At 43.3% G+C, this 61,671-nt stretch overlaps 1 protein-coding gene across 4 annotated transcripts; it reads right to left on the bottom strand.

The window, feature by feature from the left end:
- Positions 1 to 2,950: 2,950 nt before the first annotated feature.
- Positions 2,951 to 54,927, bottom strand: LOC110504927 (uncharacterized). Of its 4 annotated transcripts, none has more exons than XM_090219583.1 (6): positions 54,530 to 54,927; positions 26,053 to 26,136; positions 25,829 to 25,937; positions 25,694 to 25,741; positions 25,489 to 25,576; positions 2,951 to 9,972 (listed from the first exon to the last, which is right to left on the bottom strand). In XM_090219583.1, exons 2-6 carry the CDS (start codon positions 26,126 to 26,128, stop codon positions 3,331 to 3,333), a joined length of 6,963 nt encoding a protein of 2,320 aa, XP_090075709.1. In that variant the 5' UTR covers positions 26,129 to 26,136; positions 54,530 to 54,927; the 3' UTR covers positions 2,951 to 3,330. The 4 variants fall into 4 exon arrangements, with proteins under 4 accessions (XP_090075709.1, XP_036826082.2, XP_090075711.1 ...); XM_036970187.2 differs by lacking the exon at positions 54,530 to 54,927 and adding an exon at positions 37,257 to 37,399; XM_090219585.1 differs by lacking the exon at positions 2,951 to 9,972 and adding an exon at positions 23,262 to 25,213.
- Between the last annotated feature and the right edge of the window lie 6,744 nt (positions 54,928 to 61,671).

Below are 61,671 nucleotides of genomic sequence, written 5' to 3'. Positions count from 1 at the left end.
ATCACCAGCTGTAACGATCGTCTGTGGTGGAAGAAGGTGAGGACCAAAGCGCAGCGTGGTAAGTGTTCATATTTTTAGTAAAATAACTGAACACTGGACAAAACAATAAACGACAAACGACCAGTCCCGTAAGGTGAATGGAAAAAACACTAAACAGGAAATAATCACCCACAAAACACAGGTGGGAAAAGGCTACTTAAGTATGATTTTCAATCAGAGACAATGAACGACACCTGCCTCTGATTGAGAACCATACCAGGCCAAACACAAAACCACAACATAGAAAAAAGAACATAGACTACCCATCCCAACTCACCAAACTAAAACAAAGACATAACAAAGGAACTAAGGTCAGAACGTGACACCAGCAGCAAGAGTGACATCATTGATATATACAGTGCTGGTTGTAGCGTGTGGAAGTAGGGAGAACTCACATTTTATGGCTTAAAAAGGTGTTGAACAAAGTGTTTACAGTGCTGAATAACAACTTAAACATGAACTTACACATAAAACAGCAGCTCTTTGCTGTATCCGTGGAGTCTTCCTCGTCATGGTTTTAAAAGTTTTGAAATCTCACAGTATCAACTTTGCTGTGCGTTCAAGGTAGGCCTATAGGTGCAATTGATTTGTTCTCTGGGCCTGCTGGGTAGGTGGAGTTATTCCTTCAGACACATGAAATGGTTAAAAATGGGAACACTTTGTCTTTCCGGCACTAGGGCTGCACCTACCACCAACAGTGCAAAATTAATTAAAAAAAATAGGAACGCAAGGCTTTATCGTTGTTTTTTTTACAGAAATGTTTGGTGATCGACTAGGAATGCCTTGGAGATTAGAGGTCGACCGAATATGATTTTTTCAACGCCGATACTGATTATTGGAGGACCAAAAAAACTCGATACCGATTAATCGGCCAATTTTTAAAATGTATTTGTAATAATGACAATTACAACAATACTGAATGAACACTTATTTTAACTTAATATAATACATCAATAAAATCAATTTAGCCTCATAAATAATGAAACATGTTCAATTTGGTTTAAATAATGCAAAAACAAAGTGTTGGAGAAGAAAGTAAAAGTGCAATATGTGCCATGTAATAAATCTGACGTTTAAGTTCCTTGCTCAGAACATGAGAACATATGAAAGCTGGTGGTTCCTTTAACACGAGTCTTCAATATTCCCAGGTAAGAAGTTTTAGGTTATAGTTATTATAGGAATTACAGGACTATTTCTCTCTATACCATTTGTATTTCATATACCTTTGACGATTGGATGTTCTTATAGGCACTTTAGTATTGCCAGTGTAACAGTATAGCTTCTGTCCCTCTCCTCGCTCCTACCTGGGCTCGAACCAGGAACACATCGAAAACAGCCACCCTCAAAGCAGCGTTAACCTTGCAGAGCAAGGGGAACAACTACTCCAAGTCTCAGAGCGAGTGACGTTTGAAACGCTATTAGCGCGCACCCCGCTAACTAGCTGGCCATTTCACATCGGTTACACCAGCCTAATCTCGGGAGTTGATAGGCTTGAAGTCATAAACAGCACAATAGCTGCTGGCAAACGTAGGAAAGTACTGTTTGAATGAATGCTTACGAGCCTGCTGCTGCCTACCATCGCTCAGTCAGACTGCTCTATCAAATCATAGACTTAATTATAACATAATAACACACAGAAATACGAGTCTTTGGTCATTAAAATGGTTGAATCCGCAAACTATCATTCAGAAAACAAAACGTTTATTCTTTCAGTGTTCCGAATTTTATCTAACAGATGGCATCCCTAAGTTTAAATATTGCTGTTACATTGTACAACCTACAATGTTATGTCATAATTATGGACAATTATGGAACATGAATTACTGCCATTGTTAGGAATAAATTGACTTTACACAGTTTGCAATGAGCCAGGCGGCCCAAACTGCTGCATATACCCTGACTGCTTGCACAGAACGCAAGAGAAGTGACACAATTTCCCTATATTATAGCTAGGCAAGTCAGTTAAGAACACATTCTTATTTTCAATGACGGCCTAGGAAAGGTGGGTTAACTGCCATGTTCAGGGGCAGAATGACAGATTTTTACCTTGTCAGCTCTGGGATTCGTTTTTTGCAAACATCCGGTTACTAGTCCAATGCTCTAACCACCTGCCTTACATTGCACTCCACGAGAGACTACCTGTTACGTGAGGGCAGCAAGAAGCCAAGGTAAGTTGCTAGCTAGTATTAAACTTATCTTATAAAAAACAATAAATCTTAACATGATCACTAGTTAACTACACATGGTTGATGATATTACTAGTTTATCTAGCGTGTCCTGCGTTGCATATAATCGACAAACGATGATGATGATGATTTAACAAGCGCATTTGCAAAAAAAGCACTGTCTTGCACCAATGTACCTAACCATAAACATCAATGCCTTTCTTTAAAATCAATACAGAAGTATATATTTTTAAACCTGCATACTTAGTTAATAGTGCCTGCTAACATTAATTTCTTATAAAAAGGTGTAAAAAAACAAAAATCGGCAAATCGGTGTCCAAAAATACAATTACCCATTGTTATGAAAACTTGATACCGGCCATAATTAATCGGCCATTCCCGATTAATCGGGTGACCTCTATTGGAGATAAAACATAAAATATTGTCATATAATTAAAAATGCATTTTATACAAGTTTTATATACATTTTCCTAAATAATTAATAACATGTTGTAGTGTGGTGGACTGACTTGAAAAGTTACCTTGGCGACAACTGGATGCCTCGAATGATTAGGTTCTATTAACTAAAGGCTCTGTGTGAGATATCTTTTTACAAACCACTAGTGCTAGGCTTTCCAATACTGTCATCTGCTGTTCAGTTCAACACATGCCACATCCAAGCTGAAAGGAAACTGGTCAATTCAAGCATTGATGTATAATAGGGTAGAAATAAGTTTAAAAAAAGATTGAGCTTTGCATTTTATTAACATTTCATTGATTTAAACATGATATTTGTACATTTTTAAACTTCCAGACAGAGTAGCTATTTTTGTATAATATAAGGATATAATAACAAGAAGTGATTATTTATGAACAGTGATTCGTTCTGATACTGTAGTTAGGTATTCATAGCTGTGTTTAGTAAGAGATTAACATAAAACCAGTGGTCAGGTTACATTTGCTTTATATTAAGTGGAGGGAGTTGGTTAGTACTTTATGCCATGTGGTTATATCTTTTGCTCCCCTTGTTTTCGTCCTCCAAACTTATTATGAGGGTGTAGTTCACTCACTTGTCTCCTCTACATCCTCTGAGGTCCTGTCCTGAGTTACTGAATGTCTATCGTTCTCATTCAGTTTCCTTCTCTTCCTCTTCTTCCGCTACTTTAGGTTGAGAAGTTAAGCCCTGGAGAGGTGCGTCCTCTTCTCGCACTTCTATTGTGTCTTTCCCCATTTCAGTAGCTCTATCACTGCTGTCTTTCCCTCCTTGTCCCCTCTTCCTCTTTCTATGGATTACAGGTATTACCAAAATAATGCCATGTAAAACGGCAAGTAGAAGGATTAATGTAACAGTTGCCACGACTCTTTGCATGTTATATCTCAACTCACACTCCTGCATGAGTTCATCTACAGATATTTCACCCTCATTGAGGACCAGCATAAGATGGCCACACTCATGACTGAAGTTGACCCAGTTTCGCAGCTCTATGTCAACAGTAGTGTCGCCGAGTCCATAAAATGTCAGAAACACTCCGTCAAGTAGATATGAACAGTCAACAGACTTCTCAGACAGAGAGCGCAGGTACACAATGTCCGTGGCATTATCTGTGGCACAGTTGTCTATGATCACTGAGCCATGGTGGGAAACCATCATGTAAATGTCACTTCCTTCTCCTCCAATCAAGTAATCTCCTCCCACAAGGGACACTAGAATGTCGTTGCCGTCAGAGCCTTTTAGTAGGGCAGGTTCGTAGCCAGACACCAAGATATCTGAGTAGATAGTGCCAATCACATTCTCAACATCCTTCAACACATCTCCCTCGGCATCTGCCTGACGGCATTCTCCGCTCAGCAGGTTGACGTAAACGCCCTCACCCCTCTCATGATCCCCCTGGTACAGCACAGTGTCTCTCCCTGGGCCCCCGTCCACTAGATCAGCCCCTGGTCCGGGAACAAAGGTGTCAGAGCCTGAGCCGCCCATCATGGTGTCACTCCCTTCCTCTCCATAAAGAGTGTCATCTCCTATGTTCCCAATCAGGATGTCATTGCCCTGACCCCCCAGCAAGGTGTCATGGCCGGCCCCTCCATCCAGTGCATCATCCTTGATGCCACCGAAGAGTACGTTCTCCTGCTCATTACCTGTAATGTAATTGGAGTCATGGGGACAGCCCTGCACAGTGTGAACCAATGATAAATTTGATTGAGAACTCAGATCTATTTGGCAGTCTCCCAGTTTTCCTTTCATTGTCACTTTGTAAGCTTCAATCCAAGGCTTTTGAAAGCTACGCGTTTTGTTTCCAACTGGAGATCTAACCCAAAAATGCACTCCATCAGAGCTCTGGAAGCTAAGGTGTTGGTGTTGTTGCCCTGAATTATAGTTGAGCACTCGGACCTGAATTTTATGCCCCTGTGTACCTGTGCTCACAAGTACATCATGCTTGTCAGACTGAACAGTGAGTTGACCACCACCAAGGAAATCCATCTCAAACAACACAGTATCCATTCTTTCATCCTCTGCAAAGTTTTCAATCATGATGTTGGTTCCATATCCAGTGTTCACTACGTAGGTATCCTCCCCATCTCCTCCCACCATGCTACCACCTCCAGTAAAAGGATCCAGCATGTTATTTTTGTCATTTCCTTCCATGCTGTCGAAACCAGATGAGCCATACATTTCCACCACTGAGGCAAAGTCGCTGTTATTCATCTTCATGATTTCTCCAGTCACCCTATTTCGGAAATCCACAGACTGAGGCAGCTTTAAGGAGCCATCGCAACTGCTGGCATTGGACTCCAGTTGAAATGTTATTCCATCAGCTGATTGGATGTGGAGGTGTTGAGAGTTCCTTGAGTGAAACCAGCCCTTCAATAGGACTTCCTGTGAGCCATTTATGGAGAGATAAATGTCTGGTCCATTACATTTACAATTGATTAAATCATATTTTTCTCTCAGGAAAAGTACATCAGTAGCCAGATCGGGTGAGTGGTTCTCAATGGTTTTCAAGCCTTGACCTGGAGTTACAACATACCAGTCCTCCCCTCCTCGCCCCTGAAGAAAGTCTGTTCCTCGCCCTGGCACAATTGTGTTGCGTTGTACGTTCCCTTTGATGATGTCATTGAAGGCTGAGCCTCGCACCTCTGTTACACTTTGGAAAGCCTCATCCTCCTGCAGATCCACATGTAGAGCAGCTGTGGACTTTCTGTAATCTAGATTCTGACTTATGAGGCATTTGCTCTTAAATGAGTCAATCTGCTCACAGGCTGCCTTGTTCTCAGAGATGCTGAAGGTGACCAGATCCTTTGTGATAACAAGCAAGTGCCTGTCCGCATCTGAACGGAACCAGTTCATTAAGGTCACATCAGAACTTTGATCAGCAAAAGGCATCATTTTGAGATGGTTTCCATCCACTTTAACTTTGAATTCATGAAGGTTTGCCTCTATCACCAGTAGGTCTGTTTCATTGTCATAGGAGTGATTTTCAATTAATATCTTTGACAGTTTTTTCTCATAAACCATATATATGTCCTCTCCTTCTCCTCCCCTCAGGTGGTCCTGACCCCCTCCACCATCAATCAGATTCTTCTGTCTATTTCCTATTAGTATGTCATTGTAAGGAGACCCCATGATATTAGTAACGCTAAGGAGAAGTGGTTCGGAAGCGTTCACTGTCTGGCCGTGAGTTTTAGACATTCTATTGATACCTCTGGCAATCAGTTGGACAGAGGAAATCACTGTGGTGGAGATGTCGAACAGGACTCCGTCCTCTGACATCATGTTCATGTGCCGATATTCGTCCCCCAAAAACCAGTTCATAATCCTAATGTTATGGTTACCAAGATATCTTAAAACCATATCATTTCCTGACTTACTGACAGAAATCTGACTGTAGTTAACGCCGAGGAGTAGGACATCTGTTGATTTGAAAGGATCATAGTTATTAATAATTGTGTTTCCTCCATAGACAGGAATGATGAAAGTGTCTTTGCCGCCACACCCCTCCACATAGCTTTTTTGAGGTCCCAAATAGAACACGTCATCACCATTTTTTCCATAAAGCTTGTAGTAATAGCTCAACATGACTTCAATGCCATGGTCGTCATCTGCCTTCTGAACGGCAAAAAAATTATTTGCTTCATTGTTTCCCCAATATGTTCCAAATCTTGTGTCTGACAAAGCCTCATAACCAGAAACGACAGACCTAGAGCCAACTTTTATGAATAGGAGTATTTTTATATCTATGTTTTTGTAAGTTAATCTATGTGATTCTCCAATGCCTAGAACAATATCTTTAGTTCTTTGTGTGTCAATAGTCCAACACCTTTTCCCCAAGTTTTCGTCACTGGATACAAAATAATCCATGCAGAAGTCAGATGGTCCCTGGTCTGAGAGACAAAAAGTGATACTCCCTCCATTCCAAGAATCCTCACCAGCTGTGAAATCAATGGCCTTTCTCCCATCCTGTACCTCTGCAAAATAATAGTACTTTTGGTGGTCTGAAATTTGTTGAACAAGCCTTCGTCCCTCCTCAATCTCACGATAAGGAATGGTATAAAAAAAGCTTGCCACATCAAGGATAACGTGTAAAAGTCCTTTCCCAAAGCCAACAAAGAATGCTCTTATTTTTGCCAAAACTCCAGCATTTGGTGGTAAATGAATGAGTTCAGTCTGAATATCAAGATATACATCATCAAAGATCATTCGTATGGTATTTAGTGCCAGGTTGATTGGCACAATAAATGGCGCCAGTTCTGGTTGAACGATTTCAAGAAAATCCAAGGCAACTATTGCAGCATCGAAGGTGGCATCAATATACCCCAGTGCATCTTTCCTCTTAAAGTCTTCCACAATATTGTAAATTCCAAAACCAATCCCTATGATTGGCATAACCACCAGGGCACGTTTCACCACAGGGCTTTTGATTAATGTTACCATGGCTCTCATTGCCTTGCGCTCTAAAACCTGAGGAACTTGTTTTCCAACTGCAGCCAAGGTCATTCCTGTGACTCCATGTACAGTCTGTAACGTGGCTATTGTACCATGTTCAATGTCCCCCTCTTCAAAAGCATGAACAGCTCCTTGCATCCCCAACATGAGTCCCACTGCTCCAATTGCCATCCCTGTGTGCTCTAGGTGCTTCAAGACCTGGTGAGAATGGGTCCCATCTGGAATCTCCAGGCCATGAACTGTCTCCATGTTTTTCCACATTTTCTCTGTGTATAGTTGTCCCTCTGGATGCAACTCCACCTTAAATTCAATTGTTTCCCGGAGATTCTTCTTCGATGTGAGCTGGCATCGAAATTGTCCATCCTCCAGCCTAATACTGCCTTCTTTGACATGTAGTTCCTCCGAGTCCAGCCTGTCACCAAATTCTCTCCTCAACTGATTGTGAATCTGTTCAGCAAACATAGCAGAGGACCTGGCGTAATATGAAGAGAGCTTGAGTGAATGCTCTACTTCTGAAGCGGAATGTAGATCTTTCAATGTCACGGAGCCATCATGGGACCCACCCAAAAGTCCAGTGACCTCATTTTGGGTTGATTGTTTGCCAATTTCCTTTAAGAAATAATTATAATCCTCTATGAATGAACTTTTTGAAATCTCATTCACTAGCGCATACTCATTTGCAAGTTTGTAGATCTCATCTGCTACCTTGTTGTTATCCATTTTTTTCAATTTACACCATTCTTTAAACACATTATTCTCTTTTTTTGTAAGGGCCAAAAGATTCTTTATTAATTCCTTTGGGGTCTTACGTGTTTTTTCTGATTTGTTTTCTAATTTGCTAGAATCTCTGTCTGAGGACGAACCAAAAAATCCTCGCCTACTTGGATCCACCCAAGTACCACCTGCTGTCATTGGATGATTCTCCATGAGGAAACTCAAACCTTTCTCTTTCACATTATTGTCTGTGCTGTGGGCCATATCTAAGGCCATCAGGACAAGAGGAAATGTACGGAAGTTTCTGGAGGACTCTGATATTATTGATGCCAAGAAATATGTTCTGTACCATGCCTCCTTCATCATACCTTGTGAGCCTTTATTAATGTATTCCCCTTGAAGAGTTTCTTTCACAAAATTAGGATAACTTTCTTTGCCATCTTTGCCTATATTTTTACGGATGGCTGGATAATGTTCTTTGCCAATCTGTTCCTCAACACAACGTTTTATCTCATCTATTCTGTTTTGATTTCCCTTTTCATTGTTGTCGAGCTTTTTCCCCACTGGAAACACATATAAAGTTTGGGGGTTTATCTCATAAATCCAGTCATGTAACATCAGGTAGGTGGTCTTATCTTCTCCAAGCTTTGCATTGTGATGGATCACACTTAGAATATCCTCACCTGACTTCATTTCATAGCAGTTATCAAGAATACCTTTAATGACATTGTTATCTTCAATCCATGTTTTCTCTATTGTATTTATTCCGTTTATCATTTGCCTCTCAATATTGCATATCAGAAACTCTTCATTGTCCAAATTTGTCTGTAACTTTTTTGAATTTTCATCACTTTTCATTGGTTGAAAAATTGCCCAGGTTAAGGCTTCAAGTTCATCAGTATATTTTCTACGTGCATAAGATTCAACAAATCTCTTTGGATTGTCTGGCCATGTGTCTCTGTATTTTTTAAAACGTTCTTGAACAGAAGTTTCCCCTAGAAAGTTTCTCTCATTTGAAAAAATCCCTTCCCCCCTGTTGCTGAACTGTTCTCTAGTGACGACATTTCCATCTCTGTCTAACATTGCCACCACTTTCTTGCTGTCATCCTTATGTCTTGTTTCCAATCCAGTGGGGGTTATTTCTACAGTTATCTTCTCCCCAGAGTGGCTGACTTGGAGCAAAGAACTCCTTAGGTGTAGTTCTGTCTCAATAGACCTGGTGTGGAGCTCTTTTAACAGGGTGTTCTTGAAGGCTTCATCAGACCCAACTTCACAGGCCACCACACTTGTGGTTTTAATATGGTCACTAGTCCTGGCAGTACGTCCAATGATGTCAGCCACGTCTTCGGCTTTGTACCCTCCAAACCTCATCTCTCCTTCGCTGTCTCTGCTCCCATGGCCTACAAGGACCAGTCTGCTCTCTTCTGACAGTGGCACCGGGTCGCCTTTGATCAGTTTAGGCTGTTGGTTTTCCAGGATGTACACAGAGGTCACAGTGGGATGTTTCTCATATAGAAATTTAGCAGCTTCCCGAACAACGGGGTTATCTTCCAGTATTAGGATGTGCTGTTTATCATACTGTGTGGTGTGATCAATGGGTCTCTTTGGAGCATGGTACTCAGCTGCAGTGTCAGTGTGATCCATGATTTGAAAGATGAGAAGATCTCCCGGGCTGGTAGTTTCCAAGACAGCATTATTGTCATGATACTTAAAAACCCTCATGAAGTCATTATGAAATGAAGAAGTGGTATTGATGTCAAGGGAGAAAACGGATGCTGCCCTCAATGATCGTTTCAACATTAGATTTGCTAGTGAAGAACCAGAGTAACCGGACAGAGTATGTCCATCCTCTGAGGCAGTACCAAATATCTTCACCACTGTGCCACTGTTAATGGTTGGGAGACATGAATCATTGTATACACAAGCATCACTGACCATTACTGAATAATGAGGATCTATGCTGTACTCCTCTTCTACTCGCTGACGAGTCCACTCTTCCTTGTCCATTATAAGGAGAAGTTTGTTGCTGTAGGTGTAAGACATTTCAGAAGCAGACAGCAGCAAATCTTGGATCTTTTGTCCATCAATTTCTTCCAGAAACCTTTCAAGATCCTGAAAGAAAAACATAAAATAACAGATCAAGATTGAATGGGCAATCCACAATTCTAAACATTTTACCACTCTAAACTGCATAGATAGAGCAAGGATTGACCATCCATGGATGCGAGGACTGACCCTCCATGAGATAAAAATGTGTGTTTTAACCATGTTTTGAAACTACAGTGGGGTCCGAAATGATTGACACCATTGATAGGTAGCCTAGCGGTTAAGAGTGTTGGGCCAGTAAACAAAAGGTCGCTGGTTTGAATCCCTGAACCAAGTAGGTGAAAAATCTGTGCCTTGAACACGGCACTTAACCCTAATTGCTCCTGTAAGTTGCTCTGGATAATTGTGTCTGCTAAATTACTAAAATGTCAAATGTATAAAGATGAGCAATAATGACTATAATCAAATACTGAGCTATATTGTACGCTCAAAAGTAATAATTGTTTTTCTCAAAAAGGTAGGCATCAAAATTATTGCCACCCCGAAAGATTCTTATAAAAGAAGTAGTCAAAAGTTTACTATTTGGTCCCATATTCCAAGCACGCAATGACTACATCAAGCTTGTGAAACTTGTTGGATGCATTTGATATTCGTTTTGTTTTTTTCAGATTATTTTGTGCCCAATAGAAATTAATGTAAGTCATGTATTGTGTCATTTTGGAGTCACTTTTTTTGTAAATAAGAATTGAATATGTTTCTAAACACTCCTACATTAATGTGGATGCTACCATGATTACGGATCATCCTGAATTAATCATGACATGCTAACCTCCCTGTTATTGGTAATGGTGAGAGGTTAACATGTCATGGGGGTATGATCTTCGACCCTCTGTAACGTTCTCATTCATCATTGTTCATGATTCAACAAGGATCATCAGTTTTTTCTCATCTTTATCAAGGTTGTCAACCATTTTGGACCCTATGGTTTACAATTGCATTGTTTACAAACAATGGAGTACAGCCAGGCTGAGCAAGATTATATTTTGGGTTCTGATGGGGTACGACAGTTGAAATAAATTCATGATTTATAAGTTCTATTCTTCAATAATCAATTGATGTCATCTATATTATAATACCGTAAGCCTGTCAGATGTGGGAAGTTCTCCTCCTACAATTTAGCACCGATTTTCTTAGTACCTCTTTCATGTTATTGTCAATACCTATTTTTGGGAATGACATTGTTGCCAGGGGGGAAATAGTGCTGTCATAATGCATTTGATGTTAGCATTTCTAGGCCAATTTTGAATGTGTAGAATGACTACATTAGCCACAATGCTCATTGAATGGACATTCAAAACTACAATGGCATTAATGCATCACATTTGCTAGCTATTTTTGACCAATTTTGCTAACTAATGACATCTTTTCCAACTGTCTAAAGTACATTTGATGACATGATAATGCAGGCAAAGTTGTGTTCTACTAAATATTTGATTACTTTATCGATGTCATCGTATTTCCAGGCACTAAAGTGTAATTAGACTAAACAGTATTTAGCCTCAGTCCAGAATGACTGGGCTTACCACCGCTTTGGGCACCACTATGGCGCCGCCGATAGAGGGCTGAGAACGTTCGGCATGACTAACCGCATGACGCGACCGATCAAGCAATAGAACCCATTTTGGTTCTATATGAAACCTTTTTGTGGATGGCACGGTGGAGATCGCATGGCATATTTCAAATTCTTTAAAATAATGCTGTCAAATTAAGTACATATTGAGTCAAACGGCCCTACAACATGAACAGGTAGATTAGTCCGCCCACACCGGAGAGTTGAAAATTACACTGCCTCTCCCAGCTTGGATGTTGTCGCATCAGTGTGACCTGCACAAAGTTCTATTTTTGGGGAGACTAAAACCATAATTTGGTCAAACAATAGCCTAAAGAACATTAATATCCTGTTTCCTCCATGAAAGTGTTTAACTTGCCCATGTTTCTCAAAGTAGCCTAGATGGAGAGGAACAGAAAAATTGCCTTCTGATTGCGCAACATTTGAAAATAAAATGGTGCAAAAAAACAGTACTGTTGTGACTGTTGGAGAGAGGATGGTCTCAGCTTTCTGTAGTTACGACATTTATTCCCAACTCCAAAAAACTCAATTATACTGATACAAATAAAAATAAACGACTTTATGGATTTTTTTATAAAAAATTAATTATATTTATTAATGAGATTATTAATATTAACAGTGGAGTTATGTCACATATGCAGCTACCGAAAATATATGGGAGGGAATGTCTGTTCAATCCAAACTTACTAATCAAATCAAATCAAATCGCATAAGTCACATGCGCCGAATACAACAGGTATTTCACCTTACAGTGAAATGCTTACTTATGAACCCATAACCAACAATGCAGTTTTAAAACATATGGATAACAATAAGAAATAAAAGTAACAAGTAATTAAAGAGCAGCAGTAAAATAACAGTTGCGAGACTATATACAGGGGGGTACCGGTACAGAGTCAATGTCCGGTTAGTTGAGGTAATATGTACATGTAGGTATAGCTATTAAAGTCACTATGCATGCAGTTGAAGTCGGACGTTTACATACACTTAGGTTCGAGTCATTAAAACTTGTTTTTCAACCACTCCACAAATTTCTTGTTAACAAACTATAGTTTTGGCAAGTCGGTTAGGACATCTACTTTGTGTATGACACAAGTAATTTTTCCAACAATTGTTTACAGACAGATTATTTAATTTATAATTCACTGTATCACAATTCCAATTGGTCAGAAGTTTACATACGCTAAGTTGACTGTGCCTTGGCCTCGGGTGGCGCAGTGGTTAAGGGCGCTGTACTGCAGCGCCAGCTGTGCCATCAGAGACTCTGGGTTCGTGCCCAGGCTCTGTCACAACCGGCTGCGACCGGGAGGTCTATGGGGCGACGCACAATTGGCCTAGCGTCGTCCGGGTTAGGGAGGGCTTGGTCGGTAGGGATGTCCTTGTCTCATCGCGCACCAGCGACTCCTGTGGCGGGCCGGGCGCAGTGCGCGCTAACCAAGGTTGCACGGTGTTTCCTCTGACATATTGGTGCGGCTGGCTTCCGGGTTGGATGCTTTCTGTGTTAAGAAGCAGTGCGGCTTGGTTGGGTTGTGTATCGGAGGACGCATGACTTTCAACCTCTCCCGAGCCCGTACGGGAGTTGTAGCGATGAGACAAGATAGTAGCTACTAAAAACAATTGGATACCACGAAATTGGGGAGAAAAAGGGGTAAAATGTAAATAAAAAATAAAAAGTTGACTGTGCCATTAAACAGAAAATTATGTTATGGCTTTAGAAGCTAATTGACATTGTTTGAGTCAATTGCTTCTTAACACAGCACGCATCCAACCCGGAAGCCAGCCGCACCAATACGTCAGAGGAAACACCGTGCAACCTGTGGATGTATTTCAAGGCCTACCTTCAAACTCAGTGCCTCTTTTCTTGACATCATGGGAAAGTCAAAAGAAATCAGCCAAGACTTCAGATAAAAATTGTAGACCTCCACAAGTCTGGTTCATTCTTGGGAGCAATTTCCAAACGCCTGAAGGTACCACGTTCATCTGTACAATCAATAGTACGCAAGTATAAACACCATGAGACCACGCAGCCATTATACCGCTCAGGAAGGAGACGCGTTCTGTTTCATAGAGATGAACGTACTTTGGTGCAAAAAGTGCAAATCAATCCCAGAACAACATCAAAGGACCTTGTGAAGATGCTGGAGGAAACAGGTACAAAAGTATCTATATCCACAGTAAAACGAGTCCAACATCGACATAACCTGAAAGGCCGCTCAGCAAGGAAGAATCCACTGCTCAAAACCGGCATAAAAGAGCCAGACTATGGTTTGCAACTGCACATGGAGAAAAAGATCGTACTTTTTGGAGAAATGTCCTCTCGTCTGATGAAACAAAGATAGAATTTTAAATAATTGGCAAGATTAGTGTGATAGTGTTATATGATGTACTGTTTTATATTTTGTTTTATGTGTGATGTAAGTGTCTTAATGTGCTTGGACCCCCCTGCCTTGGCAGCAGCTAATGGGGATCCCTAATAAAATACAAATACAAATATTGCAAAAGCCCAGTCTGATAATTCCATGCAAGTGATTCAAGCTATTTACAGCCATCAACAACATTGAACCTTGCACATCTAATGTGCTGTCTCCTGTCTATCAAAATAAACTACCGATCAACTGGGACTGCTGGCTGGCATTCCTTTCTTTATAAACACAACGCAAGAGAGTGACGAAGTACGATCACATCTGTTACATGTGCATGGCTCTGGTCTGGTCTGCACTAACTAGCTCTGGACCATGGTGTAGCTAATAGCTAGCTCTGGTCCGCACTAGTTCTCGACCAGACTAAACCTGCCTGAAGAAGCACATCACCCTGCTGTGACCCCCGGGCAAGGGGGGACGGCTGTCCCTGGCCTCCGAGGCTAACACAGCCATACCTGTTATGATACCAGCAGGCTCTGTGAGCCAATTTCAGAGGCTTTTGTGGACCTGGAGGAGCTGCCCCTGCAGCAGGAGTCTGCCGCCAAGTTTATCAAGAAGAAACAGCCCTCCAAGAAGGTCAAGACCAAGACAGATAAAGATTCCAAGGATAAGAAAGAGTGTGCAGAGGGGGCAGTCAAGTCTCTGGAAGAGTCTCTGGAAGAGACTGCAGAAGAGCCTGTGAAAAAATTGAAGAAAGAAAAGAAGTTCTCTAAGGAATTTATTTTTATTTATACTTTTTTAAAATTTAACCTTTATTTAACTAGGCAAGTCAGTTAACCTATTCTGAACTACCCATCCCGGATCCGGGATAATTGTCGTCAGCAACGCTGAATAGCATAGTGCCATAGTAAAATAATATTACTAGAAAATATTCATATTCATGAAATCACAAGTGCAATATTGCAAAACACAGCTTAGTCTTTTGTTAATCCACCTGTCGTCTCAGTTTTTGAAATTATGCTTTACAGCGAAAGCAATACAAGCGTTTGTGTAAGTTTATCGATCGATCGACAAAAAAATAAGTACACTTAGCATCAGGTAACTTGGTCACGAAAATCAGAAAAGCAATCAAATTAATTGTTTACCTTTGATGATCTTCGGATGTTTTCACTCACGAGACTCCCAGTTAGACAACAAATGTTCCTTTTGTTCCATAAAGATATTTTTTATATCCAAATACCTCCATTAGTTTGGTGTGTTATGCCCAGGAATCCACCGGAAAGAACGGTCACGACAACGCAGACAAAAATTCAAAATTATATCCATAATGTCCACAGAAAAATGTAAAATGTTTTTTTATAATCAATCCTCAGGGTGTTTTTCAAATATCTATTCGATAATATATCAACCGAGACAGTTGGCTTTTCACTAAGACCGGGAGTAACAATGGCCGCCTTTCTCTATTGCGCACAACTCACTCTCAGAGCCCCCACCTATCCACTTACACAATGTGGTCGTTCACACTCATTCTTCAAAATAAAAGCCTGAAACTATGTCTAAAGGCTGTTGACAACTTAGGGAAGCCATAGAAAAAGGAGTCCTTCAAGGAATCTGGAAAGGTGTCAAAGAAGGAATCTTCTAAGGAGACCAGCAAAAAGTCTTTAAAGGAGCCTGGGAAGGAGAACGTGTGGAAAAAGCTGTCTGTGAAGTTCAAGGAGTAAAAGAAAGAGCTGCTTCTGGAGAGGGCTGATAAAAAAAATCAGGCAATAAATACACACACACACACACACACACACACACACACACACACACACACACACACACACACACACACACACACACACACACACACACATATTCATGACACATCCAACAAGGCTGATGTTGGTCAATAGTAAGGACTCCGGCGAGGTTCTACAGATTTCTCAAGTTTTGAGGGAGCATTCAATTGGCATGCCGACTGCAGGAATGTCCACTAGAGCTGTTGCCAGAGAATGTAATGTTAATTTCTCTACCATAAATGTATTTTTAGAGAATTTGTCAGTACATCCAACCGGCCTCACAACCGCAGTCAACATATAACCACGCCAGCCCAGGACCTCCACATCCGGCTTCTTCACCTACAGGAGCACAACTCCAACACAATCATTAAGTTTGCAGACGACACAACGGTGGTAGGCCTGATCATCGACAATGATGAGACAGTCTATAGGAAGGAGTTCAGAGACCTGGCAGTGTAGTGCCGCAATAACAACCTCCCTCAATGTGATCAAGACAAAGGAGATGATCGTGGACTACAGGAGGGCCAAGCATGCCCTCATTCTCATTGACGGAGCTGTAGTCGGGCAGGTCAAGAGCTTCAAGTTTGTTGGTGTCCACATCACCAACAAGCTATCATGGTCCAAACACACCAAGACAGACGTAAAGAGGGCACGACAATGCCTATTCCCCCGCAGTGCGCGCTAACCAAGGTTGCACGGTGTTTCCTCTGACATATTGGTGCGGCTGGCTTCCGGGTTGGATGCTTTCTGTGTTAAGAAGCAGTGCGGCTTGGTTGGGTTGTGTATCGGAGGACGCATGACTTTCAACCTCTCCCGAGCCCGTACGGGAGTTGTAGCGATGAGACAAGATAGTAGCTACTAAAAACAATTGGATACCACGAAATTGGGGAGAAAAAGGGGTAAAATGTAAATAAAAAATAAAAAGTTGACTGTGCCATTAAACAGAAAATTATGTTATGGCTTTAGAAGCTAATTGACATTGTTTGAGTCAATTGCTTCTTAACACAGCACGCATCCAACCCGGAAGCCAGCCGCACCAATACGTCAGAGGAAACACCGTGCAACCTGTGGATGTATTTCAAGGCCTACCTTCAAACTCAGTGCCTCTTTTCTTGACATCATGGGAAAGTCAAAAGAAATCAGCCAAGACTTCAGATAAAAATTGTAGACCTCCACAAGTCTGGTTCATTCTTGGGAGCAATTTCCAAACGCCTGAAGGTACCACGTTCATCTGTACAATCAATAGTACGCAAGTATAAACACCATGAGACCACGCAGCCATTATACCGCTCAGGAAGGAGACGCGTTCTGTTTCATAGAGATGAACGTACTTTGGTGCAAAAAGTGCAAATCAATCCCAGAACAACATCAAAGGACCTTGTGAAGATGCTGGAGGAAACAGGTACAAAAGTATCTATATCCACAGTAAAACGAGTCCAACATCGACATAACCTGAAAGGCCGCTCAGCAAGGAAGAATCCACTGCTCAAAACCGGCATAAAAGAGCCAGACTATGGTTTGCAACTGCACATGGAGAAAAAGATCGTACTTTTTGGAGAAATGTCCTCTCGTCTGATGAAACAAAGATAGAATTTTAAATAATTGGCAAGATTAGTGTGATAGTGTTATATGATGTACTGTTTTATATTTTGTTTTATGTGTGATGTAAGTGTCTTAATGTGCTTGGACCCCCCTGCCTTGGCAGCAGCTAATGGGGATCCCTAATAAAATACAAATACAAATATTGCAAAAGCCCAGTCTGATAATTCCATGCAAGTGATTCAAGCTATTTACAGCCATCAACAACATTGAACCTTGCACATCTAATGTGCTGTCTCCTGTCTATCAAAATAAACTACCGATCAACTGGGACTGCTGGCTGGCATTCCTTTCTTTATAAACACAACGCAAGAGAGTGACGAAGTACGATCACATCTGTTACATGTGCATGGCTCTGGTCTGGTCTGCACTAACTAGCTCTGGACCATGGTGTAGCTAATAGCTAGCTCTGGTCCGCACTAGTTCTCGACCAGACTAAACCTGCCTGAAGAAGCACATCACCCTGCTGTGACCCCCGGGCAAGGGGGGACGGCTGTCCCTGGCCTCCGAGGCTAACACAGCCATACCTGTTATGATACCAGCAGGCTCTGTGAGCCAATTTCAGAGGCTTTTGTGGACCTGGAGGAGCTGCCCCTGCAGCAGGAGTCTGCCGCCAAGTTTATCAAGAAGAAACAGCCCTCCAAGAAGGTCAAGACCAAGACAGATAAAGATTCCAAGGATAAGAAAGAGTGTGCAGAGGGGGCAGTCAAGTCTCTGGAAGAGTCTCTGGAAGAGACTGCAGAAGAGCCTGTGAAAAAATTGAAGAAAGAAAAGAAGTTCTCTAAGGAATTTATTTTTATTTATACTTTTTTAAAATTTAACCTTTATTTAACTAGGCAAGTCAGTTAACCTATTCTGAACTACCCATCCCGGATCCGGGATAATTGTCGTCAGCAACGCTGAATAGCATAGTGCCATAGTAAAATAATATTACTAGAAAATATTCATGAAATCACAAGTGCAATATTGCAAAACACAGCTTAGTCTTTTGTTAATCCACCTGTCGTCTCAGTTTTTGAAATTATGCTTTACAGCGAAAGCAATACAAGCGTTTGTGTAAGTTTATCGATCGATCGACAAAAAAATAAGTACACTTAGCATCAGGTAACTTGGTCACGAAAATCAGAAAAGCAATCAAATTAATTGTTTACCTTTGATGATCTTCGGATGTTTTCACTCACGAGACTCCCAGTTAGACAACAAATGTTCCTTTTGTTCCATAAAGATATTTTTTATATCCAAATACCTCCATTAGTTTGGTGTGTTATGCCCAGGAATCCACCGGAAAGAACGGTCACGACAACGCAGACAAAAATTCAAAATTATATCCATAATGTCCACAGAAAAATGTAAAATGTTTTTTTATAATCAATCCTCAGGGTGTTTTTCAAATATCTATTCGATAATATATCAACCGAGACAGTTGGCTTTTCACTAAGACCGGGAGTAACAATGGCCGCCTTTCTCTATTGCGCACAACTCACTCTCAGAGCCCCCACCTATCCACTTACACAATGTGGTCGTTCACACTCATTCTTCAAAATAAAAGCCTGAAACTATGTCTAAAGGCTGTTGACAACTTAGGGAAGCCATAGAAAAAGGAGTCCTTCAAGGAATCTGGAAAGGTGTCAAAGAAGGAATCTTTTAAGGAGACCAGCAAAAAGTCTTTAAAGGAGCCTGGGAAGGAGAACGTGTGGAAAAAGCTGTCTGTGAAGTTCAAGGAGTAAAAGAAAGAGCTGCTTCTGGAGAGGGCTGATAAAAAAAATCAGGCAATAAATACACACACACACACACACACACACACACACACACACACACACACACACACACACACACACACACACACACACACACACATATTCATGACACATCCAACAAGGCTGATGTTGGTCAATAGTAAGGACTCCGGCGAGGTTCTACAGATTTCTCAAGTTTTGAGGGAGCATTCAATTGGCATGCCGACTGCAGGAATGTCCACTAGAGCTGTTGCCAGAGAATGTAATGTTAATTTCTCTACCATAAATGTATTTTTAGAGAATTTGTCAGTACATCCAACCGGCCTCACAACCGCAGTCAACATATAACCACGCCAGCCCAGGACCTCCACATCCGGCTTCTTCACCTACAGGAGCACAACTCCAACACAATCATTAAGTTTGCAGACGACACAACGGTGGTAGGCCTGATCATCGACAATGATGAGACAGTCTATAGGAAGGAGTTCAGAGACCTGGCAGTGTAGTGCCGCAATAACAACCTCCCTCAATGTGATCAAGACAAAGGAGATGATCGTGGACTACAGGAGGGCCGAGCATGCCCTCATTCTCATTGACGGAGCTGTAGTCGGGCAGGTCAAGAGCTTCAAGTTTGTTGGTGTCCACATCACCAACAAGCTATCATGGTCCAAACACACCAAGACAGACGTAAAGAGGGCACGACAATGCCTATTCCCCCTCAGGAGACTGAAATATTAGCATGGGTCCTCAGATACTCAAAAAGTTCTACAGCTGCACAATAGAAAGCATCCTGACTGGTTGCATCACCGCCTGGCTGGTTGCATCACCGCTCCGCATCAAAGCGCAAGGCACTACAGAGGGTAGTGTCGTGGGATAATCAGAATTTGTTGGTAACATTTGTAAGATGTTTAATATTCATCAAATGTGTGTAAGTTAATTCTCATCAGAATGGTATTTTTGTATAATACTGTGGCGAGGTTGCAGTTATCTGTTCTATGTCAAAACTAAGTTGCATGGGCCACTGAGAGGGGAGAGGTCAAAGTGTCATCATGTGTAAACATATCTTTTACTCCCTACCTTTTTCTTGTGGGGAAAGAAGGGTGGCAGTGTCTGGAATCATTCTATGCTCCCTCTAATGTTGTTTCTATCTTAACCTATAGCCTCACTCTCCTCTCCGTGAGTTTGTCCAGGAGGTTGTATTTTGAGTTGGTTGTATCTAAATGACAATTTGATATATGCCTGTTGATATGGAGGATTTGGTTTATGGTTCTGGGGTTTGGGAAAGGAGACAAAGCTGAACGATGAATTATGTTTATGCTGTCTGACTATGCGTGTCTTTGCTATTAAAGGAACTCAGTTGCATTGTAAGGGGGCTCTCAGAGAATTCATGGTTGGACACTGAATCGATCTGAGATTCACAGGGTTGTGATAGAGCTCATATAATTAAAGATGGACTTTGATAACTAACTCTGACTTGTGTGTGTGGTTTGCTCCCATGATTTGGTAAATAGAGGAAATTTCCACGACAGTAGTGCGTACGGCCCAGTACATCACTGGGGCCAAGCTTCCTGACATCCGGTCCCTTCACTTTTTCAACATTTTGTTACATTACAGCCTTATTCTAAAATTGATTCGATTAATTGTTTTACTCATCAATCTACACACAATACCCAATAATGACAAAGCGAAAAAAGGTTTTCTGAAATTTTTGCAAATGTATAAAAAAATAATAATATTCAGACCCTTTGTTATGTGACTCGAAATTGAGCTCAAGTGCATCCTGTTTCCATTGATCATCCTTGAGATGTTTCTACAAATTGATTGGAATCCACCTGTGGTAAATTCAATTGATTGGACATGATTTGGAAAAGCACACACCTGTCTATATAAGGTCCCACAGTTGACAGTGCATGTCAGAGCAAAAACCAAGCCATGAGGTCGAAGGAATTGTCCGTAGAACTCCGAGACAGGATTGTGTCAAGGCACAGATCTGGGGAAGGGTAAAAATAAATATCTGCAGCATTGAAGGTCCCCAAGAACACAGTGGCCTCCATCATTCTTAAATGGAAGAAGTTTGGAACCACCAAACCGAGCAATCGGGACAGAAGTGCCTTGTGTTTTGGCAAAGTGGGTGGGGTTATATCCTTCCTGTTTGGCCCTGTCTGGGGGTGTCTTCGGATGGGGCCACAGTGTCTCCTGACCCCTCCTGTCTCAGCCTCCAGTATTTATGCTGCAGTAGTTTATGTGTCGGGGGGCTAGGGTCAGTTTATTATATCTGGAGTACTTCTCCTGTCCTATTCGGTGTCCTGTGTGAATTTAAGTGTGCTCTCTCTAATTCTCTCTTTCTCTCTTTCTTTCTCTCTCTCGGAGGACCTGAGCCCTAGGACCATGCTGGTCATTTATGAACATTTGAACATCTTGGCCATGTTCTGTTATAATCTCCACCCGGCATAGCCAGAAGAGGACTGGCCACCCACATAGCCTGGTTCCTCTCTAGGTTTCTTCCTAGGTTTTGGCCTTTCTAGGGAGTTTTTCCTAGCCACTGTGCTTCTACACCTGCATTGCTTGCTGTTTGGGGTGTTAGGCTGGGTTTCTGTACAGCACTTTGAGATATCAGCTGATGTACGAAGGGCTATATAAACACAATACATGATTTGATTTGATTTTGGTCAGGGAGGTGGCCAAGAACCCGATGGTCACTCTGAGAGAGCTCCAGAGTTCCTCTGTGGAGATGGGAGAACCTTCCAGAAGGACAACCATCTCTGCAACACTCCACCAATCAGGCCTTTCTGGTAGAGTGGCCAGACGGAAGCCACTCCTCTGTAAAAGGCACATGACAGCCTGTTTGGAGTTTGCCAAAAGAGCAAAGTACAGAGAGATCATTGATGAAAACCTGCTCCAAAGCACTCAGGACCTCAGTCTAAGGAAATGGTTCACCTTCCATCAGGACAACGACACTAAGCACACAGCCAAGACAACGCAGGAGTGGTTTCGGAACAAGACTCTGAATGTCCTTGAGTTGCCCAGCCAGAGCCCAGACTTGAACCCGATCGAACATCTCTGGAGAGACCTGACATAGCTGTACAGCGAAGCTCCCCTTCCAACCTGACAGAGCTTGGGAGGATACCAAAGAAGAATCGGGGCTGTAATCGTGGCCAAACGTGCTTCAACAAAGTACTGAGTAAAGGGTCTGAATACTTATGTAAATGTGATATTAAATAAAACTTTTTTCAAGTAAATTTGCAAACATTTCTAAAACACTGCAACACTCCACCAATCAGGCCTTTCTGGTAGAGTGGCCAGACGGAAGCCACTCCTCTGTAAAAGGCACATGACAGCCTGTTTGGAGTTTGCCAAAAGAGCAAAGTACAGAGAGATCATTGATGAAAACCTGCTCCAAAGCACTCAGGACCTCAGTCTAAGGAAATGGTTCACCTTCCATCAGGACAACGACACTAAGCACACAGCCAAGACAACGCAGGAGTGGTTTCGGAACAAGACTCTGAATGTCCTTGAGTTGCCCAGCCAGAGCCCAGACTTGAACCCGATCGAACATCTCTGGAGAGACCTGACATAGCTGTACAGCGAAGCTCCCCTTCCAACCTGACAGAGCTTGGGAGGATACCAAAGAAGAATCGGGGCTGTAATCGTGGCCAAACGTGCTTCAACAAAGTACTGAGTAAAGGGTCTGAATACTTATGTAAATGTGATATTAAATAAAACTTTTTTCAAGTAAATTTGCAAACATTTCTAAAACACTGCAACACTCCACCAATCAGGCCTTTCTGGTAGAGTGGCCAGACGGAAGCCACTCCTCTGTAAAAGGCACATGACAGCCTGTTTGGAGTTTGCCAAAAGAGCAAAGTACAGAGAGATCATTGATGAAAACCTGCTCCAAAGCACTCAGGACCTCAGTCTAAGGAAATGGTTCACCTTCCATCAGGACAACGACACTAAGCACACAGCCAAGACAACGCAGGAGTGGTTTCGGAACAAGACTCTGAATGTCCTTGAGTTGCCCAGCCAGAGCCCAGACTTGAACCCGATCGAACATCTCTGGAGAGACCTGACATAGCTGTACAGCGAAGCTCCCCTTCCAACCTGACAGAGCTTGGGAGGATACCAAAGAAGAATCGGGGCTGTAATCGTGGCCAAACGTGCTTCAACAAAGTACTGAGTAAAGGGTCTGAATACTTATGTAAATGTGATATTAAATAAAACTTTTTTCAAGTAAATTTGCAAACATTTCTAAAAACCAGTTTTATTTTGTATGGAGTTGGTCCCCCTTTGATGTTATAACAGCCTCTACTCTTCTAGGAAGGCTTTCCACTAGATGTTGGAACATTGCTGCGGGGACTTGCTTTCATGCAGCCACAAGAGCTTTAGTGAGGTTGGGTGATTAGGCTTGGCTTAAGCATGTCCCAGTTTAGGTCACCTAGTAGCACGAGCTCAGAAGATAGATGGGGTGCAATCAATTCACATATGGTGTTGAGGTCACAGCTGGGGACAGAGGGTGGTCTATAGAAAGAGGCAACAGTGAGAGACTTGTTTCTGGAAAGGTACATTTTTAGAAGTAGAAGCTCAAATTGTTTGGGTACAGACCTGGATAGTAAGACAGAACTCTGCAGGCTATCTTTGCAGTACATTGCAACACCACCCCCTTTGGCAGTTCTATCTTGGCGGAAAATGTTATAGTTAGGGATGGAGATTTCAGGGTTTTTGTTGGTTTTCCTAAGCCAGGATTCAGACACGGCTAAGACATCCAGGTTGGCAGAGTGTGCTAAAGCAGTGGGTAAAACAAACTTAGGGAGTAGGCTTCTAATGTTAACATGCATAAAACCAAGGCTTTTACGGTTACAGAAGTCAACAAATGAGAGCACCTGGGGAGTGGAGCTAGGCACTGCAGGACCTGGATTAACCTCTACATCACCAGAGGAACAGAGGAGAAGTAGGATAAGAGTACGGCTAAAGGCTATACGAACTGGCTGTCTAGCACGTTCGGAACAGAGAGTAACAGGAGCAGGTTTCTGAGAATGATAGCATAGATTCAAGGCATAGTGTACAGACAAAGGTAAGGTAGGATGTGAGTACATTGGAGGTAAACTTAGGCATTGAGTAATAATGAGAGAGATATAGTCTCGGGAGACGTTTAAACCAGGTAATGTCATCGCATATGTAGGAGGTGGAACAACATGGTTGGTTAAGGCATATTGAGCAGGGCTGGAGGCTCTACAGTGAAATATGACAGTAATCACTAACCAGGACAGTAATGGACGAGGCATATTGATATTAGAGAGAGGCATGCGTAGCCAAGTTTTCATATGGGTCCAGTGAGTGGTTGGGCTGGCTGGGGACACGGCGATTCAGACAGTTTGCAGGCCGGTGCTAACAAGCTTGCAGTTAGTAGGCCGGGGCTAGAAAGCTAGCAGTTAGCAGACTGGGTTAGCAAGGAAGCAGTTAGCAGATCAGGGAAAGCAAGCTAGAAGTTAGCAGACTGGGGCAAGCAAGCTAGCAGTTAGCAGAACGGGGCTAGCAAGCTAGCAGTTAGCAGAACGGGGCTAGCAAGCTAGCAGTTAGTAGACCAGGGCTAGCAAGTTAGCAGAAGGGCCTTTGGGGGACGTCGCGATGGAGGTAAGTCTGTTTTTGCCTCTTCATGCGGTGACGTCGATAGACCAGTCGTGGATTAGTAGGGTTCCAAGTAGCTCTAGGTAGCTAGCAGGCCGCGGTTAGCAGAATGGGCCTTCAGCGGACGTCGCGCCAGGGGGGCCTGTTGGAATCCTCGGGCAGATTATGTCGGTATTCCTGTCGTAGAGGATTGGCAGGGTTCCGTGCCCCGTATCAGCAGTAGAAGGGGTCCAGATATTGTAGCCCAGGTGTGGGCTTCGGTGGTAGCCCAGGAGCCCTAACCGGGCTAGCTTCAGGCTAATTGGTGCTTGCTCCAGGATGGAAATGCTAGCCAGGAGTAGTCACCCGCAATTGCGGGTGTTGCAAAGATCCAGATGAAAATGTTCAGAGCTTGAGGTAGGAATCCGGGGATATGGAGAGAAAAAAATAGGTCTGTTATGCTCTGGTTTGAGTCACGTTGTACGAACTGGCGAGAGCTTTCCGAGCTAAAGGTGAGTTGATGACCGCTAGCAGTGGTTTCCTGACTGATAGCTGGTAGGTAGCTAGCTGGCTAGCTTCAGTTGAGGGATTCCAGATCTGAAGTAAATTGAAAATAGAAAAACAACAGATCCACACCACATTGGGTGAGGCGGGTTGCAGGAGAGTATTTAGAAGTTGAGGTTTAGGAAAATATTTTGCGAAGAAAAAGATAAAGAAAAGATATATACAACGGACACGACAGGACAAAGACAAAGACGTATGACTGCTACGCCATCTTGGATTTCCAATATGATGTACATGTCTGTACCAGAATTATAATTATAGATAATAAATAACTGTTCATACATGCAGCTTAACAGACACTTTCTTACCTGGTCCATTTGAATGACACATGTTGTAAAATTGTCACATCCCCTAAGACCATCAAATAAAGCCATGGGCCTTTTCTCCACATATGCCCTGAGGAAATACAATAGATGAGTACTCCCTAAATCATTTGCTGTTATGTGATTCCTCTTTCAATCGTCTGTACTGGGCAATAATACATTTTGTCACTTCTCTGAGTGGATATGTTACCTGTAATTGCTGAATCTCTTTGTCCTGGTCCCGTGCATTGTTATCTCTCTAAACAGAGAGAAACAATATTAAACATCTCATTCAACAATGGCTAAGAGAGGTTTGACAGAGATATCAAGGCTGAATTAAACCCACCTGGTGTCTGCTCCTGTGGTCCTACGTGTCATTTGATCAGGTAATCCTTTCAATCTGTGCAGCGCAGCCACATCAGACCTCAACTCGTCCCAGTCTTTGTCCTCAAGTTCTACGGAAATAAGTTAATATTTTTATTTTTCACATTCTTTAAAAATATGGAATACAAAAACTACACTAAATGACACCCACTTTTAAACTTGTATTGTGAAAACAGCACTTCTTACCAAACTCTTTTGTTAGTCCAAGGAGACACACAAGGAGCATGACCCTCAGTGCACCTTGAAATCCTTGTCCCGCCATTACAACTCCTGCCAAAACATTTGACAGTGAAACATACAGGTCAAATCCACTCTTAGAAAAAATGATTCTAAAAGGGTTCTTCCGCTGTCTCCATAGAACCCTTTTTGGTTCCAGGTAGAACCCTCGGTGGAAAGGGTTCTACATAGAACCCCAAAATGTTCTACCTGGAACCAAAAAGGGCTCTTTAAAGGGTTCTCCTATGGGGACAGCCAAGAACCCTTTTAGGTTCTAGATAGCACTTTTTTTCTTCAAGAGTGAAGGCAGTGGGATCACAATTTGTTAATCTGAAAGAAATAATTTTCACTGGAGCCCACAGACATCCCTTAGAACGTTGGTTTCACTTTTGGTTTATGAGGGAAATCCCCCAAAACAGGAAATAACACATTGGCTCTGAAGTGTGAATAACATCTGAAACACAAGTCCAGTCCCATCACATACACCACCTTTCTGTCTTTGTCTTCAGGTATGGTTGCAAAGTCAAATTATAAAGTTCAACAAAACGTTTGGGTTACGGATGTAACCTTGTTTCTCTGAGTAGAGTGACGAGTTGCCGAACGACCTATGGGAACTCCTTCCCCTTCTTGCGACCTGATTGAGATGCTTAATATCAAAGATGTTTACAGTCATCAGAAGTTCCCATAGGTTGTTTGGCGACCAGTTACGAAAACTAAAGATAACCATTATTTTTGAATATGAAAAGAAAACAATTGAGTAATACTATCCATAATATCAATGTTATATTTGTTCAGCTTTTACTAAAAAAAAGCTATGAAAGAAAATGGAAAACTGCCTATGCCAATCAACAACAACCTATGTATAAGAAAATACCATATACAGTTACATTTTCAGTAAACGATCAGTCAAGTAAACCAGTCATTATTATTATAATTTTATCACATATGGTCACTAAATTTTTATTTAGGAATATGGTCATACCATATTGCTTAAATCCCTTTCTTACTGCACCCCTTTGTTTTGAATGAAACCTTCCATACATGTTTGCCCATAGTCGAAGTGGCCAGAAATATACTTGTTGCACCTGAATGCCAAAACATTCAGGTTATAGTGGTGTTCAAAGTTGAGCTATTTTTCAGTTTTGACTAGGTGATATACATCTACCATTTATGCACAGTTGTGGAAAAAGTACCCAATTGTCATACTTGAGTAAAAGACAACTTAATAGAAAATTACTCAAGTAAAAATAAAAGTCACCCAGTAAAATACTACTTGAGTAAAAGTCAAAGTATTTGGTTTTAAAAATACTTTAGTGTCAAAAGTAAATGTAATTGCTAAAATATACTTTGTATCAAAAGTAAAAGTATAAATAATTTCAAATTCCTTATATTAAGCAAACCATGTCTTGTTTTTAAAATTTACGGATAGCCAGGGGCACATTCCAACACTCAGACATAATTTACATACTGTTGTGGAAATTTCCTGTATTACCAAATCATGAGAGAGCAAACCACACACACATAAAGTCCATATTTAATTATATGAGCTTCACCATAGCCCTGTGACTCTCAGATCAATTCAGTGTCTATAAATGAATTCTCTGAGAGTGCTAACATATTGGCAACTGAGATCCTTTATAGCAAAGACACATATAGCCAGACAGCATTGGCTATAAATTATCGTTCAGTTTGGTCTCCTAAACTAAGTTCTTATCTCACTCTTGGTACCACTTAGGACCAAAAACATCCAATGGCATATATCAAATATACCCCCTCCTTGACAAGATCACAGAGAGACGTGACTGGCACACAGACATTGTGGAGCCACCTAACTGGTTCCCCATTAATCACCCCATTCCTTCACATGGTTTAGGAATAGTTTACAGACACATTCACAGATAAGACTAACCCGACCTTTCCCCTCTCTAGGCCCAAGTAACTTTTCCTACATAAGCATGCTTATGAAAATGTATATTTATAAATGTTACCTAAAGAATTCTGATTCTGCCACGACAATACACATGAAGCATGTGTGTTTAGTGAGTCCACCAGATCAGAAGCAGTAGGGATGAAGAGGGATGTTCTTTTGATAAGTGAGTGAATTTGACAATTTTCCTGTCCTGCTAAGCATTCAAAATGTAACTAGTACTTTTGGGTGTCAGGGAAAATGTATGTAGTAAAAAGTACATTATTTTAATTAGGAAGGTAGTGAAGTAAGAGTAAAATGTAAAAAAAAATACAAACAGTAAAGTGCAGAGACCCCAAAAAATGACTTGCGTAGTACTGTAAACAGAGAGGTCTACTTTCTTGGGAACCTGAATATTGACTGGTTTTCATCAAGCTGTCCACTCAAGAGGAAGCTTCTTACTGTAACCAGTGCCAGTAATATGGTTCAGGTTATTAATCAACCTACCAGGGTATTTACAAACACTACAGGAACAAGATCATCCACATGTATTGGATCACATTTTTACTAATACTGTAGAACTTTGTTCTAAAGCTGTATCCTGTTGGATGCAGCATTCACCATGTTGTGGCTATATCCAGGAAAGCCAAAGTTCCAAAGCTGGGCCCAAAATAGAGTATGAGAGATCATACAAAAGATTTTGCTGTGACTCTTTTGTGGATGATGTAAAAAATATTTGTGTCTGATGTGATTAATAAAGAGCATCCAGATGCTGCACTTGGTGAATTTATGAAATTGCTTCTTCCAATTATTGATAAACATGCACCTGTTAAGTAACTGACTGTTAGAACTGTTAAGGCTCCATGGATTGATTAATTGAAAAATTGTATGGTTGAAAGAGATGGGGCAAAAGGAGTGGCTAATAAGTCTGGCTGCACATATGACTGGCTGAATTACTGCAAATTGAGAAATTATGTTACTAAACTCAACAACAACACATTTAAAACGGTATTATTAAGCTAAGATCAATGATATAAAGAAAAAAACTTTGGAGTACTTTAAATTATGGGCAGAAAGACAAATTCAGATGTTGCCAATTATTTGAACGATTACTTAATTGGAAAAGTTGGCAAATTTAGGCAGGAAATGGCAACCGTGAGCCATCGTATTCATGCATAAAAAATGTATAATGAAAGAAAAGCATTGCTTTGAAGTCTGAATTTTGTAAAGTTAGTGTAGGAGAGGTGGAAAAATTATTGTTAACGATCAATAATGACAAACCTCCTGGCATTGACAACTTAGATGGGAAGCTACTGAGGATGGTAGCTGACTCTATAGCCACTCTTATCTGTCATATCTTTAATTTGAGTCTAGAGGAAAGTATTTGTCCTCAGGCCTTGATGGAAGCCAAAGTAATTCCGCTACCCAAGAGTGGTAAAGCGGCCTTTACTGGTTCTAACAGCAGACCTATAAGCTTGCTGCCAGTTCTTAGCAAACTGTTGGGGAAAAAATTATGTTTGACCAAGTACAATGCTACTTCTCTGTAAACAAATTAACCACAGACTTTCAGCATGCTTATAGGGAAGGGCACTCAACATGTACTGTACGGACACAAATGACTGATGATTGGTTGAAAGAAATTGATAATAAGAAGATTGTGGGAGCTGTACTCTTAGATTTCAGTGCAGCCTTTGATATTATTGGCAAAACCTGTTGTTGAAAAAATGTATGTATATGTTATGGCCTTTCAACCTCTATACCATATCGTGGATTCAGAGCTATCTATCTAATAGAACTCAAATGATTTTCTTTAATGGAAGCTTCTCTAATGTCAAACATGCAAAGTGTGGCGTACCGCAGGGCAGCTCTCTAGGCCCTCTATTATTTTATATTTTTACCAATGACCTACCACTGGCATTAAACATCAGCAACCACAGCTAATGAAGTCACTGAAACCCTTAACAAACAGTTGCAGTCTGTTTTGGAATGGATGGATAATGGAGTAATAAACTGGCCGTGGACATCTCTAAAACTAAGAGCATTGTAATTGGTATAAATAATTCCATAAATTCTAAACCTCTGTTCTAGCTGAATCTTGTAATGAATGGTCTGGCTGTTGAACAAGTTGAGAAGACTAAATTACTTGGCGTTACCTTAGATTGTAAACTGTAATGGTCTAAACATATAGATTCAATGGTTGTAAAGATGGGGAGAGTTCTGTCTGTAATAAATCGATGCTCTGTTTTTCTGATACCACATTCCAAAAAGCAAGTCCTGCAGGCTCTAGTTTGTCTTATCTTGATTATTCTCATTGTGTGATCGAGTTCTGCAAGGAAAGACCTAGTAAAGCTGCAGCTAGCCCAGAACAGAGTGGCACATCTTGCTCTTCATAGTAATCAGAAGGCTGTTATAAATATTATACATGCCAGTCTCTCTTGGCTAAGAGTTAAGGAGAGACTGACTGCATCACTTCTTCGTTTTATAAGAAACATTGTGTTGACAATCCCAAATTGCTTGCACAGTCAACTTACACACAGCTCTGACACACACACTTACCTCACCAGACATGCCACCAGGTGTCTTTTCACAATCCCCATATCCAGAACAAATTCAAGAAAGCGTACAGTATTATAAAGAGCCATTATTGCATGGAACTCTTTTCCATCTCATATTGTTCAAATGAACAGCAAACCTGGTTAAAAAAAAATTAAAAACACATATGGCACAACGCCACTCCCCTATTTGACCTAGATAGTTTGTGCGTGTGTATTGATGTAGTTCTGTCTTTGAGCTGTTCTTGTCTAAATGTTCTGTATTATTTCATGTTTCGTGTGGACCCCAGGAAGAGTAGCTGCTGCTTTTGCAATAGCTAACGGGGATCCTAATAAAATACCAAACACCAAAAGTATGTTTAATTGAGTACTGTACACCACTGTTTACGCAGCAGGTTATGAGAATTAACGTAGCAGGTAAGGAGAATTAGGTTAAGGTTAGGAAAATGGTTAGGTTTGCTAAAAATGCTCTCCTAACTATGAAGTCATTTCCAGACCTAGCTGTACTCTATGTTGCATAACCCACCACATCCTACCATGAGACATCTATGTCTTCATCACTGAAAAAGATAAACAGTTGAGATGTATATAATTCGAAAGCTTACAAATAGGGTTGTCAGACTATTTATTTATTTTTTTCTTTATAATAAACCTTTTAGCTTAAATGATCTAAAAATACATGAACATTTTTTTCATGTTCTTATAGCCTATATGTTGTAGCTTAGAACCTATTTTACATCATCAGAGATGTTTGTGGTGTGCCCACCATCAGTTGAGACAAAGCATACTTTTAAATATAAGCTGGGTGTTATATTTTGGCTTATAAATGTAAAAAAAAAAGGAATATAATTGACGTTTCAACTCAAATTATATCACAAAAATGGTTGGAGGTCCACACGTCATATAATTTTGACTTGAGTGGGAATTTCTATTGTTTCAAGGTCTTGGTGGATCCGACTTATTTGGACTAAAGATCCTGAAGCTTCTGCACATGTGCAGATCACATTCTATGTGTTTCTTTACCTCTACTTTATGCAAACATTTCTGTGTTCTCCTCCCCTCGCTCTTTTGCTGGTTTTATTCTATAATTTCTTCCATCCTAGCCAAATGTAATCTGCTTACATGCTCCGCCCTTATATCAAGGTGTTTTTGTACTTCCCTTATACACTACACTTTTCTGCCACTAACTATTACTATACCACAGGTCAATATAGTCTACCAGTCTAACTGTCTATCCTGGCCACTATCCACCATTTATGGTGACAATAGAGGTATGTGGATCGTTTGTCCAGATCTGCAGTAGGCTAACTAAATCATGGACTCTCTAAATGACAGTTGTGGCTGCTTTGCGTGATGTATTGTTGTCTCTACCTTCTTGCCCTTTGTGCTGTTGTCTGTGCCCAATAATGTTTGTAACATGTTTTGTGCTGCTACCATGTTGTATTGCTACCATGCTGTGTTGTCATGTGGTGTCTTAGGTCTCTCTTTATGTAGTGTTGTCTCTCTTGTTTTGATGTGTGCTTTGTCCTACATTTATTTTATTTTTAATTTTAATCCCAGTCCCCGTTCCTGCAGGAGGCCTTTTGCCTTTTGGTAGGCCATCGTTGTAAATAATATTTTTTTCTTAACTGACTTGCCTAGTTAAATAACGGTTAAATAAAATATATATTTGTTTAATAAACTAGCAATCCTATCACAAAATAAAAGCATTCAAAGTTTTGTCTATTTTCAATATGAATCCACAAGAACAAATAGGAATAGTTGATAGGCAGCAGATAGGCGAGGTACATCATTTTGTATGAAAGAACAGTGAAGACATTGTCATGACGTTGGCCTGATGGGGGAGGTTTATGAACCCCATAAATGCCTTTCCCCCATTTCTCTCTCTATACTCTATAGAGTTGACTCTTGAAAAGCCCTTTGTTAACATAGAGATTCTGGGAACATCAAAAGGTGGGAAACAAAACCATATTTTGGTAATCCAAACAGTTGAAAATATGCGTTGGTACTTAATGATCAGTTGGCGTCTGAGACATGATTACTGATGTTAGGACAACATAAACTGTATCTTGGAAAATCTACTCATTCTAGTTATCAGATTCACATGGAATTGTTGTGCAATTTGTGAAAATATGAAATGTAATTTTAGCTTCTTTAATGAGAGAACAGTTTGTCAGAGAGAAACTCTGCTCACTCAGAGGCCCCGCCCAAGTAAACAGACTTTGGTTGTAAACTATGAAACACGCCCTTCTTTCACCACTATATAAACCCGTTGACGAAAATTCAACTTCCTGTTCCAAGGACATGAGGACTTGCAGTCCCTGCGTTAAAAGGACAAGATCACCTACAGAACTAAGCCAACCTCAGCGTGAGCTCTGGTTGAACAACAGGAACCTAACAAAATTAGTATCGAATCTCAACGTGAAGGTGACGACCTACACGCCGGTAGGATGAATTTCGACTATACCAGCCAGAATATAGCATGAGCATATAGCATGGCAACTTGGTATGAACTTTGAACTCTTATTCACTAAAGAAGTGATACCTCCTAGCCGTTGCATTAGCAACAGCAGATGTAAACGTGGGCTAGGAAAGGACGGACAAAGTATCTGTTCTACCACACGATAACAGTACTACCAAGTCCTACCACCAGACATTCTTCAAAGGACAACCCGGGCTTCCATCTACGACCAACCGATCGAAGCGCAGCTCAGAGTAAATATTTATTGCGTTTTCCTTTTCCAAATGGGCGGTTATTTAGAATGCATAAGATTCTGTATTTACGATAGAGCAGCTGCCTACGGCCCGATAGAGACACAAAATCTTTTTGTTCCTCAGTCTTCCCGCTCTTTCATTCAAAACCCAACCCCCTTTCTTTGTGTAACCAGCTGTCATATCTGTTCCATCCACTAGGGACGTTTTCCTTTATGACATAATTTGTAATCAATGTATGATCCATTCTGTGTAGATGTAATTCGGTGTGATTATTTAGGTATTTAGTAAATAAATAATTTAACCAAATGTTGAATTGGTGATTCAACTTTTTAGCCAGGGTTCGTGAAGAATTTACAACTTTCAGATGAGACTTTACAAAAGAATTTACAACTTTCAGATGAGACTAAATAAGGTGACAATTAAATATGGACTGCTACTGATATAAAAGATTACTAGGTCTTTAAGAGTTTTTTCGGAAGATAACAGCTCTATAAACATTATTTTGTGGTGCCCTTGACTTTCTAGTTAATTACATTTACATGATTAGCTTAATCAGGTAATATTAATTACAGATAAATTATTTTATAGAATAGTATGTCATACCACTTAATCAGGCATAGCCAAAGACACGACAACATGAGACACAGCTGCTCAAAAAGCTCCCCTTTGATCTTGTTTAGGGACAATGCAATTATCCTACCTAGACTAGCCTACAACATCACAACGCAATGAATAATGGCATTATTGTACAACATTCTACTCTAAACTGCAGTGAAAACGTTATTTGAATAATGGCGCAAAAGCCCTGTGATTTCAATGTTTCATTCTATTTGGATCGATTGTGGGTTTACTCTCACAGGTTATACATTCTAGAAAGGTACAACAGCAGACCAGTCTGGCTTTATTTTTTACTTCTGATGTTGCAACATCCCTGGGCAAGCCTGACGAGCCGGCTGAGGCATGGGCACTGGACGAGCCGACAGAGGCGTAGGAGCCGATGAGCTGGCAGAGGCATAGGAGCCCGACGAGCCGGCAGAGGCGTAGTAGCCCGACGAGCCTGCAGAAGCATGGGAGCCAGCTGAGGCGTAGGAGCCGGCAGAAGCGTGGGAGCCGGCAGAGGCGTAGGAGCCGGCAGAGGCGTGGGAGCCGGCAGAGGCGTAAGGTCCGGCAGAGGCGTGGGAGCCGGCAGAGGCATAGGAACCGGCAGAGGCATGGGAGCCAGCTGAGGCATAGGAGCCGGCAGAAGCGTGGGAGCCGGCAGAGGCATAGGAGCCGGCAGAAGCGTGGGAGCCGGCAGAGGCATATGAGTCGGCAGAGGCGTAGGAGCCGGCAGAGGCGTGGGAGCCGGCAGAGGCATAGGAGCCGGCAGAGGCGTGGGAGCCGGCAGAGGCATAGGAGCCGGCAGAGGCATAGGAGCCGGCAGAAGCGTGGGAGCCGGCAGAAGCGTGGGAGCCGGCAGAGGCATAGGAGCCGGCAGAAGCGTGGGAGCCGGCAGAAGCGTGGGAGCCGGCAGAGGCGTGGGAGCCGGCAGAGGCGTGGGAGCCGGCAGAGGCGTGGGAGCCGGCAGAGGCGTGGGAGCCCGACGAGCTGGCAGAGGTGTAGGAGACGGCAGAGGCGTGGGAGCCGGCAGAGGCGTAGGGTCCGGCAGAGGCGTGGGAGCCGGCAGAGGCGTAGGGTCCGGCAGAGGCGTGGGAGCCGGCAGAGGCGTGGGAGCCGGAAGAGGCGTAGGGTCCGGCAGAGGCGTGGGATCCGGCAGAGGCGTAGGGTCCGGCAGAGGCGTGGGAGCCGGCAGAGGCGTAGGGTCCGGCAGAGGCATGGGAGCCGGCAGAGGCGTGGGAGCCGGCAGAGGCGTAGGGTCCGGCAGAGGCGTAGGGTCCGGCAAAGGCGTGGGAGCCGGCAGAGGCGTAGGGTCCGGCAGAGGCGTGGGAGCCCGACGAGCCGGCAGAGGCTAGGGGGCCGGCAAGGGGAGTGGGAGCCCGCAGAGTCGTGGGAGCCGGCAGGGGCGTAGGAGCCGGCAGAGGCGTGGGAGCCGGCAGAGGCGTGGGAGCCGGCAGAGGCGTGGGAGCCCGGCAAGCCGGCTGAGGCATAAAACCCTGGCAAGAAAACCTCTTGAGTCAGCTAGGGTGTGGAAACCCGACGAGCTGGCTTAGGCACCCCCAGACCCAACGCCACCACCACCCGGAAAGCCAGCACTCCCCGATGCTTCGTTTGATGGCATCAGCATTCTCTGGCGCCCTCCTTTCAATAAATATCAAGGGTCTGGTGACATGATCGATTCTTGGCTGCCATTTGACAAATAAAAATAATCTTGCACTTTTGTGCATAATAATCTCATCATGAAGTAGGCTATACCTGCACTGTATCTGCAAGCTGTTAGCTCGAGTGCACTTTCCAGTAGCAGAGTGGGGACATTGGCTATATCAATGCAAAAAAAAAAATTGTGACAAAAAAATCAGTAGGCCTAGTTGAAAATCTGATGGAAACCCATTTAACTTGTATTATTTATTCGTTACATGGGAATTTAACCTCAAAAGTTGTTTTTATGTGCAGTATGTATTTACGCACATACTTTATCCTGAACAAGTAAATTAGAAACACAATTCTGATAGGAAATTGCGCATTTTTTAAAATGCAGATTTGAGAATATTCGCATATAAATAATCTGTCGGCAATCAGATGAAAACCTAGCCATAGCCACCCTAAAGAATCTGGCATGTGCACTAGTCCAGTGTCATTTTGATTATGCCTGCACATCATGGTTCACCAGCAGCACCGAACATCTAAGGAATACGCTACAGACCAGCCAAAACAAGCTTGTAAGAATTGTACTTAAACTCCCCCCTCACACTCATCTGGAGGTCGAGCATTTTATAAAGCAAACAACGTCATTATCACAACACATAGATTGTAATATGGCATTCCCTGGTGATTTTACCCACGCATACTGAGAGATGGTGAGTGTTCCTGAGGGGTCTACAGTCTCAGTTCTGACAGTTTGAATAATGCTGTCTATGAATGACTCCAAACAAAATTGACTGAGTTTGAGCAATTTTGATATAAACAATGTGTAGATGTTGCCCTAAGAGTTTTTGCAAAGTCGGTAGAATCTTATTCAAAATCATTTGCAGCTATAATGGCTGCCTAAGGTCTTTCCACCAAGTATTATCTCTGGGGTGTGAAGACATACACAATCAAGACTTCATTTTTATTAATTTGGATATTCTTCTAGAATGTTTCTTTCACTTTGGAAATATGGAGTAGGTTGTGTACATCTGTAGGAAAACAATGCAAGCTGTTTTGTTTTTTGTTATTGTTTTGTTTTTTCTGTTTTTTTGTAATAGCATAGACATTCCCATTGAAGTTGATATTCAATGGTTGGTGGACCAGCAGCCATCTTTCTGGTGGTAATTGGAAGTTGAAATTTAAATTAAATTTAAATATCTATGGTTTACCAGCTAAATTGCAGTGGTTTGAAGGGATAGGTCCATTCTATTGCTATTATTGAAATGACACACAACCTGTATTCAATAGCATGCTGTGTCTCAACCAATGACAGGCACAACACTAAAACCTCAGATAATGTAAAATAGGGTCTAAACTACAACATATCTGAAAAATACACTAATCTGAGTTTACACGTTTTTAGATAATTGACGTTAAAGGTTTTAAAAAAATAACATTAAGAAAAATCTAGAATGAAAAAAACAGTTTGACAAACCTGTTTGAAAGCTTTCAAATGATATCAAGCTCAACTGTATATCTTTTTCAGGGATGAACATGTCTCATAGTATCTTTCTGACCACTTCTACTATGGTCAAACATTTATGGAAGGTTTTGTTCAAATCAAAGGGGATGCGGTCAGAAAGAGATTGAATTCATATGGAACGGCCCAATATATTAAATATGCTGCAAAACCATCCCAGAAATCCCCATCACCTTGTATAGATGTTAATGTTACTACTTTAATAAAATAAGTAAAAGGTGAAAATATTGTCACTTACCTTGATCCTGGCCTGGATTCAAAGATACATTAAGTTTGTCTGAAAGTAGTTTCTCTGAATAAGCCTCCTTCAAATCATGCACTTACTGGATATTGGGGGATACAGTCAAAACAGAAGTGAAAGTGGGAACCTGAAACAGAAGTGAAAGTGGGAACCTACTACAAACCATTTCATATCTACACACCATAACCACTGTTTCCCTACCAGAAAACATGTGATACCCTAACGTGTTGTGTATTAACGCACCCAAATTCAGAAGGAAACTGAAGCAAGGATGGCTTGACTGCGTTTAGTGAGTGTCGGCTCACTTGACCGCAATTAAATACCCAGTGACATAGGCTTGTCAAGGTACAGTATATTAAACTTATCATTTGAAAGACCCATAGACATACACTATGTACACAAAGGTATGTGAACACCCCCACAAATTAGTGGATTCGGCTATTTCAGCCACACCCTTTGCTGACAGGTGTATAAAATCAAGCACACAGCCATGCAATCTCCATAGACACACAGCCATGCAATCTCCATAGACAAACATTGGCAGTAGAATGGCCTTGCTGAAGAGCTCAGTGACTTTCAACGTGGCACCCTCATAGGATGCCACCTTTCCAACAAGTTATTTTGTCAAATTTCTGCACTGCTAGAGCTCCCCGGGCAACTGCAAATGCTGTTATTGTGAAGTGGAAAAGTCTAGGCGCAACAACAGCTCAGCCGTTAAGTGGTAGGCCACACAAGCTCACCGAACGGGACCGCCGAGTGCTGAAGCACGTAGCGTGTAAAAATCATCTATCCTCGGTTGCAACACTCACGGCCGAGTTTCAAACTGCCTCTGGAAGCAACGTCAGCACAATAAGTGTTCGTCGAGAGGTCATTAAATGGGCTTCCAGCCGCACACAAGCCTAAAATCACCATGCACAATGCCAAGCGTCGGCTGGAGTTGTATAAAGCTCGCCGCCATTGGACTCTGGAGCAATGGAAACACGTTCTCTGGAGCTACATCTGGGTTTGGCAGATGCAAGGAGAGTTACCTGCCCCAATGCATAGTGCCAACTGTAGAGTTTGGTGGAGGAGGAATAATGGTCAGGGGCTTTTTCATGGTTCGGTTACACATGGGAGCCAGCTGAGGCATAGGAGCCGGCAGAAGCGTGGGAGCCGGCAGAGTCATAGGAGCCGGCAGAAGCGTGGGAGCCGGCAGAGGCATATGAGCCGGCAGAGGCGTAGGAGCCGGCAGAGGCGTGGGAGCCGGCAGAGGCATAGGAGCCGGCAGAGGCGTGGGAGCCGGCAGAGGCATAGGAGCCGGCAGAGGCATAGGAGCCGGCAGAAGCGTGGGAGCCGGCAGAAGCGTGGGAGCCGGCAGAGGCATAGGAGCCGGCAGAAGCGTAGGAGCCGGCAGAAGCGTGGGAGCCGGCAGAGGCGTGGGAGCCGGACGAGCTGGCAGAGGTGTAGGAGACGGCAGAGGCGTGGTGTGTCTCAACCAATGACAGGCACAACACTAAAACCTCAGATAATGTAAAATAGGGTCTAAACTACAACATATCTGAAAAATACACTAATCTGAGTTTACACGTTTTTAGATAATTGACGTTAAAGGTTTTAAAAAAATAACATTAAGAAAAATCTAGAATGAAAAAAACAGTTTGACAAACCTGTTTGAAAGCTTTCAAATGATATCAAGCTCAACTGTATATCTTTTTCAGGGATGAACATGTCTCATAGTATCTTTCTGACCACTTCTACTATGGTCAAACATTTATGGAAGGTTTTGTTCAAATCAAAGGGGATGCGGTCAGAAAGAGATTGAATTCATATGGAACGGCCCAATATATTAAATATGCTGCAAAACCATCCCAGAAATCCCCATCACCTTGTATAGATGTTAATGTTACTACTTTAATAAAATAAGTAAAAGGTGAAAATATTGTCACTTACCTTGATCCTGGCCTGGATTCAAAGATACATTAAGTTTGTCTGAAAGTAGTTTCTCTGAATAAGCCTCCTTCAAATCATGCACTTACTGGATATTGGGGGATACAGTCAAAACAGAAGTGAAAGTGGGAACCTGAAACAGAAGTGAAAGTGGGAACCTACTACAAACCATTTCATATCTACACACCATAACCACTGTTTCCCTACCAGAAAACATGTGATACCCTAACGTGTTGTGTATTAACGCACCCAAATTCAGAAGGAAACTGAAGCAAGGATGGCTTGACTGCGTTTAGTGAGTGTCGGCTCACTTGACCGCAATTAAATACCCAGTGACATAGGCTTGTCAAGGTACAGTATATTAAACTTATCATTTGAAAGACCCATAGACATACACTATGTACACAAAGGTATGTGAACACCCCCACAAATTAGTGGATTCGGCTATTTCAGCCACACCCTTTGCTGACAGGTGTATAAAATCAAGCACACAGCCATGCAATCTCCATAGACACACAGCCATGCAATCTCCATAGACAAACATTGGCAGTAGAATGGCCTTGCTGAAGAGCTCAGTGACTTTCAACGTGGCACCCTCATAGGATGCCACCTTTCCAACAAGTTATTTTGTCAAATTTCTGCACTGCTAGAGCTCCCATGGCAAATGCAAATGCTGTTATTGTGAAGTGGAAAAGTCTAGGCGCAACAACAGCTCAGCCGTTAAGTGGTAGGCCACACAAGCTCACCGAACGGGACCGCCGAGTGCTGAAGCACGTAGCGTGTAAAAATCATCTATCCTCGGTTGCAACACTCACGGCCGAGTTTCAAACTGCCTCTGGAAGCAACGTCAGCACAATAAGTGTTCGTCGAGAGGTCATTAAATGGGCTTCCAGCCGCACACAAGCCTAAAATCACCATGCACAATGCCAAGCGTCGGCTGGAGTTGTATAAAGCTCGCCGCCATTGGACTCTGGAGCAATGGAAACACGTTCTCTGGAGCTACATCTGGGTTTGGCAGATGCAAGGAGAGTTACCTGCCCCAATGCATAGTGCCAACTGTAGAGTTTGGTGGAGGAGGAATAATGGTCAGGGGCTTTTTCATGGTTCGGTTACACATGGGAGCCAGCTGAGGCATAGGAGCCGGCAGAAGCGTGGGAGCCGGCAGAGTCATAGGAGCCGGCAGAAGCGTGGGAGCCGGCAGAGGCATATGAGCCGGCAGAGGCGTAGGAGCCGGCAGAGGCGTGGGAGCCGGCAGAGGCATAGGAGCCGGCAGAGGCGTGGGAGCCGGCAGAGGCATAGGAGCCGGCAGAGGCATAGGAGCCGGCAGAAGCGTGGGAGCCGGCAGAAGCGTGGGAGCCGGCAGAGGCATAGGAGCCGGCAGAAGCGTAGGAGCCGGCAGAAGCGTGGGAGCCGGCAGAGGCGTGGGAGCCGGACGAGCTGGCAGAGGTGTAGGAGACGGCAGAGGCGTGGGAGCCGGCAGAGGCGTGGGAGCCGGAAGAGGCGTAGGGTCCGGCAGAGGCGTGGGAGCCGGCAGAGGCGTGGGAGCCGGAAGAGGCGTAGGGTCCGGCAGAGGCGTGGGATCCGGCAGAGGCGTGGGAGCCGGCAGAGGCGTAGGGTCCGGCAGAGGCATGGGAGCCGGCAGAGGCGTGGGAGCCGGCAGAGGCGTAGGGTCCGGCAGAGGCGTAGGGTCCGGCAAAGGCGTGGGAGCCGGCAGAGGCGTAGGGTCCGGCAGAGGCGTGGGAGCCCGACGAGCCGGCAGAGGCTAGGGGGCCGGCAAGGGGAGTGGGAGCCCGCAGAGTCGTGGGAGCCGGCAGGGGCGTAGGAGCCGGCAGAGGCGTGGGAGCCGGCAGAGGCGTGGGAGCCGGCAGAGGCCTGGGAGCCCGGCAAGCCGGCTGAGGCATAAAACCCTGGCAAGAAAACCTCTTGAGTCAGCTAGGGTGTGGAAACCCGACGAGCTGGCTTAGGCACCCCCAGACCCAACGCCACCACCACCCGGAAAGCCAGCACTCCCCGATGCTTCGTTTGATGGCATCAGCATTCTCTGGCGCCCTCCTTTCAATAAATATCAAGGGTCTGGTGACATGATCGATTCTTGGCTGCCATTTGACAAATAAAAATAATCTTGCACTTTTGTGCATAATAATCTCATCATGAAGTAGGCTATACCTGCACTGTATCTGCAAGCTGTTAGCTCGAGTGCACTTTCCAGTAGCAGAGTGGGGACATTGGCTATATCAATGCAAAAAAAAAAATTGTGACAAAAAAATCAGTAGGCCTAGTTGAAAATCTGATGGAAACCCATTTAACTTGTATTATTTATTCGTTACATGGGAATTTAACCTCAAAAGTTGTTTTTATGTGCAGTATGTATTTACGCACATACTTTATCCTGAACAAGTAAATTAGAAACACAATTCTGATAGGAAATTGCGCATTTTTTAAAATGCAGATTTGAGAATATTCGCATATAAATAATCTGTCGGCAATCAGATGAAAACCTAGCCATAGCCACCCTAAAGAATCTGGCAAGTGCGCTAGTCCAGTGTCATTTTGATTATGCCTGCACATCATGGTTCACCAGCAGCACCGAACATCTAAGGAATACGCTACAGACCAGCCAAAGCAAGCTTGTAAGAATTGTACTTAAACTCCCCCCTCACACTCATCTGGAGGTCGAGCATTTTATAAAGCAAACAACGTCATTATCACAACACATAGATTGTAATATGGCATTCCCTGGTGATTTTACCCACGCCTACTGAGAGATGGTGAGTGTTCCTGAGGGGTCTACAGTCTCAGTTCTGACAGTTTGAATAATGCTGTCTATGAATGACTCCAAACAAAATTGACTGAGTTTGAGCAATTTTGATATAAACAATGTGTAGATGTTGCCCTAAGAGTTTTTGCAAAGTTGGTAGAATCTTATTCAAAATCATTTGCAGCTATAATGGCTGCCTAAGGTCTTTCCACCAAGTATTATCTCTGGGGTGTGAAGACATACACAATCAAGACTTCATTTTTATTAATTTGGATATTCTTCTAGAATGTTTCTTTCACTTTGGAAATATGGAGTAGGTTGTGTACATCTGTAGGAAAACAATGCAAGCTGTTTTGTTTTTTGTTATTGTTTTGTTTTTTCTGTTTTTTTGTAATAGCATAGACATTCCCATTGAAGTTGATATTCAATGGTTGGTGGACCAGCAGCCATCTTTCTGGTGGTAATTGGAAGTTGAAATTTAAATTAAATTTAAATATCTATGGTTTACCAGCTAAATTGCAGTGGTTTGAAGGGATAGGTCCATTCTCTTGCTATTATTGAAATGACACCCAACCTGTATTCAATAGCATGCTGTGTCTCAACCAATGACAGGCACAACACTAAAACCTCAGATAATGTAAAATAGGGTCTAAACTACAACATATCTGAAAAATACACTAATCTGAGTTTACACGTTTTAAGATCATTGATGTCCAAAAAACAACAACATTAAAAACTATCTAGATTTCCAAAATAGTTTGACAACCCTGTTTGAAAGCTTTCAAATGATATCAAGCTCAACTGTATATCTTTTTCAGGGATGAACATGTCTCATAGTATCTTTCTGACCACTTCTACTATGGTCAAACATTTATGGAAGGTTTTGTTCAAATCAAAGGGGATGCGGTCAGAAAGAGATTGAATTCATATGGAACGGCCCAATATATTAAATATGCTGCAAAACCATCCCAGAAATCCCCATCACCTTGTATAGATGTTAATGTTACTACTTTAATAAAATAAGTAAAAGGTGAAAATATTGTCACTTACCTTGATCCTGGCCTGGATTCAAAGATACATTAAGTTTGTCTGAAAGTAGTTTCTCTGAATAAGCCTCCTTCAAATCATGCACTTACTGGATATTGGGGGATACAGTCAAAACAGAAGTGAAAGTGGGAACCTGAAACAGAAGTGAAAGTGGGAACCTACTACAAACCATTTCATATCTACACACCATAACCACTGTTTCCCTACCAGAAAACATGTGATACCCTAACGTGTTGTGTATTAACGCACCCAAATTCAGAAGGAAACTGAAGCAAGGATGGCTTGACTGCGTTTAGTGAGTGTCGGCTCACTTGACCGCAATTAAATACCCAGTGACATAGGCTTGTCAAGGTACAGTATATTAAACTTATCATTTGAAAGACCCATAGACATACACTATGTACACAAAGGTATGTGAACACCCCCACAAATTAGTGGATTCGGCTATTTCAGCCACACCCTTTGCTGACAGGTGTATAAAATCAAGCACACAGCCATGCAATCTCCATAGACACACAGCCATGCAATCTCCATAGACAAACATTGGCAGTAGAATGGCCTTGCTGAAGAGCTCAGTGACTTTCAACGTGGCACCCTCATAGGATGCCACCTTTCCAACAAGTTATTTTGTCAAATTTCTGCACTGCTAGAGCTCCCCGGGCAACTGCAAATGCTGTTATTGTGAAGTGGAAAAGTCTAGGCGCAACAACAGCTCAGCCGTTAAGTGGTAGGCCACACAAGCTCACCGAACGGGACCGCCGAGTGCTGAAGCACGTAGCGTGTAAAAATCATCTATCCTCGGTTGCAACACTCACGGCCGAGTTTCAAACTGCCTCTGGAAGCAACGTCAGCACAATAAGTGTTCGTCGAGAGGTCATTAAATGGGCTTCCAGCCGCACACAAGCCTAAAATCACCATGCACAATGCCAAGCGTCGGCTGGAGTTGTATAAAGCTCGCCGCCATTGGACTCTGGAGCAATGGAAACACGTTCTCTGGAGCTACATCTGGGTTTGGCAGATGCAAGGAGAGTTACCTGCCCCAATGCATAGTGCCAACTGTAGAGTTTGGTGGAGGAGGAATAATGGTCAGGGGCTTTTTCATGGTTCGGTTACACATGGGAGCCAGCTGAGGCATAGGAGCCGGCAGAAGCGTGGGAGCCGGCAGAGTCATAGGAGCCGGCAGAAGCGTGGGAGCCGGCAGAGGCATATGAGCCGGCAGAGGCGTAGGAGCCGGCAGAGGCGTGGGAGCCGGCAGAGGCATAGGAGCCGGCAGAGGCGTGGGAGCCGGCAGAGGCATAGGAGCCGGCAGAGGCATAGGAGCCGGCAGAAGCGTGGGAGCCGGCAGAAGCGTGGGAGCCGGCAGAGGCATAGGAGCCGGCAGAAGCGTAGGAGCCGGCAGAAGCGTGGGAGCCGGCAGAGGCGTGGGAGCCGGACGAGCTGGCAGAGGTGTAGGAGACGGCAGAGGCGTGGGAGCCGGCAGAGGCGTGGGAGCCGGAAGAGGCGTAGGGTCCGGCAGAGGCGTGGGAGCCGGCAGAGGCGTGGGAGCCGGAAGAGGCGTAGGGTCCGGCAGAGGCGTGGGATCCGGCAGAGGCGTGGGAGCCGGCAGAGGCGTAGGGTCCGGCAGAGGCATGGGAGCCGGCAGAGGCGTGGGAGCCGGCAGAGGCGTAGGGTCCGGCAGAGGCGTAGGGTCCGGCAAAGGCGTGGGAGCCGGCAGAGGCGTAGGGTCCGGCAGAGGCGTGGGAGCCCGACGAGCCGGCAGAGGCTAGGGGGCCGGCAAGGGGAGTGGGAGCCCGCAGAGTCGTGGGAGCCGGCAGGGGCGTAGGAGCCGGCAGAGGCGTGGGAGCCGGCAGAGGCGTGGGAGCCGGCAGAGGCGTGGGAGCCCGGCAAGCCGGCTGAGGCATAAAACCCTGGCAAGAAAACCTCTTGAGTCAGCTAGGGTGTGGAAACCCGACGAGCTGGCTTAGGCACCCCCAGACCCAACGCCACCACCACCCGGAAAGCCAGCACTCCCCGATGCTTCGTTTGATGGCATCAGCATTCTCTGGCGCCCTCCTTTCAATAAATATCAAGGGTCTGGTGACATGATCGATTCTTGGCTGCCATTTGACAAATAAAAATAATCTTGCACTTTTGTGCATAATAATCTCATCATGAAGTAGGCTATACCTGCACTGTATCTGCAAGCTGTTAGCTCGAGTGCACTTTCCAGTAGCAGAGTGGGGACATTGGCTATATCAATGCAAAAAAAAAAATTGTGACAAAAAAATCAGTAGGCCTAGTTGAAAATCTGATGGAAACCCATTTAACTTGTATTATTTATTCGTTACATGGGAATTTAACCTCAAAAGTTGTTTTTATGTGCAGTATGTATTTACGCACATACTTTATCCTGAACAAGTAAATTAGAAACACAATTCTGATAGGAAATTGCGCATTTTTTAAAATGCAGATTTGAGAATATTCGCATATAAATAATCTGTCGGCAATCAGATGAAAACCTAGCCATAGCCACCCTAAAGAATCTGGCAAGTGCGCTAGTCCAGTGTCATTTTGATTATGCCTGCACATCATGGTTCACCAGCAGCACCGAACATCTAAGGAATACGCTACAGACCAGCCAAAGCAAGCTTGTAAGAATTGTACTTAAACTCCCCCCTCACACTCATCTGGAGGTCGAGCATTTTATAAAGCAAACAACGTCATTATCACAACACATAGATTGTAATATGGCATTCCCTGGTGATTTTACCCACGCCTACTGAGAGATGGTGAGTGTTCCTGAGGGGTCTACAGTCTCAGTTCTGACAGTTTGAATAATGCTGTCTATGAATGACTCCAAACAAAATTGACTGAGTTTGAGCAATTTTGATATAAACAATGTGTAGATGTTGCCCTAAGAGTTTTTGCAAAGTTGGTAGAATCTTATTCAAAATCATTTGCAGCTATAATGGCTGCCTAAGGTCTTTCCACCAAGTATTATCTCTGGGGTGTGAAGACATACACAATCAAGACTTCATTTTTATTAATTTGGATATTCTTCTAGAATGTTTCTTTCACTTTGGAAATAGGATAGTAGGTTGTGTACATCTGTAGGAAAACAATGCAAGCTGTTTTGTTTTTTGTTATTGTTTTGTTTTTTCTGTTTTTTTGTAATAGCATAGACATTCCCATTGAAGTTGATATTCAATGGTTGGTGGACCAGCAGCCATCTTTCTGGTGGTAATTGGAAGTTGAAATTTAAATTAAATTTAAATATCTATGGTTTACCAGCTAAATTGCAGTGGTTTGAAGGGATAGGTCCATTCTATTGCTATTATTGAAATGACACACAACCTGTATTCAATAGCATGCTGTGTCTCAACCAATGACAGGCACAACACTAAAACCTCAGATAATGTAAAATAGGGTCTAAACTACAACATATCTGAAAAATACACTAATCTGAGTTTACACGTTTTTAGATAATTGACGTTAAAGGTTTTAAAAAAATAACATTAAGAAAAATCTAGAATGAAAAAAACAGTTTGACAAACCTGTTTGAAAGCTTTCAAATGATATCAAGCTCAACTGTATATCTTTTTCAGGGATGAACATGTCTCATAGTATCTTTCTGACCACTTCTACTATGGTCAAACATTTATGGAAGGTTTTGTTCAAATCAAAGGGGATGCGGTCAGAAAGAGATTGAATTCATATGGAACGGCCCAATATATTAAATATGCTGCAAAACCATCCCAGAAATCCCCATCACCTTGTATAGATGTTAATGTTACTACTTTAATAAAATAAGTAAAAGGTGAAAATATTGTCACTTACCTTGATCCTGGCCTGGATTCAAAGATACATTAAGTTTGTCTGAAAGTAGTTTCTCTGAATAAGCCTCCTTCAAATCATGCATTTACTGGATATTGGGGGATACAGTCAAAACAGAAGTGAAAGTGGGAACCTGAAACAGAAGTGAAAGTGGGAACCTACTACAAACCATTTCATATCTACACACCATCTACACACCATAACCACTGTTTCCCTACCAGAAAACATGTGATACCCTAACGTGTTGTGTATTAACGCACCCAAATTCAGAAGGAAACTGAAGCAAGGATGGCTTGACTGCGTTTAGTGAGTGTCGGCTCACTTGACCGCAATTAAATACCCAGTGACATAGGCTTGTCAAGGTACAGTATATTAAACTTATCATTTGAAAGACCCATAGACATACACTATGTACACAAAGGTATGTGAACACCCCCACAAATTAGTGGATTCGGCTATTTCAGCCACACCCTTTGCTGACAGGTGTATAAAATCAAGCACACAGCCATGCAATCTCCATAGACACACAGCCATGCAATCTCCATAGACAAACATTGGCAGTAGAATGGCCTTGCTGAAGAGCTCAGTGACTTTCAACGTGGCACCCTCATAGGATGCCACCTTTCCAACAAGTTATTTTGTCAAATTTCTGCACTGCTAGAGCTCCCCGGGCAACTGCAAATGCTGTTATTGTGAAGTGGAAAAGTCTAGGCGCAACAACAGCTCAGCCGTTAAGTGGTAGGCCACACAAGCTCACCGAACGGGACCGCCGAGTGCTGAAGCACGTAGCGTGTAAAAATCATCTATCCTCGGTTGCAACACTCACGGCCGAGTTTCAAACTGCCTCTGGAAGCAACGTCAGCACAATAAGTGTTCGTCGAGAGGTCATTAAATGGGCTTCCAGCCGCACACAAGCCTAAAATCACCATGCACAATGCCAAGCGTCGGCTGGAGTTGTATAAAGCTCGCCGCCATTGGACTCTGGAGCAATGGAAACACGTTCTCTGGAGCTACATCTGGGTTTGGCAGATGCAAGGAGAGTTACCTGCCCCAATGCATAGTGCCAACTGTAGAGTTTGGTGGAGGAGGAATAATGGTCAGGGGCTTTTTCATGGTTCGGTTACACATGGGAGCCAGCTGAGGCATAGGAGCCGGCAGAAGCGTGGGAGCCGGCAGAGTCATAGGAGCCGGCAGAAGCGTGGGAGCCGGCAGAGGCATATGAGCCGGCAGAGGCGTAGGAGCCGGCAGAGGCGTGGGAGCCGGCAGAGGCATAGGAGCCGGCAGAGGCGTGGGAGCCGGCAGAGGCATAGGAGCCGGCAGAGGCATAGGAGCCGGCAGAAGCGTGGGAGCCGGCAGAAGCGTGGGAGCCGGCAGAGGCATAGGAGCCGGCAGAAGCGTAGGAGCCGGCAGAAGCGTGGGAGCCGGCAGAGGCGTGGGAGCCGGACGAGCTGGCAGAGGTGTAGGAGACGGCAGAGGCGTGGGAGCCGGCAGAGGCGTGGGAGCCGGAAGAGGCGTAGGGTCCGGCAGAGGCGTGGGAGCCGGCAGAGGCGTGGGAGCCGGAAGAGGCGTAGGGTCCGGCAGAGGCGTGGGATCCGGCAGAGGCGTAGGGTCCGGCAGAGGCGTGGGAGCCGGCAGAGGCGTAGGGTCCGGCAGAGGCATGGGAGCCGGCAGAGGCGTGGGAGCCGGCAGAGGCGTAGGGTCCGGCAGAGGCGTAGGGTCCGGCAAAGGCGTGGGAGCCGGCAGAGGCGTAGGGTCCGGCAGAGGCGTGGGAGCCCGACGAGCCGGCAGAGGCTAGGGGGCCGGCAAGGGGAGTGGGAGCCCGCAGAGTCGTGGGAGCCGGCAGGGGCGTAGGAGCCGGCAGAGGCGTGGGAGCCGGCAGAGGCGTGGGAGCCGGCAGAGGCGTGGGAGCCCGGCAAGCCGGCTGAGGCATAAAACCCTGGCAAGAAAACCTCTTGAGTCAGCTAGGGTGTGGAAACCCGACGAGCTGGCTTAGGCACCCCCAGACCCAACGCCACCACCACCCGGAAAGCCAGCACTCCCCGATGCTTCGTTTGATGGCATCAGCATTCTCTGGCGCCCTCCTTTCAATAAATATCAAGGGTCTGGTGACATGATCGATTCTTGGCTGCCATTTGACAAATAAAAATAATCTTGCACTTTTGTGCATAATAATCTCATCATGAAGTAGGCTATACCTGCACTGTATCTGCAAGCTGTTAGCTCGAGTGCACTTTCCAGTAGCAGAGTGGGGACATTGGCTATATCAATGCAAAAAAAAAAATTGTGACAAAAAAATCAGTAGGCCTAGTTGAAAATCTGATGGAAACCCATTTAACTTGTATTATTTATTCGTTACATGGGAATTTAACCTCAAAAGTTGTTTTTATGTGCAGTATGTATTTACGCACATACTTTATCCTGAACAAGTAAATTAGAAACACAATTCTGATAGGAAATTGCGCATTTTTTAAAATGCAGATTTGAGAATATTCGCATATAAATAATCTGTCGGCAATCAGATGAAAACCTAGCTATAGCCACCCTAAAGAATCTGGCATGTGCACTAGTCCAGTGTCATTTTGATTATGCCTGCACATCATGGTTCACCAGCAGCACCGAACATCTAAGGAATACGCTACAGACCAGCCAAAACAAGCTTGTAAGAATTGTACTTAAACTCCCCCCTCACACTCATCTGGAGGTCGAGCATTTTATAAAGCAAACAACGTCATTATCACAACACATAGATTGTAATATGGCATTCCCTGGTGATTTTACCCACGCCTACTGAGAGATGGTGAGTGTTCCTGAGGGGTCTACAGTCTCAGTTCTGACAGTTTGAATAATGCTGTCTATGAATGACTCCAAACAAAATTGACTGAGTTTGAGCAATTTTGATATAAACAATGTGTAGATGTTGCCCTAAGAGTTTTTGCAAAGTTGGTAGAATCTTATTCAAAATCATTTGCAGCTATAATGGCTGCCTAAGGTCTTTCCACCAAGTATTATCTCTGGGGTGTGAAGACATACACAATCAAGACTTCATTTTTATTAATTTGGATATTCTTCTAGAATGTTTCTTTCACTTTGGAAATATGGAGTAGGTTGTGTACATCTGTAGGAAAACAATGCAAGCTGTTTTGTTTTTTGTTATTGTTTTGTTTTTTCTGTTTTTTTGTAATAGCATAGACATTCCCATTGAAGTTGATATTCAATGGTTGGTGGACCAGCAGCCATCTTTCTGGTGGTAATTGGAAGTTGAAATTTAAATTAAATTTAAATATCTATGGTTTACCAGCTAAATTGCAGTGGTTTGAAGGGATAGGTCCATTCTATTGCTATTATTGAAATGACACACAACCTGTATTCAATAGCATGCTGTGTCTCAACCAATGACAGGCACAACACTAAAACCTCAGATAATGTAAAATAGGGTCTAAACTACAACATATCTGAAAAATACACTAATCTGAGTTTACACGTTTTAAGATCATTGATGTCCAAAAAACAACAACATTAAAAACTATCTAGATTTCCAAAATAGTTTGACAACCCTGTTTGAAAGCTTTCAAATGATATCAAGCTCAACTGTATATCTTTTTCAGGGATGAACATGTCTCATAGTATCTTTCTGACCACTTCTACTATGGTCAAACATTTATGGAAGGTTTTGTTCAAATCAAAGGGGATGCGGTCAGAAAGAGATTGAATTCATATGGAACGGCCCAATATATTAAATATGCTGCAAAACCATCCCAGAAATCCCCATCACCTTGTATAGATGTTAATGTTACTACTTTAATAAAATAAGTAAAAGGTGAAAATATTGTCACTTACCTTGATCCTGGCCTGGATTCAAAGATACATTAAGTTTGTCTGAAAGTAGTTTCTCTGAATAAGCCTCCTTCAAATCATGCACTTACTGGATATTGGGGGATACAGTCAAAACAGAAGTGAAAGTGGGAACCTGAAACAGAAGTGAAAGTGGGAACCTACTACAAACCATTTCATATCTACACACCATAACCACTGTTTCCCTACCAGAAAACATGTGATACCCTAACGTGTTGTGTATTAACGCACCCAAATTCAGAAGGAAACTGAAGCAAGGATGGCTTGACTGCGTTTAGTGAGTGTCGGCTCACTTGACCGCAATTAAATACCCAGTGACATAGGCTTGTCAAGGTACAGTATATTAAACTTATCATTTGAAAGACCCATAGACATACACTATGTACACAAAGGTATGTGAACACCCCCACAAATTAGTGGATTCGGCTATTTCAGCCACACCCTTTGCTGACAGGTGTATAAAATCAAGCACACAGCCATGCAATCTCCATAGACACACAGCCATGCAATCTCCATAGACAAACATTGGCAGTAGAATGGCCTTGCTGAAGAGCTCAGTGACTTTCAACGTGGCACCCTCATAGGATGCCACCTTTCCAACAAGTTATTTTGTCAAATTTCTGCACTGCTAGAGCTCCCCGGGCAACTGCAAATGCTGTTATTGTGAAGTGGAAAAGTCTAGGCGCAACAACAGCTCAGCCGTTAAGTGGTAGGCCACACAAGCTCACCGAACGGGACCGCCGAGTGCTGAAGCACGTAGCGTGTAAAAATCATCTATCCTCGGTTGCAACACTCACGGCCGAGTTTCAAACTGCCTCTGGAAGCAACGTCAGCACAATAAGTGTTCGTCGAGAGGTCATTAAATGGGCTTCCAGCCGCACACAAGCCTAAAATCACCATGCACAATGCCAAGCGTCGGCTGGAGTTGTATAAAGCTCGCCGCCATTGGACTCTGGAGCAATGGAAACACGTTCTCTGGAGCTACATCTGGGTTTGGCAGATGCAAGGAGAGTTACCTGCCCCAATGCATAGTGCCAACTGTAGAGTTTGGTGGAGGAGGAATAATGGTCAGGGGCTTTTTCATGGTTCGGTTACACATGGGAGCCAGCTGAGGCATAGGAGCCGGCAGAAGCGTGGGAGCCGGCAGAGTCATAGGAGCCGGCAGAAGCGTGGGAGCCGGCAGAGGCATATGAGCCGGCAGAGGCGTAGGAGCCGGCAGAGGCGTGGGAGCCGGCAGAGGCATAGGAGCCGGCAGAGGCGTGGGAGCCGGCAGAGGCATAGGAGCCGGCAGAGGCATAGGAGCCGGCAGAAGCGTGGGAGCCGGCAGAAGCGTGGGAGCCGGCAGAGGCATAGGAGCCGGCAGAAGCGTAGGAGCCGGCAGAAGCGTGGGAGCCGGCAGAGGCGTGGGAGCCGGACGAGCTGGCAGAGGTGTAGGAGACGGCAGAGGCGTGGGAGCCGGCAGAGGCGTGGGAGCCGGAAGAGGCGTAGGGTCCGGCAGAGGCGTGGGAGCCGGCAGAGGCGTGGGAGCCGGAAGAGGCGTAGGGTCCGGCAGAGGCGTGGGATCCGGCAGAGGCGTGGGAGCCGGCAGAGGCGTAGGGTCCGGCAGAGGCATGGGAGCCGGCAGAGGCGTGGGAGCCGGCAGAGGCGTAGGGTCCGGCAGAGGCGTAGGGTCCGGCAAAGGCGTGGGAGCCGGCAGAGGCGTAGGGTCCGGCAGAGGCGTGGGAGCCCGACGAGCCGGCAGAGGCTAGGGGGCCGGCAAGGGGAGTGGGAGCCCGCAGAGTCGTGGGAGCCGGCAGGGGCGTAGGAGCCGGCAGAGGCGTGGGAGCCGGCAGAGGCGTGGGAGCCGGCAGAGGCGTGGGAGCCCGGCAAGCCGGCTGAGGCATAAAACCCTGGCAAGAAAACCTCTTGAGTCAGCTAGGGTGTGGAAACCCGACGAGCTGGCTTAGGCACCCCCAGACCCAACGCCACCACCACCCGGAAAGCCAGCACTCCCCGATGCTTCGTTTGATGGCATCAGCATTCTCTGGCGCCCTCCTTTCAATAAATATCAAGGGTCTGGTGACATGATCGATTCTTGGCTGCCATTTGACAAATAAAAATAATCTTGCACTTTTGTGCATAATAATCTCATCATGAAGTAGGCTATACCTGCACTGTATCTGCAAGCTGTTAGCTCGAGTGCACTTTCCAGTAGCAGAGTGGGGACATTGGCTATATCAATGCAAAAAAAAAAATTGTGACAAAAAAATCAGTAGGCCTAGTTGAAAATCTGATGGAAACCCATTTAACTTGTATTATTTATTCGTTACATGGGAATTTAACCTCAAAAGTTGTTTTTATGTGCAGTATGTATTTACGCACATACTTTATCCTGAACAAGTAAATTAGAAACACAATTCTGATAGGAAATTGCGCATTTTTTAAAATGCAGATTTGAGAATATTCGCATATAAATAATCTGTCGGCAATCAGATGAAAACCTAGCCATAGCCACCCTAAAGAATCTGGCAAGTGCGCTAGTCCAGTGTCATTTTGATTATGCCTGCACATCATGGTTCACCAGCAGCACCGAACATCTAAGGAATACGCTACAGACCAGCCAAAGCAAGCTTGTAAGAATTGTACTTAAACTCCCCCCTCACACTCATCTGGAGGTCGAGCATTTTATAAAGCAAACAACGTCATTATCACAACACATAGATTGTAATATGGCATTCCCTGGTGATTTTACCCACGCCTACTGAGAGATGGTGAGTGTTCCTGAGGGGTCTACAGTCTCAGTTCTGACAGTTTGAATAATGCTGTCTATGAATGACTCCAAACAAAATTGACTGAGTTTGAGCAATTTTGATATAAACAATGTGTAGATGTTGCCCTAAGAGTTTTTGCAAAGTTGGTAGAATCTTATTCAAAATCATTTGCAGCTATAATGGCTGCCTAAGGTCTTTCCACCAAGTATTATCTCTGGGGTGTGAAGACATACACAATCAAGACTTCATTTTTATTAATTTGGATATTCTTCTAGAATGTTTCTTTCACTTTGGAAATATGGAGTAGGTTGTGTACATCTGTAGGAAAACAATGCAAGCTGTTTTGTTTTTTGTTATTGTTTTGTTTTTTCTGTTTTTTTGTAATAGCATAGACATTCCCATTGAAGTTGATATTCAATGGTTGGTGGACCAGCAGCCATCTTTCTGGTGGTAATTGGAAGTTGAAATTTAAATTAAATTTAAATATCTATGGTTTACCAGCTAAATTGCAGTGGTTTGAAGGGATAGGTCCATTCTATTGCTATTATTGAAATGACACCCAACCTGTATTCAATAGCATGCTGTGTCTCAACCAATGACAGGCACAACACTAAAACCTCAGATAATGTAAAATAGGGTCTAAACTACAACATATCTGAAAAATACACTAATCTGAGTTTACACGTTTTAAGATCATTGATGTCCAAAAAACAACAACATTAAAAACTATCTAGATTTCCAAAATAGTTTGACAACCCTGTTTGAAAGCTTTCAAATTATATCAAACTCAACTGTTTATCTTTTTCAGTGATGAAGGCATGTCTCATGGTAGGGTGGGGTATGCAAAATGGGTCAACTTTGAGCACCTTTATCTCCTGAGTGTTTTGGCATTCAGGTCCAAAAGGTATCTTTCTGACCACTTCTACTATGGGCAAACATGTAGGGAAGGTTTTGTTCAAATCAAAAGGGATGCGGTCAGAAAGGGATTGAATTCATATGGAACGGCCCATTAGATTAAATATGCTGCAGAACCATCACATACATCCGCATCACCTTGTATAGATTTTCATGTGTCACTAGGTTAATAAAAGAAGTAAAAAAAATATGAAAATATTGTCACTTACCTTGATCCTGGCCTGGATTCGAAGATACATTCAGTTTGTCTGACAGCAGTTTCTCTGAATGAGCCTCCCGCAAACCATGCACTTACTATATACTGTTCAGTCAAAACAGAAGTGAAAGTGGGAACCTAAAATAGAGCTAAAATAGAGCACACAGTCTCCATAGACAAACAATGGCAGTACAATTGCCTTTACTAAAGAGCTCAGTGACTTTCAATGTGACACCTTTCCAACAAATCAGTTCGTCAATATCTGTCTTGGTAGAGATGCCCCAGTCAACTGTAAGTGCTGTTATTGTGAAGTGGAAACAATTCAGTTGGAAAGTGGTAGGCCACAAACGTTCACAGAACAGGACAGCTGAGTGCTGAAGCACGTAGCGCTAAAAGTAAAGTCATCTGTCCGGCCTCCCGGGTGGCGCAGTGGTTAAGGGCTGTGCCATCAGAGTCCTGGGTTCCCGCCCAGGCTCTGTCGTAACCGGCCGCAACCGGGAGGTCCGTGGGGCGACGCACAATTGGCCTAGCGTCACCCGGGTTAGGGAGGGCTTGGTCGGTAGGGGTGTCCTTGTCTCATCGCCACCAGCGACTCCTGTGGCGGGCTGGGCGCAGTGTACGCTAGCCAAGGTGGCCAGGTGCACGGTGCGGCTGGCTTCCGGGTTGGATGTGCGCTGTGTTAAAGAAGCAGCGGCTTGGTTGGTTGTGTATCGGAGGACGCATGACTTTCAACCTTCGTCTCTCCCGAGCCCGTACGGGAGTTGTAGCGATGAGACAAGATAGTAGCTACTACACAATTGGATACTACGAAATTGGGGAGAAAAAGGGGTACAAATTTTACATTTAAAAAAAAAAAAGTAATCTGTCCTCGGTTGCAACACTCACTACCGAGTTCCAAACTGCCTCTGGAAGCAAAGTCAGTACTGTTAGTCGGGAAATAGGTTTCCATGACCGAGCAGCGTATGTATTGCCACGCGTCAGCTGGAGTGGTTTAAAGCTTGCTGCCATTGGACTTTGGTGCAGTAAAAATGCGTTCTCTGGAGTGATGAATCCTACTTCACCATTTGGCAGTCCGACAGACGAATCTGGGTTTGGCGTAGACCAAACATTTGCCAGCAATCAGTCATCACTTCTTCCATGTCTTTTCAAATCATCCCTTGGTGTGGACATTCTTCCGTCTTATGAGAGGGGTGAAAGGGGCATTCCTATTGGAGTATTATCTTTGGAGTGGATTGCTTTTGGTGATGGAGTTATGGTGTGACAGAGAGAATACAGTAGACGGCATGTGTCAAAAAAGTGATTGATGAGGTATTTTATGGGTCACGTGTTTATGCCCATATATGTACATCCTGTCCGAAAGTTCTCAGGTATCAAGTGAGTGTTTATGTAACCTGTTAGTGCAGCTGTTCATTTGAAGTAAAGCCTGTGTTTACATTAAAGCTGTCAAGGTGATTGATGGTGTAACGGTTGTCATATGAAGAAGGTGTGGACAGCAGCATGGTACATGTTCATCTTTTTTATTTGAACTGAACACTGAATAACAAAAACAACAAAGAGAACGAACGAAACCGAAACAGTTCTCTCTGGTGCAGACACAAAAACAGAAAACAACTACCCACAAAATCCATGTGGGAAAAAGCTACCTAAGTATGGTTCTCAATCAGAGACAACGATAGACAGCTGCCTCTGATTGAGAACCATACGGCCAAACAACAAAGAAATACAAAACATAGAAAATGAACATAGAATGCCCACCCTAGTCACATCCTGGCCAAACCAAAATATAGAATAAAAGCCTCTCTATGGCCAAGGCGTGACAGATGGGTAGTGACCTCATTGAACTGTGGAATGTGTTTGAAGCAATGTTTTTTTCTAATCAATTCAGCAGTAGGGGGCTATATGTACATAAGGAAAGCCATAAACAGTTGTCTTTTCCCGAGGATGTCATGAACTCTGCCTATCCCCCATGTGAGAGGGGTGTGTGTGTGTGTGTGTGTGTGTGTGTGTGTGTGTGTGTCCGCAAATATCCAGAAAATCACATTGTATGATTTTTAAGTAATTAATTTGCATTTTATTGCATGACATAAGTATTTGATCACCTATCAACCAGTAAGAATTCCGGCTCTCACAGACCTGCTAGTTTTTCTTTAAGAAGCCCTCCTGTTCTCCACTCATTACCTGTATTAACTGCACCTGTTTGAACTCGTTACCTGCATAAAAGACACCTGTCCACACACTCAATCGAACAGACTCCAACCTCTCCACAATGGCCAAGACCAGAGAGGGTGTAAGGACATCAGGGATATAATTGTAGACCTGCACAAGGCTAGGATGGGCTACAGGACAATAGGCAAGCAGCTTGGTGAGAAGGAAACAACTGTTGGCGCAATTATTAGAAAATGGAAGAAGTTCAAGATGACTGTCAATCACCCTCAGTTTGGGGCTCCATGCAAGATCTCACCTCGTGGGGCATCAATGATCATGAGGAAGGTGAGGGATCAGCCCAAAACAACATGACAGTCATGGATTAAAATCCTGCAGCGCACGCAAGGTCCCCCTGCTCAAGCCAGCGCATGTCCAGGCCCATCTGAAGTTTGCCAATGACCATCTGGATGATCCAGAGGAGGAATGGGAGAAGGCCATGTGGTCTGATGAGACAAAAATATAGCTTTTTGGTCTAAACTCTACTCATCGTGTTTGGAGGAAGAAGAAGGATGAGTACAACCCCCAAGAACACCATCCCAAACATGAAGCATGGAGGTGGAAACATCATTCTTTGGGGATGCTTTTCTGCAAAGGGGACAGGACGACTGCACCGTCTTGATGGGAGGATGGATGGGGCCATGTATCGCGAGATCTTGGCCAACAACCTTCTTCCCTCAGTAAGAGCATTGAAGATGGGTCGTGGCTGGGTCTTCCAGCATGACAACGACCCGAAACACACAGCCAGGGCAACTAAGGAGTGGCTCCGTGAGAAGCATCTCAAGGTCCTGGCCTAGCCAGTCTCCAGACCTGAACCCAATAGAAAATCTTTGGAGGGAGCTGAAAGTCCGTATTGCCCAGCGACAGCCCCGAAACCTGAAGGATCTGGAGAAGGCCTGTATGGAGGAGTGGGCCAAAATCCCTGCTGCAGTGTGTGCAAACCTGGTCAAGAACTACAGGAAACGTATGATCTCTGTAATTGCAAACAAAGGTTTCTGTACCAAATATTAAGTTCTGCTTTTCTGATGTATCAAACACTTATGCCATGCAATAAAATGCTAATTAATTACTTAAAAATCATACAATGTGATTTTCTGGATTTTTGTTTTAGATTCCGTCTCTCACAGTTGAAGTGTACCTATTTTAAAAAATATATACAAACCTCTACATGCTTTCTAAGTAGGAAAACCTGCAAAATCGGCAGTGTATCAAATACTTGTTCTCCCCACTGTGCATAACGATACCCAAACATCAGGTGATTTTCTTTTTCCTAGGGTGGGGATCAACAAAAAAAAGGTTTATACCCTTTACACCCCAAGGAGAGCTGCTCTCCAAGGGGTGGCTGTCACAGTCAATCATGCCATCCTCTTTTTGAAAGGGTAATTGTACTCTTTAAGTTGGGCCCTTTACTTATGACTTAAACAGATTCAGATTTATATGGCCCTGCCTCTGGGAGCCTGTCAGCTTGTAACTGATGAGAGAGTGATATTTTGTGCTACAAACATACTATTTGAAGAGATTTTTGACCATTCAGGGATCTACTACCAAACAGTCATGAAATCGTTAAAAAAATTGTCTACACTAAAGAATGTGACTTTGGTCATAAAAATACTTGTTGACAAGTTAAATGCATGGAAATAAAGATGCTTAAAATATTTGACATTCTGGAGAGATTTCTGGACACTATAGGGGCCTCCTAGGCCTTGTTAAGGACAGATGTCTATAAAGATGGATTGATATGAGATCTGTTCCATTTTGGGGGGACATGTTGACAAGATGTTGGGGAATCACTCAAGGAGGAATATTGACCAACTGAGCATCTCAGTGTACAGCTCAATAGGCATTTTGTTACATTTCAGTCTTCTGTGATGTATTTAAAGTGGCATATTGGGTTCCAAACTCAAAAATGAATACATTTAAACTATATCTGACATGTTACTGGTGTCTTTTTTAAAGTCAATAACCATGTGTGTAAAGTGTACACTTTTGTTTCACAGATTTGTTTAAGACCACCAAGAAACACCTGATTTAACCCACTGCATTAATTATTAAGAGGGTAAAAATGAATATGTTTAAGTCATAAGTAAAGAACCCAACTTAGAGTACAATTACCCTTTCAAAACGAGGATGGCATGATTTACTGTGACAGCCACCCCTTGGGGTGTAAGGGGTATAAACCTTTTTTTGTTGATCCCTATTGCTGAATTGTTTAGAAAAAAATATTGTTTCAAACACCCCTGCAGAGACACACACACACACTCACTCACTCACACACACACACACCTCACAGGGGGGATAGACAGAGGTCATGACATCCTCGGGAAAAACAACTGTTTACGGCTTTCCTTATGTACATATAGCCCCCTACTGCTGAATTGATTAGAAAAAAACATTGCTTCAAACACATTCCACAGTTCAACGACGTCACTACCCATCAATCACCTTGACAGCTTTAATGTAAACACAGGCTTTACTTCAAAGGAACAGCTGCACTATCAGGTTACATAAACACTCACTCGATACCGTGAGAACTTCTGGACAGGATGTACATATATGGGCATAAACACGTGACCCATAAAATACCTCATCAATCACTTTTTGACACATGCCGTCTACTGTATTCTCTCTTGTGACTAAAGCATCACAGTAATTGTTCTAAAATTCCAATGAGCACTGCAGACCAGAGCTGACTATTGACACCAAAGACAGATACCAAAGATACTTATTGATCTAAAAACCAATCCTTGTCTTCACATACTGTATACACAGAAACACTTTATGCTTCTAAATGGAATAAACAATCTCAAATTACAGCTAAACAGCTAAAAACATCACCATGTTTACTCACATTTTTATTTTACACAGGCTGTTGACTGTACATGCATTTCACAACACAATAGCTGTGTCCCCTCAGTCTAAAATGGGCTAATGTCCTTGTCATAAGTCTCTATGGTGTATGGTGAGTACCTATCCAACCCTTTCATTTCCTAGTGGTCAGGAAGGAGAGAAGGAAAGGAAGCCATTACGACGATTGGAACACAGCCAATGAGGAACCACAGGTGAAATCACCACAGTTTGTGTGTCTAATGGGGACCCTACTGTCTAGGACCCTATTCATTCAAGCCAAGTTAGCTGTCAATCCACCATGGAAATACTGTATTCAAAATCAAGAACATCAACTGCATGTCAATTCAAATGCTTTCACACTGCATAAAAGGACTACAGATTCTGACTCAACCACAACACCTGTTTACCAGTTTTGATTGAATAGGGCCCGAAGCTGTTAGTGGAGTGAAAGATTCAAACGTTTTGCTACGCACTAGCACCAAGTCACAAAAGTGAGTCAACTTAGAATCAATCAAATACTGTTCCGGCGACATCACATGAGCTGGAGTGTAAAAAATGAGATCCTCCTTCAAATGAAGGAGTCATTTCATGACTGCATTTCTTGTAAATTCTACATCACCAGGAATGCGGACGAAGTGCTGACAACAAGAGAACAGGTACTCAGGCGTACCATCTCTACTATGGATGAAACATGACCTCCAGGCCAAGCAAATGACTGGAGAAATACAACACAAGTCTCTCTAGTTTATAATGCATATTTAGGATTGGCTGGTGGTCTCGTCCCTGCATTCATTCCATCAGCTACAAAAAATGAGCAGCAACAGAGATACAGTGCCTTGCGAAAGTATTCGGCCCCCTTGAACTTTGCGACCTTTTGCCACATTTCAGGCTTCAAACATAAAGATATGAAACTGTATGTTTTTGTGAAGGAGCATTGTGCAAGCGATAATATTGACATGGAAGGAGTATCAGACCACTGCAAATCTACCAAGACCTGGCCGTCCCTCTAAACTTTCAGCTCATACAAGGAGAAGACTGATCAGAGATGCAGCCAAGAGGCCCATGATCACTCTGGATGAACTGCAGAGATCTACAGCTGAGGTGGGAGACTCTGTCCATAGGACAACAATCAGTCGTATATTGCACAAATCTGGCCTTTATGGAAGAGTGGCAAGAAGAAAGCCATTTCTTAAAGATATCCATAAAAAGTGTTGTTTAAAGTTTGCCACAAGCCACATGGGAGACACACCAAACATGTGGAAGAAGGTGCTCTGGTCAGATGAAACCAAAATTGAACTTTTTGGCAACAATGCAAAACGTTATGTTTGGCGTAAAAGCAACACAGCTGAACACACCATCCCCACTGTCAAACATGGTGGTGGCAGCATCATGGTTTGGGCCTGCTTTTCTTCAGCAGGGACAGGAAAGATGTTTAAAATTGATGGGAAGATGGATGGAGCCAAATACAGGACCATTCTGGAAGAAAACCTGACGGAGTCTGCAAAAGACCTGAGACTGGGACGGAGATTTGTCTTCCAACAAGACAATGATCCAAAACATAAAGCAAAATCTACAATGGAATGGTTCAAAAATAAACATATCCAGGTGTTAGAATGGCCAAGTCAAAGTCCAGACCTGAATCCAATCGAGAATCTGTGGAAAGAACTGAAAACTGCTGTTCACAAATGCTCTCCATCCAACCTCACTGAGCTCGAGCTGTTTTGCAAGGAGGAATGGGAAAAAATGTCAGTCTCTCGATGTGCAAAACTGATAGAGACATACCCCAAGCGACTTACAGCTGTAATCGCAGCAAAAGGTGGCGCTACAAAGTATTAACTTAAGGGGGCTGAATAATTTTGCACGCCCAATTTTTCAGTTTTTGATTTGTTAAAAAAGTTTGAAATATCCAATAAATGTCATTCCACTTCATGATTGTGTCCCACTTGTTGTTGATTCTTCACAAAAAAATAGTTTTACATCTTTATGTTTGAAGCCTGAAATGTGGCAAAAGGTCGCACAGTTCAAGGGGGCCGAATACTTTCGCAAGGCACTGTATGTAGGACAACAAATGGAGTGCAACATTCATGATTCCATTCAAACCCAATG

Source organism: Oncorhynchus mykiss, chromosome 25, assembly GCF_057628025.1.
Source record: "Oncorhynchus mykiss isolate SJ-2025 chromosome 25, ASM5762802v1, whole genome shotgun sequence".
Classification (NCBI taxonomy): Eukaryota; Metazoa; Chordata; class Actinopteri; order Salmoniformes; family Salmonidae; genus Oncorhynchus; species Oncorhynchus mykiss.
The sequence above is the reverse complement of the archived record's forward strand: the minus strand, read 5'-3'. Positions and strand labels throughout refer to the sequence as shown.

Bases quoted from the DNA above. Each gene is read 5' to 3' on its own strand.
- LOC110504927 (XM_090219583.1), bottom strand. From the start codon at position 26,128: ATGGCGGGACAAGGATTTCAAGGTGCACTGAGGGTCATGCTCCTTGTG. The intron at 25,742-25,828 runs GTGGGTTTAATT...CTCTCTGTTTAG, and splicing joins ACCACAGGAGCAGACACCAG to AGAGATAACAATGCACGGGA. The intron at 9,973-25,488 runs GTAAGAAAGTGT...TTTTTCTTTCAG, and splicing joins GTGTCATTCAAATGGACCAG to GATCTTGAAAGGTTTCTGGA.